The 72089-nt window shown below is 35.6% G+C and overlaps 5 protein-coding genes across 10 annotated transcripts in view; 2 read left to right on the forward strand and 3 right to left on the reverse strand.

Annotated features, from left to right (window-relative positions):
• The window catches only part of LOC145822282 (uncharacterized), a 2202-nt gene extending 692 nt beyond the window's left edge, over positions 1–1510 (reverse strand). The window contains exon 1 of the mRNA XM_082918906.1: positions 1–1510. This exon is cut by the window's left edge and continues 692 nt beyond it. Coding sequence (XP_082775032.1) covers positions 1–1510 — 1510 coding nt within the window.
• Positions 1511–6217: 4707 nt separating this feature from the next.
• LOC114313125 (AT-rich interactive domain-containing protein 6) lies at positions 6218–16343 on the reverse strand. 6 transcript variants are annotated; one of them, XM_028259471.2, is made up of 14 exons: positions 15873–16343; positions 14918–15471; positions 14646–14779; positions 14527–14566; positions 12123–12175; positions 11784–11829; positions 10511–10603; positions 8783–8905; positions 8596–8647; positions 8432–8504; positions 7566–7632; positions 7419–7469; positions 6553–6645; positions 6218–6384 (listed from the first exon to the last, which is right to left on the reverse strand). In XM_028259471.2, the coding sequence occupies exons 2-14, from the start codon at positions 15440–15442 to the stop codon at positions 6289–6291; spliced, it is 1446 nt and encodes a 481-aa protein (XP_028115272.2). In that variant the 5' UTR covers positions 15443–15471; positions 15873–16343; the 3' UTR covers positions 6218–6288. The 6 variants fall into 6 exon arrangements, with proteins under 6 accessions (XP_028115272.2, XP_028115273.2, XP_028115271.2 ...); XM_028259472.2 differs by having other exon boundaries at positions 16080–16306; XM_028259470.2 differs by having other exon boundaries at positions 16021–16306.
• Positions 16344–49127: 32784 nt separating this feature from the next.
• Positions 49128–51454, forward strand: LOC114313158 (uncharacterized). The gene is made up of 4 exons (XM_082918907.1): positions 49128–49567; positions 49992–50091; positions 50658–50889; positions 50985–51454. Exons 1-4 carry the CDS (start codon positions 49128–49130, stop codon positions 51452–51454), a joined length of 1242 nt encoding a protein of 413 aa, XP_082775033.1.
• A 10314-nt stretch (positions 51455–61768) lies between these two features.
• Positions 61769–71539, forward strand: LOC114313123 (protein PIN-LIKES 3). The gene is given in 10 exon segments (XM_082922441.1): positions 61769–62033; positions 64714–64793; positions 64941–65065; positions 67625–67746; positions 68092–68322; positions 69218–69310; positions 69721–69821; positions 70424–70474; positions 70575–70762; positions 71259–71539. Coding segments are annotated over 10 exon segments (1386 nt in total). The 5' UTR covers positions 61769–61898; the 3' UTR covers positions 71519–71539.
• A 22-nt stretch (positions 71540–71561) lies between these two features.
• Positions 71562–72089, reverse strand: part of LOC114313124 (cyclin-dependent kinase B2-2) — a 4046-nt gene continuing 3518 nt past the window's right edge. The window contains exon 8 of the mRNA XM_028259469.2: positions 71562–71834. Within this exon, the coding sequence (XP_028115270.1) occupies positions 71742–71834 (93 nt within the window). The 3' untranslated portion in view covers positions 71562–71741. The remainder of the gene's footprint in view (positions 71835–72089) is intronic.

Below are 72089 nucleotides of genomic sequence, written 5' to 3' on the forward strand. Positions count from 1 at the left end.
ACACCTGAGCTACAACTCCCTGTGCTTGTTTCTGAACTATCTTTTTCATCTTATTAGCCCCAATGACCGTCAATTCTTCTTTCTTTCCTCCTCTTAGCACATGCCTCCTGTCATTCAACTGAAACTCCATGCTCAGATTCTTGAAATCCCACTTCACTGGACCCAATGTTGCTAACCACTGAATTCCCAAAACCATGTCACAGCCCTTGAGTTGCAAAATCCTCATGTCAGCTTGAAATTCAGTGCCTTGCATTTCCCACCGAAATCCTTTACATATTGCTGTGCTCATTAGTTTGGTGCCATCAGCTACTAAAACTGGTAATGGGTCTGTCTCTGAGGCCATTATCCCAACTCTCTTGATTACTTCTGGACTTAGGAAATTATGAGTACTTCCCGAGTCTATTAGAATCATAACTAGCTTTTTCTTGACATTTCCTTTTACCCTCATAGTTCTGTAGGAAACAGAGCCAGACAGGGCATTAAGAGAAATTTGTAATTCCTCTTCTGGAACCTGGTCTTCCTCCACATCTGCACCTTCGTCTTCCACCTGTTCTTGATCTTCTTGTTCAACCTCCAGAGCATATAACTGCTTCTTTTTACAGATATGGCCCCTTGTATACTTCTCATTGCATTTGAAACATAATCCTTTGGCCTTTTTTTCTTCCCAGTCCTTTGGTAGTTCTTTCCTTACAGGATTCATAACTGGATTTTGTTTGGCTTGATGGGAAAAACTAGATTCTCCTGCTCTATTCCCTTGTCTTGCTCTTCTTGTTATGGCTTCAATGCTATTCTCCTGCATTTTAGCCAATCCAATGGCCTGAACTATCGTAGTAGGCCTGAACATTAACACCCCTGCCTTAATGTCTTCTCTTAACCCACTGATGAAACAACTAATGAAAAAAACTTCTGGTAACTCGCAGGTTCTATTTGCCAGAATTTCAAATTGTTCCTGATATTCCTTCACAGTGGTTGTTTGCTTTAATTTGGTCAGATCACCCATTGCATCTTCATAAGAATTGGGCCCAAATCTGGAAATAATTCCTTGTTTGAACAGATCCCAATTAATCTGGCGATGGCATTTCTCAAACCATTGATACCATTGTAAGGCCTTGTCCTCTAAATGCAGAGTAGCTAATTTCACCTTGTTTGCACTTTCAACTGAGTTATAATCGAAGAATCTCTCACATTTATACAACCAACCAGTGGCATCTTCCCCAAAAAATCTTGGAAAATCAATTCTTGCATATCTGGTATTGAAAAAAGAAGATGATTGAGGTGAATCCGAATGAACCTGGGCTTCCACGGTTTCTGGATGATTTCCAAAGACTCCATTTGCCATTTGATCATACTTGACATTCATGGCAAAAATTAATTCCTTGATTTCGTTCACATCTTTCAATGAATTTCTGATCTCTCTGATATCCTGTGCTTGCCTATCGCTGCTGTCTTTAAGCGTTCGTATTGCTTCATCCATTTTTTTTGATTCTTGTGCCCTAGTTCCATCTGCCATTTCTGTGGAATTCCTCTCGCAGGCCAAGAATAGCCGGCTCTGATACCAATTGATATGGCTATGAAAGAAGAAAGCAGTAATTGAAAAAGAAGAAGAGAGAAATAGAAAACTGAATCTGCAGTTTATTCACTCTCTTCTCATACAACCTGATTACAGTCCACCAAAAAAAACTCTCATGTTTCCCCTCTCAATCATAGCTATATACATCCAATACTAACTAACTAACAAACTTCTCCTAACCACTAACTAACCCAACTAACTAACTAACCCAACTAACTAACAAACTTCTAACTAAGTCGAAACTGAATTCAAAAGCTGAATTCAAAAGCTGAATTCAAAATTTCTCTCTAAATCATAACAATTTAGCATTTACTTTATTTATTTTTTTGCTGTTTTGGCTGTATAAAAAACATAATAAATAAATAAAACATGACATTAAATTGCAATGAGAAACAACCAGTGCTTTGTTAGTTATGCTTCCTACCTAGCAATCAAATGTTAGCCAGCTTCTTTAAAAGGCTGAAAAAAAGAAGCAATAGAGAGCTAAATGAATTGCTGCTTATTAATTTTGTTGTATATATATATAGTTTTAAGTGATAAAACTGCCTTGCACTCACCTCCAAATCCTAGTTCTAGACATTGATTCATGTATGACTCTATTACTATCCGCATTGCTATTTTTTTTATTGTATTATTATATGTTCTTTATGATTTAATTTTTGCACTTAGGATTTTTTTATTTATTTATTTATTTACATCAAAGATTGTTAGTTTAGAAGTAAAACATCATTGATCAGGCATACAATCACGACCATGCAATAATTTCTCGTAGTCTAAGATGGAGAAGTTTTGTTTATGAGAAGACTTGGACTCCTAATCTTCTAGTGAGAACAAGAGTTTTGACCAACTAAACTACTCCCAACTAATTATTTTTTCACTTGATTTAGTTACCAAATTTTGTTCATCTATTAATATAAAGGCTAATTTGGAACAAGTACAGAAGAACTCATTTGAATTTGCAGAAGGATTATGTTAATGTATAACATGTTGCCATTAAGCACTCTTATACATACAAACAGTCACATATATATATATATATATAGAGAGAGAGAGAGAGAGAGAGAGAGAGAGACCTCAATGAAGCCATAGAACTTTCTTCTTTCCTTCACATGTAGAGAAAAGGATAGACACCATGAAAGTGTATATAGAACTACTACTTTCTCGTATTAGTACTTTAAGTTCTTATGCATCTCTATGATCATGACAACTATGGTAGATAATCAGTTCACTGCAATTTGAAGATTATGTATACATCTCGAAACCTTAGCTTTAGTTTTAAACTTTTTTAATCATTTTTTTTTTTTGGGTAAGTAAGTCATAAGTTTTATATTAAAAAATAGATATTACAGTGAGATTCATTATACATCCAGAGGCAAAACACCCGTTGAGGAGGGAGACACAAGCGTAGCTTCTACACTAAAATCTAACAATAACAAACTCCAAAGCTAGGCCAAGCAATAATCAACTAGGAGTTTTACGACTTGATTTCTTAGACTTGATAGAGAGACTAACCTCTTGAGCAAGTTTAAGATAGCAAATCTTTCAAGGAGCTTTTTCTTGATTTCCACTTTAAATTTGAAGATAGGTTTGTCCATGGAACAACGAAAGTGCCATCCGAAAGGGATTGTGGAACTCCTTTGGAACGTGAAGATCGTCTAGGGACTAACACATTTATATTGTCCACATCCCTGACAATTTCTTTCTCTTCCTTTGAAGCATCTCCATTCGGAATATCTTTTGAGGGGTTACTCACTTCCAAAGAGGAGCAATTCGCATTAAGCACGCTATTAAGATCCACACAAAAAGAAACCTCCATATTGGCTACACAAGTATTGAAAATATCAAATGCATTCAATGAAGATGGAGGAGGTGTAGGGACAAAGTTACCCATAGGAGCATTAATGACGTCCTTGCATTTTTTCTTTTTCACTTCAACCCATTCACTTGGCTTGCCTTCCTCCTTCGTCTCGACTACTTCTTTGGCCTTCCACTCTTGTTTGAGTTTACTAGAAGCTTGAGTTGTCGGTTTACTTGGATACAAACTTGTAGCATGACCAAATATTTTGCATGCTCCACACACTTGGGGTTTCCAAGAAACTTCTACTTTGATTTCGAACGGTTCTCCATATACTAAGTTTACAACAAAGGAGGGTGGAATCTCTTTAGTAGCTTCTATCTCAATACAAATTCTAGCAAATGTTAATTCTCTATGGTTTTGGATAAATTCATCAAGGTACAATGGATTACCGATAAAACTTGCTATGTAACTCAATCCATTCTCAGTCCAAAGTTCAAGCGGTACATTGAAAAATTATATCCATATCGGCACACTTGAGAAGACATTTTTAGTAAGGATCATACCGGGGTGCCATTTTTATAATAATAATCAATTTGCTCCCAATACAATAAGGACCCTCATCAAGAATGGACTTCAAAGCTTCTTCATTTTTCATCTTGAATACAAAGTAGCCATTATCTAAGGTAACAACATCTTTAAGATTTTCCTTCCACAACTTGTAAGCCCAAGTTTTCACTTAGAAGAAAGACAATTTTCTATCAATAAAATAACCCACAAGAACATGTTCCCATGGCTTAAACCCAATTCTAGAGATTTCTAATGGGATTTGAAGTCGATCGTTCTCATAACCCACTGAGTATTTCTTGAGACTTTTAACTACTTTCTTTTTTGTTTTTTTCAGATTTAAATAAACCACTCTAAGGCATAGAGATAACATTGACATTATGAGGAGAAGACTTACCCGACCCATTGGAACTATGGCTTTAATTGTATTATTCTTTCACAAATTAAAACACAAATATAAATTCAACTGCTTTTACCTCTGATCTGATCATCTTCAATCAAGAACAAAAGAAAACTGTGATTATGAGAAGATTGTGTTGAAATTAATTTAGAATTTATATTAGATACATTGAAATGTTGTGTTCATGTCTCAATGTCTTTGGATTGTAAGAGCCACATGGCTTGGGTTTAATGTGCCTTGATATAAGTGTATAGATTGTAAGAGTCACATGGTTTGGGTTTAATGTGCCTTGATATAAGTGTATATGAAAATAAATGAATACATTAAAAAATGATTAACATACTAAGTTCTTTATATATAAGGGTATATAGCGTATGTTGAAACACACCAGGAAGAAAAAGTTTATTGTAAAAAAATTAGTGTTCTTTCTAAAATGATTAAGAAAAATGATTGAGATTCTCAAAAAGTATTTATAATTTTACACACAATGATCTAGTAGGATATGTGATTACTTTTGATTTGTTACACACTTAGGGTTCGTTTGGTAAGAAGAGTTTGGGGTTTTTTTGGCTATTTTAGCCATTAAAGACAAAATAGGCTATTTTAGCCACAAAAAATAAAACATCACATCTAACCCATAATCATTACACTTTTCTCTCACAAAAAAAGTCAAAAAAGTCAAAAAGCCAAAAAGCCCTTCCCAAACCAAGCTTTTTAGCCCAAGCTAAAATAGCCAAAAAATTCAAAAAGCCAAAAAGCCAATCCACTTTCCAAACGGAGGCTTAATAACGTTGGACCCAACTCTCATGACACATCATTATAGGTATAAATGCGTAGGTAATGATTAATACATATTAGAATTTTGTCCGAATTGAATACTTGTATTTTCAGCATATTGCGAGCGAGAGTTGAAGAGATGACCTAATGATACAGTGAGGAGATGGCCATTTATCATTTTGATGCTCTCTCTATATATACATATTCTGGAAAGTGCATAAAAGACAAAGGATATAAACACATTTTATAATTAAAGCTAAGAAGTTAGATAAACATTTTAACCTAAAATCACCTGAGAAAAGATAAAGGGATAAAGTGCTCAAGAGCTCAATCACATGATTTAACCTAATTTTCGCCCTAAATTTTTCTTCACAATCTAGATACTCATTTCATTTTCTGGACCCCTTTTTTTTTTTTTTTTTTTTTCCTTTCCCCTGCAAGTGTATTGGAATTGTTTATTTATCATTATTGATGTCATGAAAAGTTCATTATTACTTATAAGGTTTTTTTTATAAAATTTAAAATAACTATGACAATCACAAAACTTTCTGTGTGCGCTTTATCACAATAGAAATTGAGTCATTAAAAATATTTATACCCATTGACCCTGTTTGATTCTAAACTTACGATTCAAAATAAGATTAGATCTAGACTGAAAGAGGTAAACATCATATATTTTCTTTCACTCAAAATAGAAATTAAAAAAAAAAAAAAAAAAAAAAAAAAAAAAAAAAAACCTCCATTTACTTGCAATATAAGCTCAATTATAATTTGTGCTTCTCATATAGCATAACATGAATCATCCATCTCTTTGAGGTTATTTTTGTTCATTCACACTACAATCACATATATCAAGGGCAAAAAATAATTCTTCAAGGGGACAAGTAAAAGTAGTTTGGTTGTTGCAGTAGGTTTTTTCTTTTTAAAATTGGAATTAATTATTAAAATTAGGTGAAGTCCCATGCATTGTTCATAAAACTTATTTCACAAACAAATTTCTAAAATTCTAGCACAGCCACTGCCTCTCAAAATAATTTCTAAAATGCAAACACAAACAATAAGGTATTAGCTGATGCTCCTCTGATCTTCATACTTTCAATCCTTCCTAGAAATGTTTATATCTTCAATAATTAATCTCATCCCTAAATATTGGAACCATTCAAACTATCATCAGATATTTTACTGCTCAAAAGGGACACGAACAAAGAGTCGACCATGCAGGCTAACCACCGCAGATGTCTGAAGCGGATCAATTCTTGCAGGTAAACTAACCACCTGAAAAACCCCACACAGCATCAGAATGGTATAGATTCAAACCAGCCTATCAAGGAATTGTAACAAGAACACGTAGAAGAGACAGTGATTCTTATTATCTTATTAGTGTGTGGGCTGTCAAGTGCACGTTTTATGTCTTAATGACAAGCATTAAAGTGAAAGACGGACCTTTTTGAAGGCTGTGATACCCCAGGGATTGTCAGGCTGCTCCGGTTGACCTGTAATAACCAGTCGGCCGGCTGGATCTGATTGAACTCGCACCTGAATCCACCAAGTAACAAGGCCATCAATACCAGGTCTTAGTTATACATTCATCTTTAAAAATTGCATAAAGATTCACACACAAAGCCATAGCATTTAATAATGATTGATACTGTCAAAAAGTTCTTGGCACATCATACTAGCTGGAAGGAATCTGTTTCAATGATTGCTTGTGGTTCAAGGCCTTCCCGGCCAAAAATTATGCAATACACTCATAATTTTTATACGAGTGCTTGTATGCATTGACATACAAAAGTAAAACGAGAAAATTCACACCCCATTAACTGAAATACGTAGACCAAACGTGTCACCAAAGATGCCAGACAAAGTTATTAGTTTTGAAATATTTAACTGAACAATTATTTTGAAGATAAAACCTCAAATTACTTGTTTTCTAATCTATACATGTCAGCTAAGTAGACTGCTGAAATGCGCCACATAGAACCACCCCCTGACACATTCTCAAGTTCCAAATAACCCACATTTGATGAGGAACATAACAGACCAATGAGACGTATCAGCGCTCCTACTGCTTTTACAAATGACTTCACTAAATGGGCTCCCTAATTCATCAATATCCCTCCATCTTCTATGTGCTTGCTAGTCAACATAATTATATTAACTGTAATTACGTAAATTCGCTTCGCAGGGGAAAAAAAAAAACTATAGAATCAATTGTCACATTACATCAAAATCAGGGCCAAAGGTGAAAAATATGCACCACGGAAAGCAAATGAAATGAGAGGGCAAATATGTGTTTGACAAGAACAAACCTCTTCGCGCAATAGCCCCGGGACTAAGGCATAAACCTCAAAACTATCTTTCTGTGCACGAAGAGGGCACAACTAGTTAGAACTTCAATGGAGGAAACTCAAGGATAGAGAAGTATTTCAGTAGGTATAATTCTAAAAGAAACTTACAGTTTCACGAACGTTGATCTTCACCCAATCAGCAGGGGGGCCAACATCAGCAACTGTTGTCACCAACCTAGCAAATGAGGACAATTTAACATAGTTTTAAAAGATGGGGAAGAAAATGTAAAGAGGGAAGAGGAACTACATTTACTTGCAACTTTTACCAGGAATATAAAGGAAAACAAAATCTAGCCTATTTTTGAGAGCAAAGTTCAACAATGTTTTGTCCCCAAACACTTTAATGAGAACAAAGGTCATCATGCTTGACAAATTGCCCAAGTTAACCCAAGCAGTGGACCTAAGTTCCCAAACTGTTACCCAGGTGACTACAGACAGAAGTCAACCATCATCCTTCAACTAATTGATGCCATTCAAACTCAAGAGGGTTTGTGAATATGGAATGACCATAAAGAAATAAAAAATGCCTTGATGTGCGCAAATCAAACATAGATAGCAAATGATAGAAGTAATACGAGAATATACACTCCAGAACAGGTAAAAATTGAATATAAAAACCTTAAGACCCATTGTTTTAAAGCACAGAGAAAACCAGAATGATCAATCATGAAGTTCTATGCTTTTATACAGCTGCTGCACCGTAATTCCAAATAGCTGGCATTAGTGATTAATAGTTCAAAGATGCACAATGAAAAAGATTTATTCTCTATTGTGCAAATAAAAATTGACAAATCAAAGAAGGGAAGAGAGAGTACCACAGGACTAGCAAATTGTAATGCAAAGCATGATAACAAGAAAATAAGATCACACCCACTACAGGAAACAAATTGAGAATTCTGTATGAAGCTCACTGGCAACATTGTCTAACTAATACATACAGAGAAAAGGAAAATGTGAATGATCAGAGCCTTAACTGCTTAGTTGTTTCGGTTCGTGCAGCTTTCACGGAATGCTCAACCTCTGTTGGTCTCTTGTGTTTTACTGAACCTGAGACAATTAAACAAAATTCAAATTGTGAACGAATAATGGGAACCAACAGTGTAAGATCCTGCCTAAAATTGCTTGTAGAGGAGCATACCGATGCTTTTGAGACTTTTTTCACGCTTCGGCATATTATTGAAGTTCTTGTCCTATCCAACATAAAAGTAACACTTAAAAAAATTACAAAATGCAGAACTATCATGGAGTAAATCAAGCTTACTACAGGAAAACAAAAAAACAAAAAACAAAAAAAATGACGCTAGAGGTACAGAGTTCCAACATACCTTAATAGTAGGCTCACCAACTTCACCATAACCAATAAGACGCTGGACGTGCCACCCCTGCATGGCACGAGCTGCAGCACCCCTTTGTGCCCTACCTGATCCAGGAACTTGGTAATCATTTGCCTACGCAGGTAAATTAGAAGTTCAACCTTTGAGCTAATTTCAGGAAAAACTGTCTTGCTCGACAAACAGAATGATAATGAGATTTCCTAACAAATCCAAAGCTAACAGTTCAACCTTAATTTCCTGGCTCCAATAAAAATAAAAACTAGCTACCTAAATCCGGACTCAGAAGAAAGCATTTGTAAGACCCTCTTTGTCAAGTTAGTTTGAGAACAATGATTAAGTAGCCATGGATGTCATTGAATTCCTTCTTGAGAAAAACAGAGCTCTAAAATTTAAGAAAATAAAATACTACAAAATATGGTCCTACCCATGCACACACGCACAGATATATCAGCCACCATGAAGTCAATGAAGATGAAGAGAAACAATGCACTAGCCAAAAAAAACAAAAAAAGACAACTTTAAACTAAAAAATGAGCAAGGGAAACAAAATAAAAATGACATTAAAAAATATTTGCAGCTACTTGAACCAGTAAATATGAAACTGCAAAAACTCCGCCTTATTAACTTCCAATATTTCATTTCCCCCTTTTAGATTTATAAATCATAACACATCAATTTGATAGAATAGAACATCAACCACATTTCAGCTGCACACTCCACTCGCATTAATGTTTCTCATAAGAATCTTGCTATAGCATACTCTGAATTTGAGGTGAATCCACTCTTTCCTTGTGGCTGGAGAGATTCAATAATGAGGTATTAATTGGTCACTGGTAATCCGGCAAAGGGATTCCTCTTATTCCTTCAAATTGGCTTCACACTCAACCTTTTGATTCCTTATTCATTACCCTTTCTGTTGAAAACTAGTAACATTCTTATCACGTCCAAGTTTTAAATTATAAAAATGTTCTATATGAAGATCTGAAGATCCACAACAACCACTTTGTACTCTGCAACCCTGTCCACAGCCAAGAAACTTGAAATTAACTAAGCCCCATAAAACCCACCTGGAATCTAAACCTAGATACCTTACACAAGTACACATTCTTGAAATCTAATCCCTCGATCTATGTTACCTAAAACGTGGATCGTTCCGGTACATGAAACGGAAACGGGAACGTGAACGTGGTATGCACATGCTCTAAAATGTGGTACGAAATTTAAAGTATTTCTAGAATAATTTTCTTTTAACTATTAGCCATTAGGTATCCATAATATATATTTTTTTTTTTTGTAGCAAATCATTTCTATGAAAATTATGACCCAATTTTTATTTTTTGTCTCATCAAAACTTAACTCACCTTAGATTTTAGTTCATATATTTTATTTTTTCTCTCCTAAGGTAAGAATTAAGGAAATATATTAGAAAAAACTTTTGGAATCGCTTTCGGATCACTAAATTTACCATTTTGGAACGAAAGTGTACCATGATTCAAAACGTGCGTATCAATACGTAATTCACTAGGGTATTAGCGTTTTCTGGTAACATAGCCCTCGATTGCATAGCCAACACACATAATTTGAAGTGTGAGACCTGCTAATGTTAAGTAGCCATAAACCTGTCTTACATCACTTACATCCAGGGCATAACATTACAAGAATGTGACTCGATCTTCTTATAGTTCACGGAATTAATGACCTCGGTATATACAAACTTACTTCAGTTTCAATACTTGAAGGCTCAGGGAGGGCTGCAACAGTAAGTTGGAGCTCACCACTTTGCCTCTTATGCCTTTCATATTCCAAAAGTGCCTGCAAAAACAGAGAATTCATCATATTAATAATATACATATTTGTCCCAATAATAAATATATATATATATATATATAGCTATAAATACATTCATGAAGACAAATAAAGCACATATTTATATAATATATATTAACGTCCATGTTGAGTGTCCTTGCCACATGGACCATTTAAAAAACAGCAGTGAAAATGCAATCAAATTTGTTGAATAGCATGACAAATGGCTCATACTGCCTGTGTGATGTCTTACTTGTTCATATAATTATATACTGTGCATATTATCCAACCAAAAAAATTCACGTACCCAGAAAGAATCATGCCAAAATGATCTTAAGAAAAAAAAGCTTCTTTAGTGAAATCTCACTTTGCGCATTTGTTAAATATGATGATTTCAACCAGGACCTTTGGCCTAGTGATTGTGTAGAGCACCACTTTGTGGTGTGAGGTTGTGGGTTCAAATCCTACAAAGAGGGCTTTGAGTTGCCCCCTTCCCCTAAGCTAACCCCTATTTATGTACACCATGTGACAAAGAATAAAAAATAAAAAATAATGACGATGATAATAAAATGATTTCAATTACAAGGGAAACAATATAGATTCATTTCAAATCTTAAGAAAACAAAATATTATTGCTCATTCAAGTGGCTCCACATACCTGATGAGGTACATGAGCATCTGCCCTCCACCATTAGGAAGACAAGACATACATTTTTGTCCACCTTAATTCAAACACCTCAAACCCCAGTTAACTGTTTTTCAGTTGCCAAGGAAAAGGATGAAAATAGATAATTGAGAAACTCCAATGCAAATCCTGTTCCTCCCTATGGCATCTAAATTTTCCAACAAAACTATCCAAAGGCACAAATAACAACAAAAGGAAAACAAAAAAGTTTTCAAACAAAGGATAAAAGAACACATTCAGAATCTACAGGAATTCTCAAAAGAAAAATCAAGGACTTAAAATATGCAATTATAAAAAAATGCTACTGCCATTGCAGTCACAAAACCTTTGCCCTACCAAACAGGGTTGGCTAGGAAAACAGATGCATAGTAGCTGAAAATTCTTGTCATGTCTGCAAAATTCAAAAGCAACACTTCTACTGCCTACTTGGTGTGTAATCGATCAAATTTGTTTTTTAGAAAACAATATTAACATTTTAGAAGGGGGTAACATAAGCTTTACCTTCTCATAGAAAATGCGAAATGTCCAAGAAACTGTTGTGCAGGTCCTGCGATAGAATTCGGTGGATCAAATGAAGCCAACTTAAAATAGAGAATAGTAAGTAATTTCAAATTCCAAAAGAATCTTGGTAGAAATGAATTAATCTTAGCTTTATAGATTGAGCTGAATCTAGATTAAAGTCAAAAAAGAGAAGCTTAAAAATCAAAATGTGCAGTAATAGGACCCGAGAAAGGAGGAGAGGAGGGCCAAAGCCAAGGAGTTTGTGAATGTTGGATGGGGATTTTAATCATAATAAAAGGAGCTATGGACTTATAAAATGAACTATCATGCCATCCTTACTTCGGAGGGTGGAACGACTCTCCCACTTGCCGCCATAACTTGGATCCAGTTACCTGCAAATGCCCATAATAAGGGCGGGTCTGTTAACTCATCATTTTAACAAATGTTTCAAAATCCTGGTCACAATGACGAAATTCATTAAGTACCATGTAAATTTGCACATAGGAACTCAACCAAATACTTACCTCAAATTTTAGAAATGTTGATTTCACAATTATATTCCCCTATACTAGATTAAAACTATAAACCCTCCCATCTATGTGTTTAGAAAAGTATTGGAAACTAAAGCACTAAAACACAATGATCAATCATGAATACTTAGTATATGATTAGCATTTTGCATGTTTTGCTTATTCTTTTCCCCTATTCCAACTCGTGATGTATTTCTGCTCTCCTTTCTTCCATCCTTATTTCTAAAGGGTGACCTAGTGCACGAAGCTCTTGTAAACGTGAGGTTTGTGGAGGGCAAGACATACACAACCTTATCCCCATTTCTAAAGAGGTAATTTCCATGACTCAAACCCACGCCACTAGGGACACTAACAGCAAACTTTGCTTAGGCCAAAGATACAAGAAAAGGTATTCTTAGTCCTTCAAAATTATTCATTCACCAAAAACTACTTCTCTTAAAAAGGCCTTCCTACAAAAATCTGTTCAAGAAAGGCCTTCCATTTTGAGAAGCTGCAAGTAACGGAGCTTCAAATATATTCAAAGATGTCTTCAATGAATAAGGACAGCAAAGAGATTTCATGATTGTTAATCCATGATATTAAGAGGAAGTATTTGTTAGCAACAACATACTGTCAGTATGATGAAACAATTCACATGACATACAAGATGGCAACCAAAGAAGTACGGACATGGATACAGATGCGGACACGGGACACGGCGATTTCAAAAAATTGGGAACACGGACACGACAGGGGCACGGGAATAAAATATGTTTTCATATATTTTTATTTGCTATCTAGATTAATATTACATCCATAAACAATCAGTGTTAACAAAAACTAACTCTAATTCTATATTTTATTTGCTATTTTTTTAAAATTTACCAAAAAAAAATATATCTTTTTTATGGATGATCTATTAAATATTTAAATCTAAGAAAAAAATAATAACCATTCAATATTCATCAAAAGCACTAAATAAAATGGGAGAAAGACAACTTGGCATGTCCATAATGTGTCTCTAAAGGGTCCTCGGTGTGTCCCCTGAAAATAAACTAATTAAATAAGGGGACACGCCATGTGGTGTGTCCCATACGTGTCCCCAAAGTATCCGCGTGTCTCCGAAGTGTCCGTGTGTCCGACACGGATACGACACTTGTTTTGAAATGTCGATGCTTCGTAGATGGCAACTATTCAAAAAGGTTAAGATATTTAAATGCCCAAAAGTAAAGTTTGGTGTTGCTCTGGGCCCAACTAATTTAAAAGGCAAGCTTTGACATTGGGGGTGTTTGGTGGGGCTTTTTTGAGCCAATTTATGGCTTCTGACTTTTAAAAAGTTATTTTGGACTGTTTGGTTAAACTTATTTCAAACAGCTTCTGATTCTTACAACTTATTTTAAGTCAAAAAAGCTGATTCTGAGAAGCTGCTCACCCCTTGTTTCTGATTATCAGCTTCTGCTGTGGACATGTTAATTCACGATTATACTCTTAGATTTTTTTATTTTTATTTTTTTAAAAATAGAAAAAGACTCAAATGGACTATAGAATATTATTATTATTTTTTATGAGAAATGTAGACAAATAGTGAATAATAAAAAATAAAAGTTAATTGAAAAAGCTACTTCACAGTTTATTTAACAAATACTACTGAGCAACTTAAATCTATAATCCAACAGTTACACCAAACAGATTAACAGCTTCTGATTAAAGTCATAATCTATAATCTGTTAAGCTATAATCTATAATCTATTTTAACAGTTACACCAAACAGCACCATTAAGCTCCGATTCTACATCACGTTAATTTGATAAATGAGCTCAATGTTCACACCTAAAGAAACGTAAAATAAAATAACGAAGCAAAGAGATAATTCTAGATTTGTCTAGTTTTGGGTGTTAAAGTGCACCTAAGTTTCAATAATCTTATTGAGAAATATTTGCGAATCAACCTACATGCTGTGACGTTACGTTCATAGTAATTTACTACCTCAAGTACTAAATACAGATTACAGACCTCTATAATACTTAATCCTAATGAAACATTCCCCAACACACTATCTATACTACTTTTTTTTTTTTTATATATATATACAAGTAACACAATGTCTATACTACCATAGGCAATGACAAGCATCGAATCATGTTCAAGCTTTTACTCAATGCCTAATAAATACCACAAACACTATCAGAAAACAACATATGATGAAAACATAAATGAAGAAGACACGTTCATACCCTGTCGTAGCCACCCAAACAAATGACAGCTCTCCATAATCTAGCATAAAAAAAAGGTTAGTCCATACCTGAAACCAGGTTACCACTCATATGCACACTCGAAGCAATAGAAAACTTACTTGAGGCAATTTAGTGGATGCCCATAAAACCTAGGGGGTTTGAATTCCATGGACCTTTCTTTATAGAAACTTTCCAGCTCCTTCAGGAATGCTGCTTGGTCCTCCGGTGTTCCAGACTCATCATCCTCTGTCATCTGCAATTCAAACAATAAACAACTGTATACAAACTTTGGACTATCATGGATGGAATCATACAATTTTCCAGCCCCAATCCTGTAAATTTCAATACGTTTTTCAGCCTTTTTCCCTATTGTGGAATTTTCAGGGTGTACCTTTAAGTTCGATTCAATCAACCAATTCTTGGATGTTTCTTTACTGTCATATCCAGTTATTGCATTTGAACATTTCACAAGGGAATTGGGTGTGACAGGTTCATACTGATTTGCAGGACGAGCATTAGGATCTGCATCTTTATGTTCTGGCACCTTGTCAAGGCCCACATCAACTTCAGCAACATTAGTAGCAGCAGCTGTGTTATGGAATGGCTCAGCTGGCACAATTATCAATCCTTCTTTCTCAATCTGGTGAGCATCCTTCACAGGCAATTCAATGGGCAATTGCTTATCATCGCCAAGTTCTTGGTCCTCCACACCATTTTCATTAGGGTTTTGACCTTCAGTCACTTTATCGCTAGGTTTTTTGTCTTCCAAGCTTGTTTCACCAGGGTTTTGGTCCTGTGTGACTGCTGCAGCAGGCAAGTCTTCTCGATGCCGTTCAACTTTCGCATCAACAAGGTTGCTCTCCAAAACCTGTCCATCAACCGAAATTGCCTGCTCTTGTGCTTTGCTATTCTCCATCTCCACCTTGCTTATCCCAATTCGGAACTCTACAAGAAAAAATATATATATAATATTATATAACACTGATATATATATATATATATATATATAAAATATTGTCACGACGGCAGAGTTCTTTCCACAAATTAATTTTATAAAAACAAAACAAAATTTAAATTCAATAAAACGCCATGCACTGCAGGTGATCTGATTCTCCGTTCATAAACCACATTCGTTTCAGAGAAAACAAACCCTAGTTTCATTACGAGATGCGAATAAATTAGCCCAAATAATCAAACACACACGCACTCTCGAGGTTTCAAATCCACAAGTAAGAAACCGAGATCAAAGAAATTGTCCTAGATGATCAGAAACGCCGAGAACTGTAAGGGGCACACGTAAACGAAAATAATTATATAAAAGCAAATAACAATCCAGAGATACGTGCATTGTCAGTCGAATCTTGAGAGCTTATTGCGATGAAACAATAGCCAGAGCTTCAAGTTCAAAGCAAGTCGAGGGGAAAAGGACTTGGAAAGTGATGCAATGGCTTCGAGCTAGGGTTTCAGTTTCGGAAAAGGAAAGTATATACGTACTATGTGTATACACGACATAAATGCTTAAATCCGCGGCGGATACATAGAAAATAACGCACAAGATAAGGCAAGTAGGGGTGGGGTGTTGTTCTGACGATACTCCATGGTCGCGCCGGAAGCAGAGGAGAGAGGTGTTTTCGTGAAGGGAAGACGCCGGTAGGTACCGCAGCACTAACAACAACAACAACAGCGATGAACCATGGGCAGGGGCGGCCTCTGGTTCTGCGGTTTCATATCATAGTAGCTCAAAGAACGGGTTTGGCTCATCAATTAAATGCATCTCGATGATGTCATGCTGTAAAATGTCCACTATATCCTTTCACGAGTATTCCCGGGGGCTTTTTCCAAATTAAGGTAAAGCAGCAATTTATTAGTTTGGACGGAATTTTTAAATTAGGTTAAAATGTGATTATAAATCACGTTTTTACTCTTTTTGTAGTCTAACAGCAAAAAATTTGTAAAATCATAAAAGCGTAGTTACAAATCATGCTTTTAAGAAAATTTGATTTATACAGAAAGCGTTGTTTCTAACCACGCTTTTAAATAAATTTTTTCTTTTCAAAAGACGTGGTTCACAACTACGTTTTTACGAAATAAAATTTTTTTCTCAAAAAACCATGGTTCACAAACACGTTTTTACATAAAATTGTTTTGTAAGCAAAATATAAGATAAGCAATGAGGTAGCTCAAATAATAATGCATTCCTTTCCATATGAGAGATACAGGTTCAATCCCACACATCTCCAAACTCTTGCTTTTTTTCAAATTCAATTTTTCCCCCCCTTCCACTTACTCTATACTTTATATATTTATTATGTATTTTTTTTTTTTGTCAAAAAAAAGTAAAATGTTTGTTTGGTTAACTAATATTTATAATAAAAATTATATTTAAAATAAAAAATAATTTTTTTAAAATTTTTTTAATATTTAAAATATTAAAAAAATATAACACATAAATGTATGAATTATAATGTACATTAAAATAAATAAATAAATATTTATGTGTTGTATTTTTTAAATATTTTAAATATATTTTTAAATAATAAAAAATTTTATTTTTTAATTTTAAATATATAATTTTTATTATAAATATTTTATTTTATTTTATAAATATATTTTTAAATATTTTAATTTTTTTATTATCAGTTTGGTTACGATTTGAATATAGAGTTTGGAAAGTAATGTGAAATTTCGAGTTATGTGTTCAGTTATGAGGTTTGAAAATAATTTTTTAATTGAATTTTAAATTATGTGTTTGGTTATGATACGAGTGTGAAAATGCGTTTTGAGTTTGAAAATTATATTTTAAAATATTTTATTTTTTTATTTTAAATATATATTTAAAATATTTTATATTGTGTTTTAAATATTTTATTTTATTTTGTAAATATTTAAATTTTTTTAATTTTAATATTTTAAACTCAAAACACATTTCGACACTCGTATCATAACCAAACACATACCTTAAAACTCAATTAAAAAATTATTTTCAAACCTTATAACCAAACACATAACTCGAAATTCCACATTACTTTCAAAACTCTACATTCAAATCGTAACCAAACACATAACAAAAAAATTAAAATATTTTAAAATATACTTATAAAATAAAATTATATATTTAAAATAAAAAAAATAATTTTTTTTATTATTTAAAAAATATATTTAACATATTAAAAAAATACAACACATAAATATTTATTTATTTATTTTAATGTGCATTATATTTCATACATTTATGTGCTATATGTTTTTAATATTTTAAATATTAAAAAAATTTAAAAAAAAATTATTTTAAATATAACTTTTATTATAAATATTAGTTAACCAAACAAATGTTTTACTTTTTTTTGACAAAAAAAAAATTACATAATAAATGTATAAAGTATAGAGTAAGTGGAAGGAGGGAAAAAATTTGAATTGAATTTGAAAAAAGTAAGAGTTTGGAGATGTGGGGGATTGAACCCCATATCTCTTCTATTGAAAGGAGTGCAATACCCTCCTTGCTTGTCTTATATTTTGCTTACAAAATAATTTTATGTAAAAGCGTGTTTGTGAACCATGTTTTTTGGAAAAAAAAAAATTATTTCGTAAAAGCGTGGTTGTGAACCATGTTTTCTGAAGAAAAAAAAATTATTTAAAAGCGTGGTTAAAAACAACACTTTCTGTATAAATCAAATTTCCTTAAAAGCGTGGTTTGTAACCACACTTTTATGATTTTACAATTTTTTCGCGGTTGGGCTACAAAAACGGTGAAATCGTAGTTTCTAACTACATTTTAGCCTAGTTTGGGAATTCCGTCCAAATTAAGCTTAATTTGGGAAATAAGTTGTTATTTTGCCTTTATTTGGGATAAGGCCCTATTCCTGGAGTATGTCTTTGTACACCTTAATTAATTATCATTTCATATATTTTTTCATATTTTTCAATCATGTAACACAATATTCCACATATTTATCTTTGTTACCGATCATAATATTATGAAATATTACGTATCTATACTCCAAAATTAATGAATAATTACCTTTCAAATATATTCTTGCTCGAAAATTTAAAAAGGGAATTACAAAATAGGGAATGCTAATAATATATTTTTTGTCTTTTTATTTTTTTAAGTAATTTTTTAAATTTTGTATATTTTTTTTGAGAAAATTAGTTTAAGGTTCCTCTCCCATTTTTCATAATAAAAGAAATCCACAATATTATTTTATAATGTCTAAGGTTCCTCAACTCCCACATTCATATATCACAAAGAAATTTGACTCTATCAAATATTATAAAATCATTACAGATATTTTTTTGTTCTCGGGTTTCGATCAATCGCAACCATGGGCGACGGCGGAGCCATGAGAGCTGCAGCGAAGGTGGCCAGAATCACCGTCGTAAACGGCGGTCTTCGCGATGTCCCGTCGGTATCTCCGGCAGAACATCAAGTCGTCTCAGCCACTCCCAGAGCCAGTCGTCCAGTCTCATCTATCGTTGCTTCTTTTGAAGAGGTGAATCGGAACGTCTTGACAACTTCTCAAAACAATCTGATCGACGCTGAGTCGCAGAGGCCATGTTGGGAGCTCAATGACTGGGCGTTCGCCAACGGAGTCGAAGAGACGATCGTGAATACCAGTGAGCCGATGCTAAGACTTGTATTTAGTGGTGTGCCGACTCTTGAAGAAGCCAAAGAAGCCACTTCTGAACTTAAAAAGGCTTTTGACAAGTATAATACTAATACTTTTCGTTTAAGTTGTATAATTTCTATTAATTTCTTGTTATATTCTCATCAATGTGTTTCGATTTCATTGTTTGAATATGCTATATTGTTTATATTGATTTAGAATTTCTACAATTTTTTGGGATATTTCTATCATTTTCTCTGAATGAATTTAATAAATTTTTGTTGTGCTCATCTGTATATTTTCCAAGGTATATCTGTCCTCTCCTAATTCTAATGGTTTTGGGGATTTATATATAGCTAATCATGAATCTGATTTGTCACTGCTTTCGAACCCTGAATACCCGAAGACTAAAGCTTGCTGGTATGTGAGTCTGGGAAGAATTTTTCTTCCATTCTCTCTGCATTATCTTCTATTTTAATTTTGAAAATTGAAGCTTTTCTTCAATGTAGCTATCTATGGAGTTCATTTTCTGCATTTTAATCTCTTGAAATGTAGACTGGATTGTAGACATCAACAATTTCTTTGATTCAAACCAGAGAAAATTCAAATTTCACTGAGTTCAAACCAGAGAAAATTCAAAAATAGAGAAAATTGCCCAAAGAAATTGAAAACCAGAGAAATTCAGAGAAAATTGAATGCTTTGAATTTTTTCTAGTTTGAACCCAAAAAATTTCTGGACTTCTCAAAGAATTCAAGCTTTTTGGATTTTATGAGGGTTTCAAGTTTTTTGTGAGTAACATTTACTATATGATCATTATTAAGAAAGAAGCTATGAACTTCATACCATTGTTGGTGAAATTTACTAGTCTGGTTAAGTGCTGTGTTGTGATATCCATTGCTTTTGGTGTTTTGAATGTCTTACAGTCCTGAGAAAATTGGTCAAAATGAAAATTGTGTTTGTTCAATTTTCTTTGGGTTGTTATTGTTTGGATGTCTTTCAGTTCAGAGAAAAATGGTCAAAATGAAAATGGTGATGGTTTAATTTTCTCTGGTTTGATAAAAAAAAACACAGAGAAAATTATAAGCAAACCAAAGAAAATTGGTCAAAAACACAGAGAAAATTTTTGGAAAGCCCAGAGAAATTTCTCTAGAGAGAAAATCTCTAGGAGGTCTAGAGAAATTCTCTGGGAAGTGTAAAGAAATTCTCGGGTGTGGGTCAAATTTTCTCTGAATCGATATTGAAGGACTTTAAACATTATGAAAATATTTGGTGTCCTTTTATGCTATAAATCTTAATATCAGGAACCTTAAAAAAAAAATCTCCTATTTTTTTTTATAAAAAATTATTAAAATATTTTATTTCAAAACAATCACTAAATTTAAAATTAAAAATATATATATATACAATAGTTTAATTTTATAAATATTAATAATTAAAATTATAAAATTTTCTATTTATTTGTAAATATTTTTTCTACAATCCACTGGATTGTAATTGTCTCAATGTAAAATGCGATTGTCTCTGAACCAATGGTACTAAGTTATCTACAAATGATAAATTATATTTTTAACTCTTATTTTTTATTTAAATTTTACTTTAATATTTATTTTTAATTACAATAATTAAAAATAATCGTTCTATCACTTCACCGTCTAGAAACCAAGTAAATTACTAACCTTTCTTGGCAAAGTAAAATACAAGTCTATCAAATGAAATGAAAATCCATGTTTTATGCTCAATAGACTTTAAGTAAAATTATAAAATAACTTTTCATAGATTGTATGATTTTACTAAATTTGTCACACCCCGAAAAGTCGTACTCAAGTAACCATACAACCAATAATACCAACACACATAATTCCAAACAAATAGAATAATAGAATTGATCATACATAACACTCTTTCCTCTTGAACTATTCCCAAAATGGAGTTTTACACAAGTATTCTATTACATTCTTCCAAAATAGGAATCCAAAAGAAGGAAAACAGTTCAAAAGAAAAGAGAAAAAATTTATCCAAAAAAGAAAAAAATTCATAAGGACGTCTTGCTTATCGCAATGTTCTACCATCATTAGACATAAAACATTAATCCCCCCAAAACATTTACAATTGCCAATACAATGTCCCCATCAAAACTTCAACAAAAGGATGCTAGCTAAATAGACATCAATGTTTGGGAGGTATTTCGTCCTCGTTTCTTGAAAAATTGTTAGTTTTTGGGGTGAGCATAAACTCAGTAGATGATGCATTTAACAGAATATATAATCATTTGAAAAGTTCATGTTTATGCAATGCATGGTGAAATCAACAAGGTTATAGAATAACTTTAGAGTATGCCATTTATTGGGTATAACACATTAAATATAACTTACTTCATAACCATACGTACGTAAATAATTGCAAACATAAATATAGAAATTGAATTCCCACATTGCCGACTCTAGAAACAACGGGGCGATGGACACCCAAAACATCACACTTCCGCATTTGCTGGCTCCATAAACGGTAGGGACGTGGACACCCAAAACCATTCGTGTTTCTACATTTGCCAACTCCAGAAACGACAGGCTCATGGACACCCAAAAACACTTTCCCACATTCGTCTGGCGATAAGCGCAGACAGGGCAATTGGGCACCTGGTCTCCCCGCGCGGGTACCAAATACAATACTCAACTCAACTCCAACCCAATTCGCTAATCAGACTCGTAGACTATCTACCCATTTCTAACTCTCAACCAATCATACAAAGCGAAACCAAGCAGAATTAAATAATACAATATGATGCATGGATTTATACGTTACTTTCCTAATGTGATGTTAATTCATAATAATTCCACCTCACAGTTCATGTTCCAAGGATCAACTATCAAGTAATCATCATTCACTTTTCAAGGTTTATGTTAAAGAGGAACCAACAATCTTATATTTCAATCTCAAAATCAAGTATTTGCACTCAATTTCAGGTTTCAGAAATCAATTAAGCAAAACCCCTTTATATAAATTAGATTTGAAAACTAGGGTTTGAGTAAAACTTTGGGGTTTTTCACTCTTTTATGAAATTGGAATAATTATCCATCATGAAACAATGATTTTCATTCATAGTGAGTGAAAACCTATCAATAATCACAACATTTCACCATCAACATTCATCAAGGTCAAGCCAATACATATATATATATATATACATCTATTTACACGAATAGGTTGAGAATATACCACACAAGCTATTCAAATTGAAGATATAAAGAGTTAAATACACCCCTACCTCAAGTTGGAATGCTAGAGTGGTTATACGCGCTCACACTTTGTAGATTTAGCGAAACGATTGGTGAGAGTGTTGATCTATCTTCTCTTACAACTAATCTTGCAAGATCTTAGGTAGATCTTGAGCTAAATCTAAAGAAATCAAGGGAAGTCTATGAGCTTGAGAGCTAGGGTTGAGAAAAGGTAGAGTTAGAGAGAGAGAGGATGAAAAAAAGTGGCTAGAAAAGGCTTAGAGATCGCCATTTAAAATCTGCTGTCTTCGACATCCCGCTCGAGCGTGAGCTCCAACGCTCGAGCGTGAGTTCCAACGCTCGAGCGTAAGGCACAAATAAGTGGTCCCGCTCGATCATGGATTTCCTTGCTTGGGCGGAAAATAACATGTCATAGAACCTTTACAAAGGTACAAAGGAAAATATTGGGAGCATGCAAATCACGCTCGAGCGGCAACTCCCCCACTCGAGTGTCCCACCTCAAAAAATGCCAAATACTGGGAGCTGAAAATCCACGCTCGAGAGGGAAAAGCCACGCTCGAGTGAGGCAAGAAACTCAGGTGCCACAACCTACCCTTCTTAAAGAATTTCGCCCCCGAAATTTCAGTAGTTCCTGCCAAAACAAGGTAAACAACTCCCAAGAAAATCAATATTGACGCAAGAACACTCCCAATCAACATAATATTGCCATAATACACAAAAGTCATTAAGATTAGCCAAGATACAAACATTAGTATTACAAGAGTCATTAATATTACAAGTCTCCAAACAGTTCAGGGTATATTTCTCGAACCTTAACTTCCCTTTCCCAGGTAGCTTCTTCTAGTCCATGGTGATGCCAAAGTACTTTGACTAGGGGAATGGTTTTGCCTTTTAGTATTTGCTCCCGAGTGTCTAAAATCTTTACGCGTTTTTCTTCATAAGAAACATTCTTGTCAATTTCAATGTCAGCCCAATCTAATACATGTGAGGGGTGGGGTACATACTTACGAAGCATAAAGACATGAAAAACATCGTGAATTTCTGACATTTGTAGAGGAAGGGCAAGACGGTAAACAACTTCTCCCACTCGCTCAATGACGTCAAAAGGACCAATGTATCTAGGTGCTAATTTTCCTTTTTGGCCAAATCTCACTAAACCCTTCTTTGGTGATACTTTTAAGAATACATGGTCCCCCACTTCAAAGATTAGTGGTCGTCTCCTTCGATCCGCATAACTCTTTTGCCGACTTTTCTTCGTGATTAACTTCTTCCGATTGACCGCTACCTTTTTCGTAGTCTCACGAACTAAGTCCGGGCCAAGCATGGGTGAATCTCCTACGTCGACCTAACACATGGGAGACCTACATGGACGTCCGTACAATGTCTTAAAAGGTGTCATTCCAATACTAGCCTGAAAACTGTTTTTATAAGCAAAATCGACTAACGGCAAATATTTCTCCCACGTCCCCTTGAAATCTAGTACATAGGCCCTCAACATGTCTTCTAGAATTTGAAGGGTACGCTCCGATTGGCTATCGATTTGGGAGTGGTAAGCGGTGCTAAAATTCAATTGAGTCCCCAAGGCAGTTTGCAAACTTTGCCACAGTCGAGCAGTAAAGTGAGGATCTCTATCTGAAACTATACTTATGGGAACCCCATGAAGTCTAACAATCTCTTTAACATACAACCCTGCCAAGTAGTCAACGGAATCACTCATACTCATCGTAAGAACATGTGCCGATTTAGTTAGTCGGTCCACAATAACCCAAACAACGTCGCTACCCTTTTGAGTTCTAAGAAAACTGGATACAAAATCCATAGTGATGTGTTCCCACTTCCATTCTGCTACCGGTAATGTTTGTAATTACCCGACTGGTTTTTGATGTTCTGCTTTGACTTGTTGACATGTCAAGCACTTAAACACAAATAAAGCTACATCATTCTTCATTCCTTTTCACCAAAATTGACGACACAAGTCATGATACATGTTCCTGCTTCCAGGATGAACGGCCAAGCGGGAATGGTGGAATTCTCATAACACGTCCTCTCTACAAGATTGCGGAGCAAAAAGGCGATTTACATACCGAATGCTTGAGTCGGAATGCACCCTCAACCCTTTCTCCTCATTTCCTTGTGAAATCTTTTTTCTCATAGCCTCTACCTCTGGATCATTCTGATGCGTTACTAAAACTTGGGTGAGTAAAGATGGTTGAATTCAAATTGAAAACAATGTAGCTTGATTAGGTGACTCACCAAGTTGTACCTTGAATCCATTTAAATCTCCTAACATCTTTCATTCTCTCATGGCAAGACTAACAACTGAACTTATAGATTTTCTACTCAATACATCTGCGACCACATTCGCCTTTCCCGGGTGGTAGTGCAACTCGAAATCATAGTCTTCCATGTATTCCATCCATCTTCTTTAACGTAAGTTCAAATCTTTTTTGTGAAAACAAGTATTTAAGGCTCTTATGATCAGAAAAGGCATCAAATTTTTCCCCGTATAAATAATGTCTCCAGGTTTTTAAAGCAAAGATAACTACTGCTAGTTTAAGATCATGGGTGGGGTAATTTCTTTCATGGGTTTTCAATTGGCGAGAACCATAAGCTACGACCTTGCCCTCTTGCATTAAGACGCACCCCAGCCCTTCTCTTAATGCGTCACAATAGACTGTGTAACCTTTGCCTCTCTCGGGGATAATCAAAACCGGCGCCATAGTTAATCTAGCTTTTAGTTCCAGAAAAGATCTCTCACTAGCATCACTCCACATAAATTTCACCCATTTCTTGGTTAGTTTGGTCAACAATGCAACTAAGGAGGAAAAATTCTTCACAAAACGCCTATAGTACCTAGCAAGCCCCAAGAAACTACGTATTTCAAACACATTCTTAGGCCTTTCCCACTTCTGCACGGCTTCAATTTTTTATATATCCACTGTCACTTCATCTTTTGAGACCACATGACCTAAAAACTTCACTTCTGATAGCCAACATTCACACTTCTCGTATTTAGCGTAGAGTTGGTGTTCTCTAAGAAGTTGTAGGACGATATGAAGGTGTTTCTTATGCTCATCTTCGGAGGTGAATAAATAAGTATATCATCTACAAAAACCACCACAAACTTATCAAGAAATTCCTGGAAAATTCGATTCATCAAGTCCATGAAAGTTGCAGGAGCATTAGTCAAGCCAAACAGCATTACCAGAAATTCATAGTGGCCGTATCGAGTACGGAAAGCTGTCTTAAGAATGTCCTCATCCCTTACTCATAACTGATGGTAGCCTGACCTTAAGTTTATTTTTGAGAAACATCGAGAACCCTTAAGTTGGTCGAAAAGATCATCTATCCGAGGCAAAGGATATTTATTCTTTACCGTGGCTCGGTTGAGTTTACAGTAGTCGATGCATAATCATAACGTACCATCTTTCTTTTTCGCAAATAGGGCCGGTGCTCTCCAAGGAAAGGTGCTAGGGCGTATAAAACCTTTGTCTAACAATTCTTGCAACTGTTCCTTTAGGACTAGTAACTCTATCGGAGCAAATCTATAAGGAGTCATAGAAATAGGCATGGTTTCTGGTACCAAATTGATAGAAAATCCTACTTTACGGTGAGGCAGTATTGCTGTGAGGTCTTCAGGAAAGACATCGGGATACTCACATACTACTTTAGGGAGCGTTCTTCGAATCTCATTATTCTCATCCTCTACTATAGTTACGAGGAGAAAATTAAGCTTTCCTCTGTTTTTTAGGGGTCGTACAGCGGTGACAACCCTCCACTAGCTCTATCTCCCGAAAAATGAAAACAGTTACCTTCCGCGGCACACACCGTAACCCTTCCATAGTAACAGTCTATTATGGCACGGTAAGTGAACAACCAATCCATACCAAGAATAACATCGAAAATTGACATTTCTATCAACACGGGATGGAAAAGGAGTTGCCGTCCAGCTAACTCGATTAAACACGTACGACATCCCCTATCCAACGCAACTTGACCCCCAAGGAGAGACTCAACAAAGAGTGGTGACTCTAATTACTCTACTTCTAAGCCTAGTGCAATTGCAAATGTTGATGCTATGAATGAACAAGATGCCCCGATATCTAACAACACGTTGGCCCATGTGTTAAAAACAAGATAAGTATGTGGCATCACTGTTGGTCTTGTCGACTGTTCGGAAACAGCAACTGCATATACCTGTCTTTGGACCCTCTGGTCATCCCATTCACCCCTCCCTACATTGGCTGGTTGTATTCATTGTGCAGACGTGGTCCCTTATATTGCTCAAGATGTCTGCCCTGATTGAACTAGCTGATACCCCTGTCTCTGCCCTTGGCCTGACTGATGACCTCCCAAACTTTGAGACCTCGAAGTATTCCCCTTTTTAATCAGTTGTGGACAGGATCTCTTAATGTGACCCAATTGCCCACAATAGTAACATGCAGGTGAGTGGCCCCTTCCTTAGGCTGGACCTTGAGATTGAGCTAGTTGCTGACGACTAAGATTTCGGTTACAACATGAAGCCTGGTGGCCCTGCTGGCCATATCTAAAACAAGTAACATGATTCGAGCTCGTACTTCCTGAACTTCTCATAGAAACAGATCCTAATGACTTGGTTGATTGGGGCATAGACTGAGAAGATGAGGAAAAAGAACTCTTAGATTTCTTGGAAGATCCTGAATCGCCTTTTAACTTAATGTAGTTCGGCTTCTTGTGCTTTTGCCTTGTTTCTTCAGCCTCTAGCATAATCTCTACATGTGTCGCGGCTTCCACTAACTTATCATATTCTCGATACACATGACCCATCACTTTCATTAATATTTTTGGTCTTAACCTTTTCTCAAACTCGAAACACCGACGTTCTTCAATAGCTACAAGCTCTGGTGCAAAATGTGCCAAACTGGTGAACGTGGCTTCAAATTCCGCCACAGGTGTGTCTAGTTGCCGTAACTCTTCAAATTGTTTCCGCAACTTTTCCCTAGCCGTAAGAGGCAAAAACTTCTCTTGAAAGACATGAACAAACGCCTCTCATGTATGTTCCACTCTAAGCTTAACCGTCTTTTACCATTGACCGGCCTTTCCTTTCAATTGATACGCCGCCAAGGCCACCCTAAGCTCTTCATCATTGATGTCTAAGATCTCAAATGATTTAACAATTTGCTCCAACCATTGATCTGCCTTCATAGGATCAGGTTCGCCACTATACTCCGCAGGGTTAGAGTGAAAAAATTCTTTTTTCAAAAAGAAGACGTGGGTTTCCCCTTCGATTGTCCTTGCCGCTTGCTCGGCTCAAAGGATTTCCATGGATTCACAGAGGGCGCCCGCCATATCTTGGGCTAGTGCCCCCATTGCATCTTGAGCCGGAGGAACGGCTGCGTCATGTTGTCCTACCCCTTATTCTTGGGGAGAAAAATCTTGTGGTGCCAGCGAGGCCCGGCGACCTCTATAGGGTCTACCTTGACATCCTCTTCCTCGTCCTGACATCCTATATGAGAACAAGGAGAAGAATTTAAGTCTTAACTCACACACGATATATACAAATTCTCATATTACACACACCGAGTAGTTGCACCATTAAACAGTTAAACTACATAAGGCACACCACATACCCACATAAACACATAAAGCGTACACGAGTTACCCATTCAAGACTCTAACTAGTCCTTTAGCACTCAAAGATTTCCTAGTGGAAATAACATTGATCAGGTGCTTTTCCAGAAGGATTTCAATGATTGCAATGGCACAAGTCGTGTCCTGAGAGTTTAACTCCATACTTCTCATGATTAGAAAATAGACACACAAAACAATCTACTATTTACCCCCGTCTAACGTGACAACCCTATGCGGCAAGACCGCTTCTCACAAGCTTTAGGTATTCGACCCGGTCTGCTTTGACAATAATTTGTCACACCCCGAAAAGTCCTACTCAAGTAGCCATACAACCAATAATACCAACACACATAATTCTAAACAAATAGAATAATAGAATCGATCATACATAACATTCTTTCCTTTTGAACTATTCTTAAAATGGAGTTTTACACAAGTATTCTATTACATTCTTCCAAAACAGGAATCCAAAAGAAGTAAAACAGTTCAAAAGAAAAGAGAAAAAAGTTATCCCAAAAAAAAAAATTCATGAGGACGTCTTGCTTATCACAATGTTCTACCATCATTAGACATAAACAATAATCCCCCAAAAACAATTACAATTGCCAATACAATGTCCCCAACAAAACTTCAACAAAAGGATGCTAGCTGAATAGACATCAATGTTTGGGAGGTATCTCGTCCTCGTTTCTTGAAAAATTGTTAGTTTTTAGGGTGAGCATAAGCTCAGTAGGTGATGCATTTAACAGAATATATAATCATTTGAAAAGTTCATGCTTATGCAATGCATGGTGAAATCAACAAGGTTATAGAATAACTTTAGAGTATGCCATTTATTGGGTTTAACACATTAAATATAACTTACTTCATAACCATACGTACGTAAATAATTCCAAACAAAAATATGGAAATTGAATTCCCACATTGCCAGCTCTAGAAACGGCGGGGCGATGGGCACCCAAAACATCACACTTCTACATTTGCTGGCTCCATAAACGGCAGAGACGTAGACACTCAAAACCAACCGTGTTTCTACATTTGCCGACTCCAGAAACGACGGGCTCGTAGACAACCAAAAACACATTCCCACATTCGTCTGGCGATAAGCGCAGACAGGGCAATTGGGCACCTAGACTCCCCGTGCAAGTACCAAATATAATACTCAACTCAACTCCAACCCAACTCGCTAACCAGACTCGTAGACTATCTACCCATTTCTAACTCCCAACCAATCATACAAAACGGAACCAAGCAGAATTAAATAATACAATATGATGCATGGATTTATGCGTTCCTTTCCTAATGTGATGTTAATTCATAATAATTCCACCTCACAGTTCATGTTCCAAGGATCAACTATCAAGTAATCATCATCCACTTTTCAAGGTTTATGTGAAGGAGGAACCAACAATCTTATATTTCAATCTCAAAATCAAGTATTTGCACTCAATTTCATGTTTCAGAAATCAATTAAGCAAAACCCCTTTATATAAATTAGATTTGAAAACTAGGGTTTGAGTAAAACTTTGGGGCTTTTCACTCTTTTATGAAATTGGAATAATTATCCATCATGAACAATGATTTTCATTCACAATAAGTGCAAATCTATCAATAATCACAACATTTCACCATCACCATTCATCAAGCTCAAGCCAATACATACATACATACATACATATATATATATATATATATATTTACATCTATTTACATGAATAGGTTGAGAATATACCACACAAGCTATTCAAATTGAAGATATAAAGAGTTAAATACACCTATCTCAAGTTGGAATGCTAGAGTGGTTATACGCGCTCACACTTCGTAGATTTAGCGAAATGATCGGTGAGAGTGTTGATCTATCTTCTCTTACAACTAATCTTGCAAGATCTTAGGTAGATCTTGAGCTAAATCTAGAGAAATCAAGGGAAGTCTATGAGCTTGAGAGCTAGGGTTGAAAAAATGTAGAGTTAGAGAGAGAGAGGATAGAAGAAAGTGACTAGAAAAGGCTTAAGGATCGCCATTTAAAATCTGTTGTCTTCGACATCGCGCTCGAGCGTGAGTTCCAACGCTTGAGGGTAAGGCACAAATAAATGGTCTCGCTTGAGCGTGGATTCCCCTGTTCGAGCGGAAAAGAACATGTCGCAGAACCTTTACAGAGGTACAGAGGAAAATACTAGGAGCATGCAAATCACTCTCGAGTGGCAACTCCCCCGCTCGAATGTCCGCCTGCAAAAATGCCAAATACTGGGAGCTGAAAATCCACGCTTGAGCAGGAAAGCCACACTTGAGCGGAGCGAGAAACTCAGGTGCCACAAAATTAGATTTCCCACAGTTTGTCTTCTTCTTCTATAAATGACCCTAATTCCCTTGCCGTTACGGTTCGAACGATTTGAAAATAAAATTATAAATTAAATAACAAATTAATATGAATCAGTACGATTTTAACGAATTTGACAATATTTTACACCGCCCTACTTACCACCGTCACCTCTGTCTCCCTCCATTTTTACTCTCTCCGCCCCCCTTTCATTCTCTATTCAAAATAAAATCTTTAAAAAAAATACGGCAATATTCCACAACTCAACTTATTCTTTTAGTAGTTGTTTGGGATGTACTACATAAGTGTATTTTTTGACTTTTTGGTTTAAAAATTAAAGAAAAAAATATATATGTTTAAGATAAATTTTTAACTTTTTACAAAAAAATGTGTAATAAAATATTATAGTAAAATTAAAATAGCCATTTTACCATTTTGACTTTTTGACTTTTTTGGTAGTTGAATTCAAATGACGAAATTAGTGGCTTCTCCCACAAACTACCCGTGAATAGTTTAGATTTTTTAATTTTTTTAATAACTTTTTTAATTTATCCCAAATAATTTCATCCGTTCAAAAAAAAACTTTTAATTTCATCATTTTCAAAAATTATGTAAATTAACTTTTGGGTATATCCAATGTTTGTGCGAGAAACAACCAATTAGTTGTCAGCAACCGTTAAAAATGAGATGTACATTTTTAAGACTTCAAAAAATAAAAACAATTGTATTGATGAATAGTTTTCTTTTTAATGAATATTAGGGCATCTATATTAACTCTGCAAAATATAAATTTTAATTTTAAATTAAAAATATATATAGTGTTTGTTGATTGAATGGTAAGGGTATTGTTTTTCAAGCCCTAGATCTAGATTCAAATTTTGTGTAGTTCACTTTATAATTTTTTTTTTTTACCTTTTTTGATATAAAAAAATTCACTTGGCAAATTAGTAGAAAATAGGCTTTAAGAGATCAAAGTGAGTTGTTTACCTATCATATTTTATATATATATATATATATATATATTATATTAAAAATAGTATTTTTCACTTATTTAGGTAGCAAAATCTAAATACTTACTTAAAAAAAAAAAAAAAAAAAAAATTCATATTAGCATGCCTTTTTTCATTTACATATAAAGTTCTACACAAACTCAATTTCAATTATAATAACCAATTTTATATGGACTCTATTTGAGAAATAGTTATTTTCCATATATATAATTATAATTTAATTATCATGATATTTGAAAAAAAATTATCTCTATATCCCACATTAAAAAAATAAGAAAAATGTGAGTTGTTTTACTTATATAAAATGAACTTTATACTCATGTTTAATGTTGTAGTGTTATGCATGTTTCAATTCAAGATAATTTAAATTTTAAAATTAAAATAACATTTAAAAGTTTTAATTAATTAATTTTTGTATAGGTTGATTGGTGTTTTGACCTAGTCGATTAGGCTGAATCATTTTCAGTTTAACTAATTCGCCGTTCAATCGCGATCTTACCAATTTTATCAAAATATATTGGTTAAATTTGTTTGTTTCAAAATAAACTAAAGATTGACCTAATTGAAGATTAAATGATTTATTTTATCAAAATATATTGGTTAAATATGTTTGTTTCGAAATAAAGTAAAAGTTTGACCTAATTAAATATTAAATGACAGATATTATTTGATTCGAAATCAACTTTTCACCGAAATAATTGTTAATTTTTATTTTACACAATCCCGCATCGGAAAAAAAGAAAGAAAAAGTAAATTGTTTCACTTATATAAAGTAAACTTATGCTCCCATTTAATATTATAGCGTTGTGCATGTTTCAGTTGAAGACAGTTTAAATTTTTATTATAAAATAAAATTTTAAAGTTTTAATTAATTAATTTGTCTATAAATTGGTTGGTCTTTTGACCGATTTTAACGATTTTATCAAAAAATAGATATTGTTTTATTTCTAAAAAGTATGTTTAAATTTCATGACAAACTTTAACACAGAAAAAAACTAAAACTAAAAAAATTATAAAATGAAATTTATTTTATTTTATCATAAATATAATTTTTTTAATTTATTATATTTTTTTCATCTTTACCAATTAAATTATGATATCTATTTCTTATTGTGAACTTAGAATATACAATTGATGACATAACAACTGCAATATTTATTCTAATGAAATGGTTAAAATCTAATTCATTTTAAAATATTTTTATATACTTTTTAAATAAATTTTATGTTATTATTTAATTTTAAAATTATTTTTAATTATTTTTTTAGCTCGTGCATTGCACGGATTCACATCTCATATATATATATATATATATATATATATTAAAAGTAGTATTTTTCTCTTGTTTAGGTGTCAAAATCTAAAAGCTTAATTTTTTCTAAAAAATTCACATTAATTTACATATAAAGTTCTATGCAAATTCAATTTTAATTATATTAACCAATTTTATATGGACTGATACTTATTTTGTATATATATAAAATTATAATTTGATTATTATGATATTTGAAAAAAATGATCTTAATATTCCACATTGGAAAAAAAAAAGGAAAAAGTGAGTTGCTTAAGCTACACATTCTAAAGGCTTCATTTTTTTTTATATAAAAAATCTACATCAGCATGCTTTTTCTATTTACATATAAAATCCTATACAAACTCAATTTCAATCTTAACATTATATATATATATATATATATAACTAGCGGTTGCCACACGCGATGCGTGTGCAATTTTAATAAATATAAATAAAATAAAACATTTATCATATATTGTGTGCTAGTTAAGTAGTAAGAGTCTTATTCATTTCACATAAGTTTAAGGTTCAAATCTCTTCCTTCCATCTATCTTATTTTTATTTTTATTTCAAATAAAAAAGTAGACACGTGACAGCATAAGAAACAAAGATTTCAAGACACCATAACAGATGTTCACTTTATAATAGTATAGATAGATAGATAATTTTATTTCAATTATTTATGTGTATTTTAATAATCTTAACCCCATCGTACTATAAAATTGTAACTGAAATAAATGTATAATAATTTTATATGATATTAATTTATAACATAATAAAATAAACACTTAATTTGACATTAATAATAATAGTTAAATTGAAAAAAAAAAGCATACAATTAAAGTGATTCTAACTATTGATTTATTTTATTGAGTTGGAAATTAAAAAAAAATTTTAAAAAAAAGTAGGAATGGAAGTTATAAGAAAAATTATTTTAAAAAATGAAATGTATGTATGTTGTGGTTAGATTAAGAAAAAAAAGAAGATAAATTAATTATGTTGAGTATTGATTTTTCTTTAATATCTATTTTAAAACTATTTATACATATTATATATAATTATATATATATGTATATAAAGTTCAAATTAAATATAATTTTTTCCTAATAAACAATTTCATGTTAAATAGGAAACTTGGTATAAATTAATAATAAAATATAAATGAAATAGACAAAAAAATAAAAAAAAAAATATGTATTTAATTTTAATATAAAAATTGAATACTTGAATACAAGTGAGAAAAAGTAGAAGAAAACTAATTTGTAAAGCATATTTTAGTACTTATAATTATTTTAAATTTTATTTAAGGATAGTTTAGAAGTATAATTCTTCTAAATATTAGATTTTAGTAATAATTAAGTATGAGGGTACCTTACGAGGCACTTAAAAAAAAAAAAAGATATGCCACATAGGAGAGAGAACAATTTTGAGGGTAAACACTACTTATATGTATAAAATTAAATATAAATTAATATTAAGACATCAATAAGATAGGCAAAAAATAAAAAAAAAACATAAAATAAAATGAGAATTATTCTTTGAATTTTAAATAACTTTTTTTCTCCAATTTAATCATTATTTTTAATATTAAAATGAATATTTATTTTATTAGATTGAAATTAAGTACAAAAGTATCGTGTATATATATATATATATAAACTAAACTTTCATAGTTTAACATAATGAAAATTGCACTGTATATTTTGTAATATATTTTTTTAAATAATTCTATACATATACATAGATATATATTATTCTTTTGTAATACATATATTGCAACATATTTCTAAAACTTATTTATATATAGACATATATAAACAATTTAATTTAATTTTATAAAACATTATTTAAAAGAAAAAAATTAAACCGTGCATCGCATGGGTCAACTACTAGTATAATAGTATTAAAGGTGAGCAGCAAATATTCCAATCCGCCTAAACCAACCAAGCTGAACTGCTCTGCCGTATTTTAGACAGATGTGTAATGACGAGCGGACAGTTGCGGACTGATTATTTTCAATCCGCTTAGTTTTGGACGGATTGAGAATTTGAGGTTTCTTTAGCCGCAACCAAACTGCCAAACCGCGAGCACCCTTAAGATTTTGTGTTTTAAATTTGTTAGATATTCTGTTTGTGTTTTCTATTGAAAAAGAGTTTAGGCTCTGTTTGGTTGTGAACTGAAATCAATTTTCAACACGTGGGCTCGCGTATGACGTTTGGATACTGTGTGGGTGAAAATCTGACCACACTGCCCGTTTAGTGATCAGCTAGAGAGCACAGGCAGAATAGATGGCTTAGGCAACCTGAAACAGAAAGAAAAAGCTCCGGCGGTGGTTCTTCCACCCGGGGGCACTCCGACGATCAAGTCAGTATATCTCTCAAAGATAATCAAGTACTAAACTGAATACTCAAAACATAAATTGCATACCTTAGACCCACGGGGGTGCCTCTCTTTTATAATATACTCAATCCAAGTCCCACTAGAAGTATGACTTCTATGATCTCTAATTTACTGTTTACTCTGGACTCTTTAAGAGATAAAGATAAACTCCCTAAGAGCTTTATCCTTATCTTGGTTAAGTCCCCTTTTTGCCTTAGGACTCTTGCCCCTTATCTCGGATTCCGATATCTTCGGAGATGACCTCGGCTTAACTACCAGGGCACGTGGCACCTCGGCTGACACGTCGGCGTCACCATGCCACGTGTTAGTATTCAGAAAATATATCCCCACAACAGCCCCCTAGGTTCTATTACTTCGGCATTCTGAGGTGATGGAACCTATTCCGAAATTTTGTCACTTCTTTTCTGAGTAATGGCAGAAAAACTGTTTAGCCAAGATTATCTACTTTCAGCCGACGTGTTCTCTTCGGGGAACAAGGCTTCGGTCGTACTCTCCCACGCGCATGAGCTGTCATGCATATCAAACTGTTCTTTTCACGTGTTTTGTATTCATTGGAGCGTGTCAGTGACGCGCTTGAAAGCTGTCTGTTCGTTCGTCTGCGCCGTCTGACGCGTGCGTTGCTCTAGGCGTAATAATTGCCCTAATTTTGCCGCCGTTTCACATTTTTGACAAAACTTTTCCTTTGCCTCTATCTTTCCTTCACTTTTTCATTCTGCCTTCTTGCTTTTTCTCTCTCTGAAAGTTCTTTCTTCTTCGAGTCTGCCATCGCTTCAATCTCTCTTCTGGAACTGCTCTTAACCCCTCATTCTTGCGAAGCCTTCTTTGCTGTTGTAACCAATTTCTGAGCTCGGCGAACATTGCCCCGGCTCCATTCGTTGCGGTAAGATTCATTCTCTTTAATGTTGATTTCTCTTTATGTGCTTTTGTCTGCCTGTTGCCATTACTGATCTTGTTCGAAGCCTTAGATTTATTTGTATCTTGAATTTATGGCTATACCTTGAACTTCTATACTTTTTCACCATTCTCTTTGCCACTGTTCTTAATTCTTTTTCCTTCCATGTATCTCTATTGTTTCTGAGTGCTATACCTCTGTTCTTGAATCTGAAACTTCGTCTTTGTTTTCTCTTTTTTGTATCTGCCCCAGATCTGTGCCTTCAATCTTGATCTTCATAGTTCTTAGGTTTGGGATTTGTGCGTAGAACCTTCCAATTTAGGGAAAACTGAAATAAGCCTTATCAGCCATTTCTTTGATCTTTACCGAGGTTCTTGTAACCCTTCCTAAAAACGCCCATCTTCTGAAACATATTTTAAATTGACATAATGGGTATGTGGAGGCACAGGGTAAATACCCCAACAAAACTTGAATACTTTAGGCAGGAATTCTCTATCCCAGCCGATGTTCATCTTAAACTGGCTGGGGACAGTGATACCATCATGCCCACAGACCATACAATGCCCTTCCCTATAGTAGCTTTCACCGAATGTGGACTCCGGCTTCCACTTCATCCCCTTTTCCGTCATGTTCTTTATTTTTATAAGCTGAACCCCATGCAACTTACTATTAACTCCTATAGGGTGATCAATGGTATTATAGCCTTAGCTAGGCAATAGAACCTTAGAATTACCCTGGCCGACCCTCAATACTGCTATACCACGTGCCCTCTTGACCTGAAGGATAGGGGTTTCGTTTATTATCTTAAACCGAGATCTACTCAGTACAAAATCGTAGCCGACCTCCCAGACTCCAACAAGGGGGCTGGAGATGATTTTCTCATTGCTTCTGGAAATTGGGAATTTGGCCCAGATGAAGATGTCCACCTCTACCCTCTTCCTCGAACAATTACAGAGGGCAAGAGTAAGAGCCCTGAGTCAACACTTAGTTGTTTTTATTTAAGTCCTTAATACTTTTTTGTTTCTGACGTCTGTTTCTTTGTCCTGCAGATCTTCATCAGCCACCGAAAAATTTTCGTCAATCCTTCTTCCCAAGAACAGATCTAAAAACACTCCTCAACCTTCCAATCCATAAATGAAAGGCCCCACTGTTACTAAACTTCATCCCTACATACAAATCCACTTTACCCGACGTCCCAAGAAAAAGAAAGAAGAGTCTTTCTCCACCCACAGCCACAACCTTAACTGCTTCTACATCCCGAACGGATCAAGAGTCCACATCTGACCCAGCCGATCTTCCATCAACCTCGGCCCCCTACTTAATACCAATTCCTGAACGTAAACGTCGACGAAGGCTTGTAAAGACTGCCGAAATGGTTCGTCCAAGGCCTGTCGTTCAAGACCTTCTCGCCGATCTTCCAACTGACGCCGAAGCCGCACCAACGCAATCAATGCTCCCACCCAAACCAAAGAGAGTTAAAAAGGCTCAGCCTAAGGCCAAGGCTACAGATGCCGAGGCTGAGGATGCTTTGCCGATTTCTAAACTAGCAGAAAGCAAAAAATCAGCCTCTACTTCAACCAAGAGGTCTGCTGAGGGCCAACCCTCGGGGTCTACACAAACAAAGAGGCCAATGTCATCGTCTGTGACGACCTCGGCGTCAAAGAAGCCCGATGTTCCATGGGCTCCTGAACTAACCCTGGAGGACAGGCCTATCATGGCCAGTGAAAGTGCCGACGATATTAACGTTGGTGTCGCCCTTAGCACAGCTCTTCTCCTTCCAAATGATTTGGAGCGAAATGCTAAGCTTAGTGAGTATGAGAATTATGCTCTCATGCTCCAACATTCTGTTCATGTAAGTACTTCTGTTTGTATTTGTGTTTTTTCCTTCTGTTTCTTTCTGAGAAAATTTTCTGACACTTCTGTTTTCATTCAGGCTATCCAACACGCCCATTCATTTTCAATGCAATCCTTTGAAAATCGTCAAAGATTGGTTGATATGAAGAGGGAAGCATCTTCAATGAAGAGAGAGATAAAGGCCGTTGAAGCAAAAATGAAAAAACTGGAGGATCAGGCCGAGGCTGCAACGAAAGTCCAAACTTTAGCTCTTGAGAAGGCCGAGGCTGCTGAAGCCGTTAAAAAAGTAGCTGAAGCCGAGAAAAGAGAGGCTGAGGCTAGGAAGGCTCAAGCGGAGAAAGAACTCCAGCAGGCTCTGGCCACCAAAGAGGCCGAAGTCAAAGAGGCCGATGAAAAGGCCTATGCTCAAGGCATGGCCGACGTCGCAGAAGACTACAAGCTTCAAGTCAGGCAGGCATGCAACAGGGGATTTTCCCTTGGTTGGATGTCCCTGATAAAGAAGCTTGATCTTCCTGCTGACTCGCCATTGCGTCAGGCCGACGCTATTCCTTTACCATTTCCTCCACTTCCTCCTGAAGGTGAATCAGAGTCTGAGGCCGATGCCGTGGATGAAGATGAAGAAAAAGATGATGGTGAGGCCTTGATGAGAAAACCCAAGGATGCTGTCGAAGCCAAGTCTCCTCCTCCTGCTGAGCAGGTTATGGACTTAACTTTGGATGAGGAGGGTGATGAGGTTGAGGGGGTACCCAAGGAGACTACCACTGGGCAGTTATCGTCTAATCTTCTCTTGGTAGAAAGAAGTGTTGAGTCAACAATCGCAGAGATTGATGCCGAGATACAAGCGGAAAAAGTGGCCGACGAGGTACCACCAGAGTCGTCCGAGGTTCCAGTCCCTGCAGTGGCTAACACTGAAGAATCTTGAAAAAATTGCCCTTTGTACTTTTTTCCTTCTTTTTCTGTTTTTTGTGCTTTGTACTTTTTTACTTTCTGGATAATGCAAAACTCTTTCTTTTGGCCGACGTGGTTTCTTCAATATGTAACTGCAACAGTTCTTCCTCTGGATGTTTTAATCCTGTGATATTCTGTTGACTGCTTCTGCATAGTCTTGTACTTAGAAAATTTTTTTGCATGTTTCTTCATGTTGCTTCCTTTGTGCAATCTTCTCGGGATTACATATCTCGGATATAACCGTAAGACTTTTACTTCGGCAAGATACTAACCTGCAAACTTTTCATAAATTTCAACAAGTATAGAACATATATTTCGGAGTGTAAACTTTGCAAGCTTCTTCTCAATTCTTAACAAGTACTGAATGGTAATCTTAGTCTAACCTACTTGTAAATTGCTACAAATTTCAACAAGTAATGAACAATATACTTAGCCTTTATTTTAACCTGTAACTTTCTGTATACCTCAGCGGGTGGTCATATGTCGGCTTAACATAAACTTGTAAATTGCTACAAATTTCAACAAGTGTTAAGCATCTTCCCTAGGGTTTAAACAACCCACATATTGCTATGAGAACTTTAAGCAATAACCTCGGCCTATCTTCGACTTGTAAATTGCTACAAATTTCAACAAGTGAAGATAAGGAATCAGCTTAATTCCAACTTGTAAATTGCTACAAATTTCAACAAGTGAATTAAGGAATAATCTCGGCTTAACTTCAACTTGTAAATTGCTACAAATTTCAACAAGTGAAGATAAGGAATCAGCTTAATTCCAACTTGTAAATTGCTACAAATTTCAACAAGTGAATTAAGGAATAACATCGGCTTAACTTCAACTTGTAAATTGCTACAAATTTCAACAAGTGAAGATAAGGAATCATCTCGGCTTAACTTCAACTTGTAAATTGCTACAAATTTCAACAAGTGAAGATAAGGAATCAGCTTAATTCCAACTTGTAAATTGCTACAAATTTCAACAAGTGAATTAAGGAATAACATCGGCTTAACTTCAACTTGTAAATTGCTACAAATTTCAACAAGTGAAGATAAGGAATCAGCTTAATTCCAACTTGTAAATTGCTACAAATTTCAACAAGTGAATTAAGGAATAACATCGACTTAACTTCAATTTGTAAATTGCTACAAATTTCAACAAGTGAAGATAAGGAATCAGCTTAATTCCAACTTGTAAATTGCTACAAATTTCAACAAGTGAATTAAGGAATAACATCGGCTTAACTTCAACTTGTAAATTGCTACAAATTTCAACAAGTGAAGATAAAGAATCAGCTTAATTCCAACTTGTAAATTGCTACAAATTTCAACAAGTGAATTAAGGAATAACATCGGCCTAGCTTTGCCTGAGTTTGATATGTCTTTAATAAACATCCATGCGTAACTTTATCAATCATACATGTTGAAAGGATTCTGAAAAGACTTTATTGATGATATCGGCCAAACAATGATGTTTATCTAATGATAGAAAAATTTCAAATTACAAGTATTCCAAGGTCTGGGCAATGCTTTGCCCTCATTGTCCTCAAGCCGATATGCTCCATTGCCTAACATTGAAGTAATTCTGTAGGGTCCTTCCCAGTTTGGGCCAAGCTTGCCCTCCCTGGGATCCTTCTTGTTCCCGACGACTTTTCTTAGGACTAGGTCACCAACTTGAAAATCTCTTGGATTAACCTTCTTGTTGTAAGCTCTGGCAAGCTGTTGCTGGTATGCTGCGAGCTGAATTGCAGCTTTCTCTCTTCGTTCTTCTAATAAATCCAGGTCTCGGGCTAAGAGTATGTCATTAGTGCCATTCTTTACTCCCTGGGTTCTGATCCCTGGGATGCCGATCTCCAATGGGATGACTGCTTCTGTGCCATAGGCCATGGCAAAGGGGGATTCTCCTGTTGATTTTCACGGCGTAGTCCGGTATGCCTAAAGTACGTTGGGCAACTCGTCCACCCACTTTCCTTTTGCTGCCTGGAGCCTCTTCTTTATTCCATCTAGGATTACTTTGTTGGATGCCTCTGCTTGCCCATTGCTTCGAGGAAAACTCGTGTTGAGAAGTAATTCTTGATCTTGAATTTTGCACAGAAGTTTTTGATAAGTTTGCTGTCGAACTGTGTTCCGTTGTCGGCAACTATTGCTCTTGGAATCCCAAATCTTGTGATAATGTTTCTCCATATAAAATTCTTGACGTCCACATCTCGGATTTTGGCAAGAGGTTCTGCCTCTATCCATTTTGTAAAGTAGTCTGTTGCTACCAGCAAGTATTTTCTCTGCCCAGTTGCCTGGGGAAGTTGTCCAACCAGATCCATGCCCCATTGGGCAAATGGCCAAGGGCTGGATGCTGGGTTTAGGTCGGCAGCTGGCTGATGTATCAAAGGTGCAAACCTTTGACATTGTTCACACTTTTTTACATAGGCTTCGGCATCCTTTTGCATGTAGGGCCACCAATACCCCTGGGTAATGGCCCTGTGGGCTAACGATCTGCCCCCAGCATGGCTTCCACAAATTCCTTCATGAATCTCGTAAAGAAAATCTTCAACTTGCAAAGGGTGTACGCACCTTAAAAGTGGTCCAGTGAACGACCTCCTGTAGAGATGGCCTTCCGCTGTTAGACTGAATCTGGCCGATTTCAGCCTAATTTTATGTGCTTCTTTATGGTCTTCTGGCAGCTTCCCCTCTTTTAGGAATGCAATGATTGCATCCATCCAGCTTGGTCCAAAGCCCACGCACATTGCTTCCTGTTCGGTGCTCTGTTTATCTATGCTTGGGGCCGACATGTAGTCGATCATAATTGTCCTCATTTTTCCAGTTTGAATTGAGCTGGCCAGGTTGGCTAACGCGTCGGCGTAGGTGTTGTCATCTCGGCTAACTTGGAGTAATCTGCAGTTCTGGAATAGGGCTGCCAGTCGGATGACTTCCTTTGCATATGCCGACATTCTTTCGTCTCTGGCTGCAAATTCTCCTGTTGACTGGTTAACAATCAGTTGTGAATCACAAAAAACAATTACCTCGTCTGCCTCTGCTGCTGCTGCTAGTTTTAGCCCTGCAATTAATGCTTCATATTCTGCTTCATTATTAGAGGCTTTGAACCCCAGACGGATGGATTGTTCTACAATTTCTCCATCTGGAGATATCAACAGTACTCCTGCTCTTGCTCCTTGGCGGTTTGAACTTCTATCCACGAATAGTCTGAATGAATCGCCGATGTAGATACTGCATGGTCTGAGCTTTTCTTTCTCTTGCTTTTTTGTCTTTGACTGGGATTCTTTTTGCTTGTTGGGGTGATGCTCATCCTGGCTCGACGGAGCCCGAGGTGTGATGGCTTCAGGTGTGAGTTCTGCGACGAAGTCGGCCAAAACTTGGCCCTTTATTGCTGTTCTTGGCCTAAATTCTAGGTCAAACTGGCCCAGTGTTACTGCCCATTTTGCTATCCTTCCTGTTAAGTCTCCTTGATGTAATAAGGACTTCAGTGGGTGCTCTGTTAGGACCACAATCTTGTGTGCCTGAAAGTAATGGCTCAATTTCTTTGAAGCCATTACCATGGCTAGCATTAATTTTTCCAGTGGTAGGTATCTTGTTTCTGCGTCAGCCAAAGTCTTACTTACATAATAGACAGCCTTCTGCTCCCCTTTTTCCTCTCGGATTAGCACTGCACTGACTGCGTGTTCAGAGACTGCTAAGTACAAAAACAATTCTTCCCCTGGAACTGGGTTAGAAAGGACCGGGGTTGTGGTCAAGTACTTTTTTAGGTCGGCTAGGGCAGCTTCACATTCTTCTGTCCATAGGAAGTCTGTGGCTTTTTTCACCAGGTTAAAGAAGGGTCTGCACTTGTCTGAGCTTCTGCTGATGAATCGGTTTAGGGCTACGGCCCTTCCAGTGAGTATTTGAACTTGCTTTGCCGATGTCGGACTCTGTAGTTCCAGGATGGCCTTGATTTGGTCTGGGCTGGCCTCAATGCCCTTTCTTGTTACCAGATATCCTAGAAATTTACCTGACCCAACTCCGAAGGCACACTTTGAGGCGTTGAGTCGGAGCCGATATCTTTTGAGTATGTCAAAGACCTCTTTTAGGTCGGCAAGATGACCTTTTGATTCTTTGGTCTTTACGACCATGTCATCGATGTAAACTTCTACTGTTTTGCCAATCAGGTGTTTAAACATCTTTGTCACTAACCTCTGATAGGTTGCTCCTGCGTTTTTCAGCCCAAAAGGCATTACCTTGTAACAGTACAGGCCTTTCGGGGTGATGAACGCGGTCTTCTCCTCATCTGGAGGGTACATAGCAATCTGGTGGTACCCTCTGTATGCGTCTAAAAAACTCATCCTTTCATGTCCCGAAGTTGCGTCTACTAGTTGGTCGATTTTGGGCAGAGGGAAGCTGTATTTGGGGCAAGCTTTGTTGAGGCTGGTAAAGTCTACACAAACCCTCCACTTGCCATTCTTCTTTTTTACTACTACTGAGTTGGACAGCCATGTTGGGTACTGAACTTCTCGGATGGCTCTGGCTTCAAGGAGTCTGTCTACCTCTTCCTCTACTGCTTCGACGTGCATTAACGTCGGCCTTCTGGCTCGTTGAATCACTAGCTTTGCCGATCTGTCGACATTCAGACTGTGGCAAGTGACCTCGGGGTCAATGCCAGGCATTTCATAGGGTGTCCAGGCGAACGCCTCTATGTTTGCCCTTAAAAAATCTTCTAGTTCTTTTTCCTCTTCTCTAGCTAAGCCTGAGCCGAGAAGAAAAAATCGTTCTTCGTCGCCCTCCTGGACGAGGATTTTCTTTAGCGTCTCTTCGCTCTTCTCGGCTGGTTCTTTCCCGACGTCTTCTAGGACTTCCATGTTTTCATCTTCAACTTCTGCTTTCTTTGGCTCCCGTATACTACAGGTGGACTTTATTGCTGCCATGGAGTAATTTTTGGCTTGTAGTTGATCCCCTCTGACTTCTTCAATCCCATGCTCTGTTGGGAACCGGAGTAGTTGATGCAACGTCGAGGGAACTGCCCCCATTGCATGCAACCACGGTCTTCCCAAGATGATGTTGTATGGTGAAGGCGTGTCAATTACCAGAAATTCCGTCCTGATCTTTTTAGTGCCGGCTTGTACTTCTAAGCTTGTTGCACCTAGTGGCCATGTCGGTGTTCCATTAAAGCCGACCATCGGGCCGTTTGATTGTTCTAGGTCATCGAGGTGCAGGCCTAGCTCTTTGTAACATCTGACATACATGATGTCACAGGAGCTGCCTTGATCTATTAGGATGCGTTTTACTTGGCACTCCCCAACCTGGAGGGATACTACCAAGGCATCATTATGCGGATGTTGGACCAGTTCTAAGTCGGCTTCAGTAAAGGCTATCATTGGCCCTTGGCATTCTTCTGGCCGATGTCTCTTTTCCCCGACTTGGTAGATATGCTGTAAATGTCTTACCCTCTGGGTTTCTCCTCTGACTTCGTTTTCGTTGACCCTTGAGTGGATCACATTAACCACCCTCGGTTCTCCTGCTTGTGGTAGCTGTGCTGGGGGAGGGGGTGCTGCTGGTGCTTAAGGCAACCTTTCCTGCTTTTCCTTTGTTCTGGCCTCATCGACCAGGTCCCTCAGAAGGCCTTGTCTTACTAGGTCCTCCAAGTGTGCTTTTAAGGCTCTGCAACCTTGAGTTGGATGCCCTTCTTCATTGTGGTAGGCACAACGTCTACCAACGTTCCTTCCCATGAATTCCCCCGGTGCTCTTGCCGGTGCCCAGAAATATAGTTGATTTCAAATCCGATCTAAGATTTTATGGATTGGGATCCGAAATATCGTTGTTACCGCCTGTTTATTTCTTAATTCTATTTCTTGTTTGGTCGGCCCACTGTTGACTCGGCCTCGCTTTGGCGAGCCGTTTCCCTTTTCTTGTTTCACCTCTTTGTTTCCCGATGTATCTTCCTCGGCCCTGGCGTATTTCTCAATTCTTGCCATGAGTTCTTCCATGCTTTTTGGCAATGTTTTTGCCAAAGACTTCCGTAGTGGGCAGTCATCTTTCAGGCCGTTCTTGAAAGACACGACTGCTACTTCCTGGTTGCATTCGGGTATTCGGTTGAACACCTCGTAGTACCTCTTCGCATAGGCCCTAAGGCCTTCTTCCTTGGTGATTCTTAGAGCCATCAAAGCATCAACCCTCAGGGGTTGCAGCTTGTTGGTCACGAACCTGGCCACAAACATCTCGGCCAAGCCTTCCCATGTCTTTATGCTTCCTTTTGGTAACTTATGGAACCAATCAGATGCAATTTCCCCAAAAGATGAGGGGAATACTTTGCAGAGCAACGGCTCGTTCCCGCTATATAATGCCATTGAATTTAGGTATAGCCCAACATGAAAGTTTGGATCTGACTTACCATCATAGATTTGAAACCTCGGCATACTGAATCTCTTGGGCGGTTCGAATTTGTCCAGTTCCACCGAGAAGGCTGTCTTCGGTTTTACTGGGGAGTTTACCTCGGCTTCTACATTCTGCTGCCTCCTCTTGAGGTAGTCCCTTAAGTCTTCTTTGCTCCACCCTGGAGCTCGGCTGTCTTTAGATTTTAGTCTTTTTGGTACACTGCTTTCGGCCTCGTGGTGGGTCCGTTTGGATCTTTTTTCATGGGTTGTGTCAAAATGGAGTACTTGCCCCTGAACATGTCGATGTTCTTTGGGGTCTGGATTCTTCATGTGGTGTGTCCTTCGGGACTCTTCTTGCCTCGGTTTTTCCCGTCCGACTTCCCTGGAAGGCCGATGAGAATGCCTTCCGCTCCTGGTATGCTGAGGGACCTCGGGGATTGTTTTTCTTCCACCCTTCTGGGTGTTGGCTGCTGGCATCGGCGTATCTTGCAGCGGGTATGGTGGCTGCATAACATTATTCTGCATCATGAAGTTGACGACTGACTGAAGGTCTGACAACTTGTTCGCCAGTTCTTTTACTTCCTCATCCCTCCGTAGGCACCTGTCCCTCCATACCTGGAGGTTATCTTCATTGTAGTACTTTCCTTGGTTTGCTCTTTTGACGTGTCGCCTTCTGGGATGACGTCGTTCTCTCTGTGACCCTGGTTACGGGCTTCTGCATTGTGGTTATCTCCTTCAATGTCAAGGTCAATTGGTCTGCCACTCCCAGTGGGAGCGTCATCCCCAATATTTTCTTGCTGTCCGTTACTGGCCATCTATTCTTCCTTTGTTCCCACAGACGGCGCCAAATTGTGTGGGTGAAAATCTGACCACACTGCCCGTTTAGTGATCAGCTGGAGAGCACAGGCAGAATAGATGGCTTAGGCAACCTGAAACAGAAAGAAAAAGCTCCGGCGGTGGTTCTTCCACCCGGGGGCACTCCGACGATCAAGTCAGTATATCTCTCAAAGATAATCAAGTACTAAACTGAATACTCAAAACATAAATTGCATATCTTAGACCCACGGGGGTGCCTCTCTTTTATAATATACTCAATCCAAGTCCCACTAGAAGTATGACTTCTATGAACTCTAATTTACTGTTTACTCTGGACTCTTTAAGAGATAAAGATAAACTCCCTAAGAGCTTTATCCTTATCTTGGTTAAGTCCCCTTTTTGCCTTAGGACTCTTGCCCCTTATCTCGGATTCCGATATCTTCGGAGATGACCTCGGCTTCTCCGAGATTACCTCGGCTTAACTACCAGGGCACGTGGCACCTCGGCTGACACGTCGGCGTCACCATGCCACGTGTTGGTATTCAGAAAATATATCCCCACAGATACGATGCTCAAAAATTGATTCCTCGTGTTAATTCAAATTACATTTTGAAAATCTGTTTGGTAGCAAATATCTCCCTTTCAACGTTTCTACCTTCTTCATCATCTCCCAACTTTCACGTGAACCTCATCTACACCTGTCCTTCAGATTCATCACGGGTGGCTTCTCAGTGTTCAGATTCATCACGGGTGGCTTCTCAGTGTTCAGATTCATCACGGGTGGCTTCTCAGTGTTCAGATTCATCACGGGTGGCTTCTCAGTGTTCAGATTCATCACGGATGAGTTTCAGAGAGTTTCAGAAGTCAGCCTCATTTTATAAATAATGAATCTACCCAACCCGCTCCGTACTCGTATCATATTTCACAAATCAACTGAGTTACGATTTGTGCGTTGCGGACGATTCTTATTACGGGCAACCAAACAACGACGACTGCGAGGTGAAATTACTCACAAAATTATTTACATATTTTGTTATAGGGAAATTATTTGAGAAATTCATTCTAAGTTTTTTTTTCAGGTCAAATTTATCAAATTTATTGTCGAATTCGACGAGCAAATAGTGGCACGTTCAATCAGTATACACATTCCATCACCGGTGATAATTATTCAACTCCCACTAATCTGGTAAATACATCCTTCATCCTTCATCTGTTATCTGAAAATGATTTCAAACGAGTCGATCAACTGTTTCAACTTTTTGTTCTTCAAGAATAGTGTAAATCATTCATCTATTATGTATAAATGATTTCGGAGAAGTTGAAATCAGTTCGTAAATGGTTTATCAGAATTTGGTATGTCGTATTTTTCATTTCAGATCGGTTGTTATTTGAAATTATGAACGGTTTGAACCTTTCTTCTACCAAAGGTATAGTGGCAGTGCCTGGGACACCCGACCGGTCGTCCCCCGAGTCATCCGGCCGGTCGACCGGCCGGTCTTCCCACCTCTCTTCCGGTTTTGTCTTCCACTTTCCATTCCTAAATGGTTTGAACCCACCGGCTTTTTTACTATTGTTTTTCCTTAATTTCAATTAACAACCAATACTGATTTGTTTTGAATTCAAATCAATACAACACAATGTTAAACACATTGTTAAACATTGAATGTTAACTGAATTTTTTTAGTAAAACATTGTTAACTGAATGTTAACATTGTGTTTTTTTTAATTCAGATTTTTTTTTTTTTTACATTGTTAACAACCAATACTAATTTTTTTTTATCTGATTATTAATTAAAAAAAAAATTACTGATTTCTTTCCTACTATTTAAACACAATGTTAACTGAATTTTGAGGCTTTGAGAGCAAAGACACCCCAATGTTAACTGAATTTTGAGGCTTTGAGAGCAAAGACACCCCTAGCGTTGGCACACACGGTTAAAACCAGGGATAGCTACTATTACATTACCATTTAGACATATATATGTCTATATTTATTTATTTATATGGTAAATAAGATTTATAGAAAATATAGTAAAGTTTTTAATTTTTATAGCATTTCATTTTTTATTAATAATTTATCATTCATATGAATATGAATTAAAAATAATAATAATGTTATCTTTTTTACATTAAAATATTTTTTATTTTGATCTTATTAAAAGATAAGTCAATATATTTATGTTAAAATTAATTATATTTTTTCATAATTTTTAAATAGATTAGAATATTTATGTATGTATTTTAATTTTTTATTATTTTAAGTCATATTTTAATTTATAGAAATAAATAAATAAATAAAATGTTCATACCATACTTTTTTTTTGATCGAGTTCATACCATACTTTACTCTCCTTTTCTTTCTATTAGCTGAAATTACATTTTGTAGAATTAAAAAAAAAAAGGTTTAGCGAAATTTTTTTTATGCAAAACTTTTTTTGATAAAACAAAAAAATGTTTTTTCCATGACTACTTACAAGGGGTCATTTGGGACACAGGAAAAAAAGTTGGTTTTGGGTTTATAAAAGTCGAATTTTTTTTTTTTATTTGTGGTTATATTTCTGCTATCTGAATGTTTTTTTTTTTGGTGATTATATTTCTGCTATTTAAATTCAATTAATCTGCTACGTACTTTTTTCCTTGAAATAAAATAATCTGTTCTTTTTCCTTTATCTGTGTTCTCCTTCAAATCATTTTGCACTGTTATTGTTGTATATCCATCGCAGTGTTCTTTAAAATACTCTATTCTGCTTGTATATTCATCTCAAACTAGTTTAAATATAATTTGTATATTTATAGATGGATGGAAATAATTCCGATGACAATGAGAACACCAAAATGTGGACGCCCAGAATTGAAACGAAATTAATAAATATGTTGAGAGATGAGGTTAGAAAAAATCAAACAACGGGCCGTATTACTTCGTGGACAATTAGGCATTGGAATCATTATGCAAATCAGTTGCACAACATATATGGATTTCGGTATACGGGTGTTAAGGTGCGCCAAAAATATCAGCGCTTGAAAGCTAATTACCAGATATTCAAGCGACTCCAGGCACAGACTGGTCTGGGATGAGATCCTATTATAGGCACTGTTGTTGTACCCGATGAATTTTGGGATAAGGTTTTCCATTAATCTGTACTATTTTCTAATTTTATTTTAAACTTTTCATGATATATACAATGCTTAATTCTTGTTTTGTACTTGTTATAGGCTAGCAGAAATGTGAAGAAGTTTAGGACAAAAGGGTTTGAATATTTTCAGGAAATGGCAGAAATTGTTGAAAATTGTTGTGCTACAGGGGCCTTGTCTCGTGCATCCACACAAGGACCCCTTGACTCAGAAGAAGAAGACGACATGTTAAATAAATTTTGGAACGCTGATGCTGGTGGGAGTAACGCTGGTGGGAGTAATGCTGCTGAGGCCATTCCTGTTGACTTATTCGGAGATGAGTATATAGATCCAGCAAAGGGCAAAAGTCACAAGAGGGGCCCTGCAACCAGCCAGACTGACAGTGGTCGTTCCAAAAAGTCACGGTCAAGTGGGTTTGATGATGTGTGTGCAGCTTTCACATCCTATGTACAAGCCAAAACAGGACATTTACGTGCACGAGAAAATGAGACTGAGGCTGTAAGTGCAGGTGGTGATGATTATTCCCTTGATGCATGTCAAGATGCATTGCTTGAGCTTGGGGACATACCACCGTTGTAGTACGTTAAGGCACTGACATTGTTCAAGGATAAGGAATGACGAAGGTTTTTCATGCGCACTCCTACCCATTTGCGCCTAGCCATGATCCTCGCTTTGCAGTGAACTGAGACGTTCTGTTTTGCTTGTGTTAGCAAATCTTCTTGGCTGAACTGTTTGATCATTTCATTATTCCTGATTTGTTTTTAATTCTTATTTTTTTCATTCCATCATATCCTCTTTCCTTTTCTATGTTCGTATGTTTTTTTTTTTTTTTTTTAACTTTTAAGTGTTTTCTGTTATATTAAAACTATGGAAGTTATTATAATATGACCATGTGTTAAATAAATTTTGTTATCCTCTGAATTTTACTGTTTCACCAATAACGCTAACTGTTACTACATGAATAACATATTTTATAATTATGCTTTTACTGTGATGTAGACAAAGGCATATGTCATCCGACCGAGAAAACAATACAATGGAGCTCTCATCAGAGGAGGATGAGGTTGTTGATGATTTTATGGATTTTTTGCTGATTACTGTAATGCATGACCATATCAACGCGTCAAGTAGTCACCGACCGCAGCGAACGTGTCCATTCAGAGGTGATGATTACATCTTCGGCCTATTAAATGGCCATCCAGAAACAATGATGAACGTTATACGAATGGATGCACAAACATTCATTTTATTGAAAGACACTTTACTCCATAATGGCTTTATCGATACTGAACATATGCATATAAGTGTGGAGGAATCGCTTGGAAGTTTTTTATACACTTTTGCACAAAATGATCGCCATCGAATAATGGCAGATAGATTTCAACACTCAACGGAAACAATTTGTCGGCATAATAAAAATTGTTATGCGGGCATTGTGCAAGCTTTCATCATCGGTTATCAAACCACGTAACCTAGAGGACATCCCGGGAAAAATTTTAAATGACAGGCGGTTTTTTCCCTGGTTCAAGGTACGAACAATGTGACTGTCCTGTAAATTTGTTCATATCCATAAGGGTTAATAAATATTATTATTTTTTAATTATGAAAGTAAAATCAATCAGTTTGTTTCGCTTTTAATATCAAAGTCTGTTATTTGTCAATTAGGATTGTGTCGGTGCTATCGATGGCACATTGGTGGATACATGGGTCCCTGCTTCAAGACAACATACATTCCGCGGTCGGAAAGCAACGGTATCGCAAAATGTACTCGCAGCTTGCAACTTCGATATGTTGTTCACATTTAATAATTCTGGATGGGAAGGTAGCGCTCACGACAACGCTATTCTGGTTGACTCTATTACACGAGCTGATCTACAGTTCCCACACCCACCCAATGGTGACTGTCCCTGAACAACATACTGTACACTTTTTTCCTTGTCTGTTTTTATACATATTAATTGACAGAACTGTGTATTCATTATTTACATGTAGGCAAGTACTATTTAGTTGATGCTGGTTTCACGAACGTGCCTGGATTTCTTGCTCCATTTCGGTCTCAACGATATCACTTGCAAGAGTTTTGTGGCCATCGTTATGCAGGACCTAAGGAATTATTTAACCATCGACATTCGTCATTACACAACGTCATAGAAAGAACATTTGGTGTTTTGAAGAAGCGCTTCCCAATATTGCGGTCCATGCCAAATTACAAGTCTACACGACAAGGGCCTCTCGTGATTGCATATTGTGTAGTGCACAATTGGATCCATTTGCATGCAGTTATAGATCCATTCTTTATGGAAGCTGATAGTGAAATGGCCGCAGAAGCAGAAGCAGAAGGGCTTCTTGGAGACCAACCTGACTACGTTGACATGTCACAACATGGGTTAACATCCCAATCGAACGTTAGGGATGCAATTGCTACTGCTATGTGGCAAAATCATGTTCACCATGGGCACTGAAGATAATGGTTTTCTTAGTACATGTGTACTTAAATATGTTGTTCATGCAATGTGTAATATGCAAATTTATGTATAGTCTACCAAAGACAATTAAATATGTTGTTATTAATATGCAATGTGTTTCTTAGTAACTTTTAGAAATAAATATGTTGTCATTAAATTAAATGTGGTGGTGGGTGGTGGGTGGTGGGTAGTGGGTGATGGTGGCAGATGGGTGGTGGGTGGTGGGTGGTGGGTAGTGGGTGATGGTGGCAGATGGGTGGTGGGTGGTGGTAGGTGGTGCTGGCAGGTGGGTGGTGGTGACAAATGGGTGGTGGATGGTGATGGGTGGTAGTGGTAGGTGGGCGATGGGTGGTGATGGGTGATGGTGGCAGATGTGTGGTGGGTGGTGGGTGGTGATGGGTGGTGGTGGCAGATGTGTGGTGGGTTGTGATGGGTGGTAGTGTAGGTGGGTGGTGGGTGGTGATGGGTGGTGGGTGGTGGGTGGTAGTGGCAGATAGGTGGTGGATGGTGGTGGGTGGTGGTGGTAGGTGGGTGGTGGGTGGTGGTGGGTGGTGGTGGCAGGTGGGTGGTGGATGGTGGTGGCAGGTGGGTGGTGGGTGGTGATGGGTGGTAGTGGGTGGTGGGTGGTGATAGATGGTGGGTGGTGGTGGCAGATGGGTGGTGAATGGTGGGTGATGGTGGCAGATGGGTGGTGGGTGGTGATGGGTGGTGCTGGCAGGTGGGTGGTTGGTGGTGGTAGGTGGTGGTGGTGATAAGTTCACCATTTAAAAGTGTAACAAATAACGAATAATAATAAGAATAATAATAATAATAAATAAAATAACATAAAATAATTATTATATTTTACTTTTTTATATCCCTCGATATAAAAAAAAGAATGTTTATTATTAAATATATTTTTTTTTGCTTATATGAATTTTTTTTCCCTTTTCATTATTCTTATTCATTACGTGAATAGAAAAGTTTATAACAAAATAACAAAAGTAAAACAATCACAACAAAACTCATCAAATAAATAAGCAAAACAAAAATAAGGGAAAAAAATATAACAACCGTATGATTTTTAAACAAGTTAAGCATCCTTATCAGGTGGTGTTGGAGGTGGAGGGAAATGTTGATGGTACAGCTGAGTGACTCGATGGTTAATCAGATCAATGCGGTTCCTTGTCAGTTCAGCACGTCTCTCGGAGTCTACGCAGAACTCACCAAATTGATGAATTAGTGAGTTCAGAGCGGTGGCAATTTCATCGAATTGAGTACCAAATTCATCAAACCGAATACCTAGTGTATTGAGCTGATTAGCCATTTGTTGTTCCCATTGTAGGCGCTGATTGTACCGTTCTTGTTCCAAGGCTAAATAATCTGTCCAGTAACGGGGTTGTTCATTTGGTGGCATGACATTGTCATTGGGTTCTTCCTCATCAGGTATTGGTTCATTTTGAAGATTAAGAGAGCCCATCAACGTGTCAAAACCACCAGCTCGGGTCAGTGTATATTCAGAAATTGGTGAAGTGATTCTGATCCATACTTCATCTTCAAGGTTCACATCATGGGTTTTGAAAATTATGGTTAGTAAAGCTCCAAAAGATAGGGACCGGCCACTCAGAGTATCCAATTTTGCAACCATCATTTCTTTTAGTAATATAAAGCATAAATCTAATTTTTGTCCAATTTCAAAACAATATAACAAGTAAACTTGAAACACATGAAACAATATTATAATGTCCTTTTTTGGGGGTGACATTTTCAACTATCCATCGATGGAGAATACGAATGTGAGGTTTTAAATGGCTGACTTTTAAATTAGTGCCTCTAAATCGATTGTCACAAATTGTGGTATAAATCTGAGTGACATCATCAACAATTTTTTCTAAGGCAGACTCATTTTGAAAATAACATTGTAAATCTCCTATTTCGACTCCAATAATTTGTGCAAAACGACACAGAGAGAGTGTGATTCTTTTCCCCTTAACATAAGAGGTAAGACTCCACGGTTCATTTTGTTGGTCACCCGCTGTCAAGTGAACATAAAATAATTGTACATGATGGGGATATATCTTACTTGGTAAATTATTTAATGGTAACCATCCCATTGTATCTAATTTGCCAAGTAAGAGTGAATCATATTGAGAAGGTAGTTTTACGTTTCTCCCCGTAACAATTGGTCGACGAATGTAATGTTCATAGGCTTGTTCATAATGATATGTTGCAAAATCATTAGTTGGATAGCCATCATCTTGTTGCTATGGCGATGGTACAGGGTTTGACGATTCACCAAGTTTGGGTCTGGTTCATTTTGTTCTTGGCATAATTGTTCTTGGCATGATGACTGTAAAAGTGAAAGAAAAATGTATATTAAAATATACGAGAGGTAAGAAAAATGTATGAAAAATATATCAAACATTAGTATCTTTTTATGCATACAAACTTATTTTTATGAAAAAAATAAATATAAAAAAATTTGGTGACAAAATTTAATTAGGCAGATTCCAAAGAAACAGATTTGTATAAAAAAAAAAAATCATAGGGAATAATATTTGTCATTGGGGTTTGATTCATAGAGTTTATTAGAACTTAGAAACTGATAATTAGAAAAATAAATGATAGTGCGAAAAAATTATAACAGATATCAGAAAATATAACAAATGAAAATGGAACAGATTTATGAAAATGGAACAGAAACGAAAAGTGACTGGGCCGGGATGACCGGGCGGAAGTCCCACGGGATGACCGGCCAGTCGTCCTTCATTTCCCCTTTAGTGAAGCTAATTTCTGAAGCTCATGTCTGAATTTCTGAAGCTCATGTTTGAACCAAATATGAAGATGAACTGTCATCAAAATCTCACCTGTAAATTATGGAAGTGGAGAAGGAGGACCTAACCAGATGGTGGATATCTTCTATTTGTCTAATTTAATTCTGTGATGTAACTGGAGAAGGTGCTTCCGAGAAGGTGAAGTTGGTGCGGTAAATAGCATGAGATTCAGATTTAATAGGAAGGGTGAGGTTTAGAATGGTGAGGTTCATATAATTGTAGGAATTTTTTTTTTTTACTTTTTATTTGTTAAATATAATATTATTACTTTTTTCAAATCAATATCACATGCGTCCTCTGCTTTTTCTTTCCCTCACTGTTAGAACACAGCTAGAACACAGCTATTATATAATAGGGAGTAGGTATTAAGTAAGTGAAATTACGATCTTACCCTTTGTATTTTGTTTTATATCATCACTTCTCATTTAAGTCCAGAGGGGCATAATGGTCATTTCGTATGTCAATTCCTACAATTATATGAGCTCTTCGTGGACAATAATAGAGTGCATTTCTGTTACACATCTGTACTAAATTACAAAAAATGTAATAAATGAAAAAAAAATTGATAATATTTTGTAAGATTTATATTATGATTTGTATTTTAAAATATGAAAGTTAGTATATTTATCCCTTCTTTATTAATATGTATTTTCAAAAGTTGTTGACTTTAACAAAATGTTAGAAAAAAATTTAAAACGTATTTTATAAATGAATTGATAGAAAAATTAATTGGCAGAAAAAATTGACATCAGTTTATTTTAAAATGAAAAAATTATTTCGAAATCACAATTATTCAAAAAAATTACTAAAAAAAAATAATTGACAAAAAAAAATCATTGTTTAATTTCAGTATTTTAAAAATAGTTTGGTTATTATTGTTGATAAAAAATATAGATATCGATATTGATATATGAGTTGTGTGTTTGATGATAAATTATTGGTTGAATTAAGTTTTGAAAATTACTTTCAAAACACATCACCAAACAATTTTTCACCTTTCACATGTCACATCAAACTTCCAAAACATAATTCAAAATACATCTTCAAAACACAATTCAAAACTCTATTTAAAAATCATAACCAAACAAATTTTCTACACTCAAATCATAATTCTACAACCCATAAACTCAAAATACAATTCATACTCTCAAATCACATTTACAAAACACAACCAAACACAGGCTTAGATATTCTGTTGTGTTTTAAATTTGTTTTCAATTTGGAAATCCTTTATAAATGGTAAGGGTTGATGTTTGGTATTTTTGTATGGAAAATATAAGGCTTAATTTTGTCATTTTTTTAAAAATCAATTAAATAGTTTTTGAATAAAAAAAGTAATGAAATAATTTTGATAATACATAGTGTGATACCCGAATTGTTTAATTAATTTAATAAATAAATAAATAAAATAAATAAAATTAAGGAAAATAATATATTTGATTTTATAATTATACTCGCTAAAATGTAATCTAACTTAAAATTAAAAGGCATAGTTTATCAAAATAGGATTAATATATTGATTGGGGGCCAAATCAAAACAACTACGAAATTATATGTGCTAAAATATATTTATGGGATCATTGTGACCTATCAAAAAGATGGTATATAATTATGTTAGGAGTTCAGCCCAAGTGTAATTACTCAACAAATAAATTACAGGTGACACCCCTAATGTTCAGTTAATTTGACACTACGCTAATATTAAATGTTTGAAGCATATGATTTAAGGAATTAGATGTTATTACAAATTGAGAATTTTGAGGACAACATTTGTTGTAAAATTACGTATTTTTATAAATAAAACTAGTATATTTTTCTAAATTTTTTCTGTATAATTATTCACATTATTTTAAATTTAATAGTTTGTATATTTTTATACTGAGAATTATTTCAAAAAAATAATTTTAGCTTTATATTATTATAATATTTGTATTATATTTTTCTTTATATTTTTCTTAGATCGAATTACACTAAAACATAATATTTTTTGTATAACTAAGCTACGTGCCCACCAAGTTGTCTTGTTGCCCGCGCTTGTTCACTATATGTATATATTTATATATATAGATGCCAAACTTATCATCATTTCCTCAAAATCTCTCTTAGTCTCTCTTTGCTCTTTAAGGCCAAGTTTGGCAACCCAAAAATAATCTATCTTTTTATCTTTTTTCTATCACATTACATTTTTACTTTTCTGCACATCTTTTCGTAAAAAGACAAAAAGTGCACTTATTTAGATCATCCCAAACAACCCCTAAGTTTTGTTTTATAAAAGGTTGAGTTTAGTTGGGAGTATTTAGTGAGTCACAGTGAACGAAAAGTAAAAAGTTAAAATCAACATTAAGGTGAGTTATATTATATATTGAGTTACCATAAACTGAAACCTATGGATATGTTTGTTTAAGTTTTAGAAATTATTTGACAATGATTTTATAAACAATTATGTTTTGTAAGTACCACCACGGCGGTCCCATGTTTTAGGCGACTTAAATAACCATTGGCCTCTGTTTGGACACTTTGTGGCTTTCTGTTTGTCATGGATCTATTGACCTCTGTTTTGATTATCACTTCAGTGACCTCTGTTCTGTTCTGTACCATGGTTATGATTATTTGCTTATATGATTTCTGCACTTTGCTTTTGTTATTTAAAATTAGGCCTCGTTTGGCAAGTGACTTTTTTAGTCAAAAAATCAAAAAGTTACTAAAAAAGCCAACTACCTATACCAAAAAGTCAAAGATTCCATTTTCTCTTTACTTTTTGCACATCTTTTTGTAAAAAGTCAAAAAGTCATCCCAAACATACTATTTTTTTACATCATATTTTAGCCAAAAAGTCAAAAAATTTCTTAAAAAAGCATGTGTAACGCCCTCAAAATAATACATAAACCCAACATTTCCGACATGCATTGATATAAGAGAATAAAACATCATTCCATTCATCAGAGTAGTTAAGTACAAAAATATTACATGTTGACAATAAAAATAAATGCCCTATGGGCTTACAACTTTCCAAGCCAACACTTGATCACAAAAGAGAGTACTAACTCAAATATACTTTAAGCCCTTGGCTTGAATTTACATGTAATATTCAAATAACAAAATAACCAAAAAGAGTCTTCAACTCCAAAACCTTCCAAGCTATGTCCTTGGAGGTAGCATGTCACCTGAACCTGAAAATGATGTCCCATATAGGGTGAGTCACAGCCCAACAGAGATATACTAAACCAAATATAAGTAATGACTAAAACAACAGCATTTGATAGATGGTTAACACTTATAAATCAGTTATATCACAATACAGTTCCATAACAATCATGTCCATGTTTCAATTCAATTTTCTTTACTTATACAAACCCGATACATAAACATGGCTCAGAATCTGGCCTACCAATTCAATGAGACTATGGCTCATATTAACATGTTTCCATATTTCACAATTACACATGAGATTTACAACTCATATTCAAACACTTCCATATTTTAAATGATACACATATTTGCTGTATCAACACTTCAATTTAATACACATATTTGCTGTATTAATGGAGTCCATCCACTATCTCTTCCCAAACAGGTTTGAGAGTCCATCCCCTATCTTCCCTCAAACCATTGAGTACATCCTCTATCTCCTCCCACACAATACACATATTCCAAGTATATAAACAGTTATCATATACAGGAATCAATCAATACATATATTTGATGTATTATTCCAACTGTCATATTCAATGACATATTCAATGTGATTAGTTTCAGTTTTCCCTAATCAACATACAGTGTCTACAACAATCAAGACTATCCTCCACCGATAGCCCAAAACAGTTATTTCTAAATAGAGAATAAATGCATTAAACAAATGTAATATCAACTTTTACATAGGTGAGTGATAAATTAATCCAACTACAACATTCAATCCCATAACCTCCCAATTTCACAATTTCCAATTCAATTTCATATTTCCCAAATTAATTATACCAATTAATTTATCACAATAATTAGGGCATTTTTCCCTAATCCTCAATATCAACCATAAGGTCCAATTTCATCGATAATACAACAATAATTCCGTTTCTCAATGTCTTACATACATATGGGTTTTAATATTTGAAAACCTTTCTTTTATAAATTACACAATAACCTAACTTTTTCAAAAATTGCCCAACATCACCAACTACTCAAAATGACCAAAATTAAAGACAAAGCTCATAAGATGGAGTAGGGTATCCCTACCTCGAAATGAAGAGCTCAAATGGAGAAGATAATGAAAATCCAAAGTGCTCCAAATCCCAAAATTTCAGATTAAAACGTAGCCCACACAATCCTCTATTTTTCTTACAAAGGGATTAGGGTAGAAACACACTATAAGTAGATCAATCCCTAGAGAGAAGGTGTGTAGAGAGAGAGGGAGAGTCAGATCTAGGGTTTGTGTAAAAGAGGAGATGAAAAAGTGAAGTGTTTCCCCGCTGCTGTCTACTGATATAACACAGGCTCGCTCGAGCGACCAGACACAAAGAACCCTCGCTCGAGCGTAGAAAGCCTCGCTCGAGCCAACAATTCGAAGCTTCAGGTCTGCAACCCAGAAGCACGCTCGAGCGACAGAATTCTCGCTCGAGCGAAGGAAAGCTCGCTCGCTCGAGCCAAGAAATGCAACTCTCAGGTCCAGAACCAGACGCAGACGCAAGCTTGAGCGAAGGACTTCTCGCTCGAGCCACCAGATACAAAACTCAACTCTTGCTCGAGCGAAGGAACCCTGGCTCAAGCGAAGGATCTAAAACACAGAGCTCGCTCGAGCGACAAAAGACTCGCTCGAACGAAGAACCAAAATTCTGGGCAGCAACCATTTGCTCCCAGTCACACCCAACTTGTAACAAATTTGCCCAAAACATTCTATAACTCAAATACAAAGCATTGAAGGACGGAAACAAGATATATACAACAACCAACATCCACGGAACCAAGTCCGGATCACACTAATCAATGGAGGGAAAACCAGGGTTGCTATAGCATGTTCCCAAACGAGGCCTTAGTATTTATTTCAATTACCAAACTAATATCTATTTAGCCAAACAATTATTCATGGTAATTTTTGTACCCTCATGCTTATGTGTCTATGGTTGTTAACAACTTTCGGGTGACGTGTCAAAGCCAGTGCATGGGATAGACACAAGGCACTTTGTAATCATAGGACAATTCTGGTATTGCAATCGAATAGAAGCTCCAATGTATACTTTTTTGTTATACTTAAATAAAGAGTTGGGTATCCTTTTATTTTATTCCGTTGTACTATTAATTTGTTATGACTTCAGTTATTGCTTGTTGTAACGCTGAACCTCTAGGTATCGGGTTTGGGTCGTGACACATAGTTTTCTTATATGTATTTATTATTAGTATTTGACAATTTACTTGATAATCTTTTGGTTATGTTGAGTTGAATTGTTATCCAATTTTTTTTTAACAAGTTATTATATTATGTTCAAAAATTGTAAAAATTTAAACTGCCAAACCAATTTGTATCCATTCATCAATCTGCCAATCTGCTCAATCCGCATCTGTCAATTCGGTAGATGGATACAAATTTATTTTTTCCAATTTATCCATCCGGCAAATAAATGGCGGATTAAATTTTTTTTAGCTGCAATCAAATTGAGAACACCCCCAGATAGTATAGATAGATAAAGACAACAATTGTTAAATAGTCATAAATTGATTTCTTTTACCTACACTTGGTAAACGAAAACGTTACAAATTTTTTTTTGATTTCCTTTTTAAAATATTAAAAACTAATTTGACAAAAGTAAACCTACAAAATGATATTTTTAAAATTCAATAATAAACTATAATCATTATTTTACTTTATTTTGTGAAATTAACTTTTGAATTTTTTTGAGAGAATAGATTCCACCGTCTGAGAAATTGGGAAAATATAAAGTTAGAAAAAAGTGAGAAAATTATATACAAGTCTCTGTTGTGTTTGTAAATATCATTTTACAAAATAATATATAAGTTTGTTTTTTAAATCTACTTATTATATTTAGTGATGTGTTAAAAAACGATTGATTAATAATTAAATATTTTTTAATTATCAATTAATTATCTTCTTAACATTAACATATTATTAAATTTAAGAAGTGAATCTAATCTTTACACTTGAATAATAATATATAATGTATATATTTTTTTGGTATCAAAATTGAAGTTGTAGTTAAAAGATTCTTTAAACAGGTCCCACGTCCAATTTGTAACAAGAAATTTGATAACAGATACTGAAAGTTTGACCAGAGAGGTGGATTATTAAACGTTTCTTATTTGATGGGATGTTAATTATGTTGTTGGATTGGAGCGAAGCAGACACAAAATAGATTTTTTTTTTTCTTATCAAGAAAAAAAGATGTTTGTAGGTGTCATCACTATATCCGTAGGCTCAGGTTCCAGAATAGCCGGTTACTAGTCTGATTTAACCCTAACCCAATTTATAAGAAGAGATCCACCACCGAAGCACCAGTAAAACTCATCAACCACTCTAACCACTCAATCAGAATACTGCGCGAAGTTGCCGAAGCAAGCCTGAAAAATCCAGGATTTTACGACTCTGTTTTTATACTAGTAAAAACTACTGCTCCCCCGAATCATGACCACATTGAATTGTATAAAGAAGGACCAGCCCATCATGTGCACACTTAACAAAAATTATCTAGTAGATTCGTTTCACCATGTGTCTCTGTTTTCATTTATAATTTAGGAGTAATTTGAAAAGTTAATTAAAAATTAACTTTTAATTTTTGATTCATTTTGAATTATATTACTTTTCATATTTTTTACACATAAAAAATATAAAAAAATAATAAAAAACTTAATTTTCAATCAATTTTCTAATTCACTCCTTAATTAATATTTGTTGTTTTCTATTGGTGAGTGACATAATCGAGTGGTGTGTAAGGGCAGTCAATAATTTTCCCTCACTGATCGAGGGAGGGGGTTAATTGCATGATGGATGAGTACGTCGCCACTGGCAGCCAACAGTCACGTTTTATCCATTTGTTCCATTATAAAACAAATCAAGGAAGAAGATTATTATTACTATTATTATTATTTTTATTTATAGAAAACAGAAAAAGAAGAACAAATATATATATATATATATATATTCAGAGATGGTTCTAGAGCCTGTGTTTCATTGTTCTCTCTGCTTTTGTTTCGGCTGGGCCTCTTTACCTGCATTTAAAATTTTTGAGAGTCTACTCTACGAGTCGGATATTCACGACGAAGAAGCCTCTCTATGTGTTCGTGTTGTTGAAAGCTGATTTTGAATTCCTTTGGTTTAACGTTTACATTAATGATTTTTGTTTTCGTTTATCTCTCTCTCTCTCTCTCTCTCTATATATATATATATATATAATGGTTTTAGGATGTGGTTCTTCAAGATAGGTATTTAATTTTCACATTTTATAAATAAAAAAAAAAAAATTGGAAATAGATCATAAATGCCTTTTTGGTAGCCTTCATTCTCAATATCCTCTGCAATAATGACACAAAGGTACGATGTGTAGGACTTAACTGAAATTTGTGTGTGTGTATGTACAGGAGGTGAAGTTAATTTTTAAGATTTGTGATACAATAATAATTTCGAGATGGCGCTTTTGGATCTCTTCATTGCCTCATCAATTCCTGTCCTAAAAGTGCTGTTGGTGACTGCAATTGGGTCAATTCTTGCATTAGATCATATCAACATTTTAGGGGAGTACACGAGGAAGCATATGAATAATGTAAGTGATTATTTTTTGAATTTTTAGTGTTTGTCTTATTCGTTCGGTTTCAAATGATTTCTTTGGTGCTTTATATCACTTGTTATGTATGTCCCTACAAGGACCAACAATTTTGCATTGTGGAGCATCATTCATTGGTTGAAACTTTAACGTGTTTGGTTGGAGGATTTGAGGAGGGATTTAGAAAGGGAAAGGGAAAAGTTAGGTAAAATGTGAATAAAATGTACCTACATTTCACTTAGTTTCACACACCTTTTCCCTTTCCCTTTCCAAATCCCTTCCCAAATCCCCCAACCAAACACAGCATAAAGAAAGGCTTTTTCACTCAGATCCTGAATTGTCATACTCTAAAACATGTATTTCCGTTCTGTTTGACTAAGTTTTTTTTTAAGTCTCATTGATGTTTTGCTTTTATTTTTGTTGAGCAATTAAAAATCCAAGATGAGAGCATTTTCCTGATGAACCATCGGCGCAAAAAAAAAAGAAAAAGAAAAAAAAGAAATGTTATCTCCCTTGGGTTCATGCATCTTCGTGTGGATATGTGTATATGTCAATGTTCAGCGACAAAGGTTATCCGACACCATCACACACATACAAGCTCAATTGAACTGTGTACCAATTATTTTTTTTTCAGATTTTTTGGATGTTATGATATATTCTCATTAACAAGATTCCCCGAGCACACATATGGGCTTGGCGACAAAACATTTGTCACAGATAAAACCTTAACTAATCACCATTGATTTCTTAGATATTGTCCTGATCCAACTAATGAGTTGCTGGGAAGCCTGGATATTTATTTTTGTAAATGCCATGAAGGATAATAGGCTCCCACCCAAATTTCATCTATCCATTGGCTTTAAAAGCTTTAGCAGCATCCATAGTTTAGCTCTGTGATGGATATGATTTCCTTCCTGTGACTTCTAATTAAGTTCTCATAGTTGTATATGGAAAAGTTGGTCAAATTCTACAAACTCGGGGACTTTGGTTCACTGGATCTTGTATTATTTTATTTGCTTTGTGCAGTTGGTTGCAAAGGGAGAGGAATTTGTCTATGAATAACTTTTGGGTTCTAATTATTGTTCTTGGTAGAGTTCATGAGGATGTGTTTACACTTATGCAAGTCGCATGTCTATGTGTGGTTTTGGATGTTTCCTACCACTCCAAGGCTCAAAACGTCCTAAAGACAAGTGATTTTCTGCTTCTGCCCCTGGACCTATTCCTCCACCTTCTCTTACTTTGTGCCTTTGTAACGAGACATCCTGATGCAAACTGAATTTTAGAAAATAAGTACTTTTATTTTATTATTTTAAAATTAATATTTGACTAGGAATATTTTAAATTGGTATTAGAGCTTGTGGTGGTGCTCGGGAGATTCCCGTGGAGGAGGTAATAGATGATGATTCTAACCTGCTGAGTTTTCATAGTAAAAGACCAAGGAGAGATCATATATCGAAGAATTATCAAGATCACATGAACCAAGTCACTAAAGAAGAAGATACAATTGAGTAGCCATTCACATTAAAAGTTATTCCGGATCCGATTGTGGATTGGAGTAATCCACCAACTTTTGATGAAGAACCATTCATTGATGGAATTAATAATATGCTTGATCATATTTTGCCCGATGAAATAATGAACCAAAATCATGTAAGTGATCTTGATTAGGTTGCATCCTTATTCATTATGGATATCAAGTATGAGACAAAAGTATGTTTTGATATGGTAAAATATTATTCAGATTATAATACTTGGTTTACATGAGTTCTAGGAGCATTCCAAATTGATTTGCAACATGGAGAATATTTTCAATGATCCGTTTGAAGAGAAATTTATGAAGATTTTATAAATTTGAGTTTGAATTGTTTGGATTTGTGCTTTGATGAAGATGGGTTAAATTTATTGAAGAAAGTTCTTCGTTTAATTTTGAAAGACTCTTCTTTGAACTTCAGATTCGAGAAAATTAATCTCAAATACAAGGTCGCGCGGACAAGTGTAAACTTCTCAAATTACTTCAAGCAATGGAAACTCAAGAACGAGTTTTCTCAAGCGGGGAATAATGATGCAGATTGAATTTTAGAAAATAAGTATTTTTATTTTATTATTTTAAAATTAATATTTGACGAGGAATATTCTAAGTTGGTATCAAAGCTTGTGCTGTTCCTACACCATGCCTAGGACTTGTGATGGTGCTCAGGAGATTCCCGCAGAGGAGGTAATAGATGACGATTCTATCCTACTGAGTTTCCATAGTGAAAGACCAATTAGAGATCATACATCGAAGAATATCAAGATCACGTGAACTGAGTCATAGAAGAAGAAGATACAATTGAGTGGCTATTCATATTAAAAATTATTCCTGATCTAATTGTGGATTGGAATAATCCCAAAAAAAAAAAAAAGGTTTGAGAATTAATATATTTCAAGTTTTATACTCTTTTGTTCCAACCTTGGATATTCTTTGTGAATCAATCATTCTTGAGCCTTTATTCTTGGTATTTTTTGTGAATCAACGAGTCTAGAGGAATCTTACTTCCGGTATTCTTGTTTGAATCAACGAATTTGAAGATTGTTACTATTTTGCTTTTCGGACTGCATCACATCCTCTATATAAGTACTGTTGTTCTAAGGACTTGATTCTTCGATGAATACTAACTGGAGTGTTTCATGCTGGTAACAGATTGTATTTTTTGTATTCAATCCGGCACTTGTTGGCAGCAACTTGGCCAAAACAATAACATACGAAAGCTTGATTAAGTTGTGAGTTATTCTCTATTTCTTTTTTATTTTTTTTGTTGTTTTTAACCATTACGTCAATTGTAATTGAAACTGAAAGTTTGTCTATCCTGTGTTGGGTTGGATGTTTTTCATTTCAATAGTGTGGAGTAACTTCAGTTGATTGTATAGGTGGTTCATGCCTCTCAATATCCTGATCACATTTATAATTGGTTCAGCCCTTGGGTGGGGTGTTATCCAAATCACAAGAGCTCCTCCACATCCACGGGGACTTGTTCTAGGGTGTTGTGCTGCAGGTAAATATATTAGCAAATCAATACAGTTAGTACATTTATACATGCAACATATGGTGCTCATAGTTTAGCATAATCTAGAAATCATGAACTTTCAGTTGCTTGAGCCTGTTATCTTATTCTTCTCTATTCCTGCAAAGGCATTCATAAAATCCTTTTGGGTTAATTACATTTTGCCCCCTGTGGTATCACGCGTTTTCACATTACCTCTTTGACGTTGATAAATGTACTCATAAACTAACCCCTTGTGGTTTTGACTGAAGTGCAAAAGTGACAAGACATGACGGAATTATTGAAAAGACTAGAATACCCTTATTTTTTTCTTCAATGTTCTTATGAATACCATTTTATTTCCATTTTTCTTCTCTCTCTATGAACTCTCTCTCTATATATGCGTATATATATATATATATATATATTATGAAGCTCAAAACAAAAATCTACCTCTTTTTCATTGCACATGGGGATCTTAACAAGAACCATGGGGAAGAATCCCCCATTGCCGGACTCGAGATCCAGTGGGTCTCCTTTGGGAACAGGTTTAATCTTCTTTAATTGGATCCACAAACAACCCAAACAAAGCACTAAACTGTCCAAGCTTTGAACAAGGAAGAGCAATATACATATACTGGTAAGGAACTAAAGAGGTGGAGCTAGGTACTCGACCCAAATCAAAACCCAATTCGAATACAACGAATCAAACAAACCCTTAACGTTTAATTGGTTAGCCAACGCATACAGGTACTGAAATTGAAAATTTGGGGAACCAAAATGCCAACCCTTGAAATACACAATAATCTTAGCCCTGTTTGGCATTCTTGTTGCGGGCTTTGTCTCAGTCCGTAGTGTCGGCAAAATGGAGGAGGAAATTGTTGTTGTCGTCGTCGTCGTCGGGGGATTGGAGCTCGACCATGGACCAATTGTTGGGATTATCCATCTTCACCACCACTGGTGTACCTCTGTGGGTCTCTTTCGACCACCAGTCGAACGATGGTGCCATTTTTAAAGTTTGATCTCAAAAACCCACTTCACAGAATCGGGGGAAAAAAAACTCTTTGGAAGCTTAAATTGATTCAATGTCGAAGACCCAGAAGTGGAAAATCTATTTTGATCCCATTTTCAAATAATGGATAGAGAAACTGGGAAAAAAACAGTGAAGAGGATTGGAGTTGAAAAGACAAAAGAGGGAAAATTGTTTATGAAGAAGTGAGAAAGACAGAAGTAACCAGAGTGAGCTCTCTCTCTCTCTCTCTCGCCAGGCAATTCAATGCATTCCTCTTCATATCACTAATAATTTTTCCTACTATTCAGAGCAAATGCTCTGTTTCCATATGTATGTCTATGTGTGTGTATATATATTTAGTATATAGTGTTAGTTTACAAAGTTTAAATTATGGACTATATAGACTAAATAAACAACTCCAATCCACCAAAACAAAATCCCGGACTGGAAGATCAAAACAAAACCCAGAACTTGAAGATCAAAACAAAACCCAGATTATGAAAAGGGCAAATTGGTCACTCAAAACTCTAAATTTGGTGTCAAAATCCTTAATTTCAGTACAGACACGCTTCTTTGGCACGTCTGCCCCACTTACTGTTAAGTCTACCAGATTCCGTCACTTTTGCACTTCAGTCAAAACCACAGGGGGTTTATGAGTACATTTATAAGTTAGGGAGGTAATGTGAAAATGCGTGAAACCACAGGGGGGTAAAATGTAATTATCCCAATCCTTTTTTAATACACTGAAGGATCTAAATGTTAAATAAGCGCAGTTTGTACACCACACTGCTTGTGTGCATGGTCATAGGAGTTGGGTGACTGAATCAAGATGACTTTAAACTTATTGGATTGAACTAGGATTAAAAACTACTTCAAATATTATTATTGGCATGTTGATAAAATTTTCAATTGTAACAAACAAAAGCAATTTGGCCCATCAGTGCAGCTGAGGTGTACCCTGCATTCCAAAGTAATTAATTTACCATTTTTAGTTTTGGATGGTGAAGTGAGGAAAATATAAAATTATAATTGACTGCACAGATTTTAGCTATAATTAAGACTGGAAGGGCTATAATATTGTCAAGATGTACACTGAGGAAAAGCTACCATATTAGTTGACTGCACTAGTCGTTGATGGTGAAGTGCATGAATATTGAACAAATCACCAGCTACCTCATGATGGAAGGTACTTAAATTTATATTAATTACATTGTACAGTCACTAATATAGGATAATCTGACTCACTTTTCTCAGTTGCTTTCAAGCTTAGGATGTGGTCGGCAGTGTAGTTCAGCATCATGTCTCTTACAGTGCTCGTATACTGTTGTGATGTCTACAACTCTTTTGGGTTCATACTGCTCTAACTCATTGTTTTTTGTGCAATATTATTATTGTATAATTAGCTTAATTTAGATCCTCAAGGTTTGTGTCCTGGAACTGACGGTTAAAGAAATTTTTAAAATGAAAATTTAAACTACTTTGAGATGAGTTAAAAATGTAACCTCCCGTGTCATTTGTGAAGAATTTTTAAATATTTTTCTTGGACTTGATTTGAACAGGAAACTTGCTGAACATGCTTCTCATTATCATACCAGCGGCTTGTAAAGAGAAGGGAAGCCCATTTGGAGATCCGGATGCCTGCCATCAATATGGAATGGCATATGCTTCACTTTCAATGGCTGTATGTTTTTTCCTTTAGCCTTTGCACTCAGAAAACTTTCCAATATAAATTTATGGTTTGAAACTTGACACTATATGCGTTTGTTTATATTCTAGATCTAGTGTAAATAAATAGCTTATGTAGGTCCAACAAAAGAGAAAAAAAAAAAAGAGTAAAGAAAAGAAAAGAAAAGAAAAAAGAGAGAAACTTTAGGTAGCTCCAACATGTGAATGAGCTTACGTATTATGTAAAAACATTATATTTAAGCATAGATTGTTTTTCATTTAATGTATATAACTTTGTTGCTTTACATCATAATGGCAAGGGACTTAACAGTGTTTCCATGTCGCTTGTTGTTGTTATTAGGTAGGAGCTATTTATTTATGGTCTTATGTGTATAACATTGTGCGTATATCTTCAAGTAAGAGCTCAAAAGAGGACAAAACAAATGATTCCTTAGAGTCTTTTAGTGAAACCCCAATATCACAACTGCAGAGTTACGAAGAACCATTACTGTCTTCAAAATAATTTGTAGTATCTGACGACCATGCACATCAATTTGCCCTGCCCTGCACCAGATTTGAGGGGAAAGCTCAGGTTGTTTACTGCTTTATGCTTTCATCTTCAGTAAAGATTTGTATATGATTCCTTCAAGATTTTTTTATTTGTTAATGAGTTTTATATCACCCTGCAGTCTAGACACAAAAGAGAGGCATGAGAGGAAAACTATCCTTTAATTTTGTATTAGAATTTAAATGCTTTATATTTCTGTTAAATCAATTCAAATTTATTATAATAGATTTGCATATTTATAAAAAAAAATCTGGAGGAAAGGAAAGATACCGCTACTGTTAGATATTTGGTAAGGCGAATAGTTAAAAGCCTAGCCTCCACTTCAGAGTGTTTTGTGTATTGTCTCACATTTATTATTATATTTTTGTGTCTCTAACTTTGAAGTAACCTTTGTATATGCATTTTTTTTTAAGGGTTTTGTTGTTGGGAAAAGGAAATTGGTTTTCCTTTAGAGCTCTGAAACTAGAAGTTGAGTATCATAGTTTTAGAGAGAGGTGTGTAGTATCCAGATGAGAGATGTTGGGTTTCTTAGTTTTGTACTCTCTTTGGGGGTTTAGGTTTGAATACGGGTGAGTTTTCACTTATAAGCTCCACAATGTGCTGAATTCTGATTACATGTTCACCCGTGGATATGTGCATGTATCACTATCGGTGCGTGAACCACGTTGAGTTCTTTCTTGTTTTTTATGTTTTGTTCACTCTGTTTATTTTTTAATTTTTTACTGTTAACTGCCCAACTGAGTAGATGTTAAGGGTCCTTTTATAAATTGATGATAAACTCGTAAAGTTTGGAAATATATTCTTACCTCCAGTGATTGGGTTTATTACTTGAGACAAAGGTTCATGTAATTAGGTTACTTTTATGCAGGTGAAGCAGCTTGTGCAAGCTTAAGATTTGACCTTTGGAGTTTTATGACAGGTGCCAACTATAGATAAAGTAAAGCAACAATTTGGGATGCTTTTAAAGAAGGTCAATCTAAAAAGGTTGTTTGCTCCTTCAACTACTGGAGCGGTATAATCCTACTTCCTATCATTTTCTGTGTGAACCACTTTCTATGAGTTGGGTCATTGTTTTTTATGGTGTACTTGTGTGCAAGGCCTTCAGTACCAAGGCCAGTATGATCCTATGTTCTTGAACATCAATCCTATCTCGGTAGGAAGATAAGATGTGTGAAGCAGTCCGCAAAAAATTGTAAACAAAGTGGTTTTAGGTGTTCGATCAAATTATGGGTTCTTCTTAAAATTTTCTTTCGTATTTCAAAGATTTCTTGGCGGGATCCGCCGCAAGGCAGGTCTTTGCCAATGGCACAAGCACCTACCTTACAGCTTGATGAAAGGAATTCATTTTCTTTGAATTTTGTAAAAGGAATTCATTTAGACCCGGTGATACCTTGTTTAAATTGCTTTCTTTCTCTTTTACAGCTTGTTGGTTTCATAGTTGGACTTGTACCTCAAATCCGGATGTCAATGATTGGTGATAGAGCTCCTCTTCGCGTGATCCAAGACTCTATTTCTTTGCTGGGGTATAAATTCTACCACTAAAGTTCGCTTTTACTATACCTGGATTACGGTTGTCACTCCAGATGATATGACTACAAATTGTGTATGCAAGTGTGAATAGTACAGTTACAGAATGGAATTTTTTTTTGAATCAAGGAGCTAATCAGCGACTAGAATGGCTTGATTTGGATTTTACATGCACAGTGCACCTACTATTAGATTTTTGGGGACATTCCATGTATAAAAATTTCAAAACTGATTAGTAATTCTATGCAAAGATGACAAGTACTGACGTAATCTACCAGAATCGGGTTGAGAAACTTATTCAATATTTTCTGGTATTACAATGCTGATTATTGTTTCTTGAGATGCAGACAGAATTTTATAGACTTATTCAATATTTTCTGGTACTACAATGCTCATTATTATTTATTGAGATACAGACAGAATTTTATATACTCTTTGTGCCTTTTATTACAATTTCCATCAATGATTTGACAAACTCATATTTGTATCCTTTATGAGCCACATTCATATTATGAAATTCTTTTAGTACGAATTACTACATGTGGAAAACCATTTTCCTTGTGCAAAACGTTCTTAAACTTTTTCACTACGTCTGCAGGGATGGAGCCATCCCTTCTCTAACCTTGATAATGGGAGGGGACCTTCTTAAGGGTAACACATTTTTTAGTTTGGGCTAATTTGGTTTAGGTTGGCGATTCTTTTGCATTAACAAAAAGTACTTGTCCATTGTTCCTTGATTTTTCTCTATCGGGTCTACGAGGATCAGGAGTTCAAAAGTCCATCATTACTGGCATCATTGTTGTTTGTTACATTGCCCTGCCTCTGATAGGAATCACCATTGTTAAAGGGGCATTATTTTTTGGTTTAGTGGAGGCAAATCCATTGGATCAATTTATTCTTTTGCTTCAATTTGCACTTCCACCTGCGATGAACATAGGTATGATAATATCATTCTGGTTGAGCTGCAAATCTTATATGGGCTGTCCAAATTTATTCCATTTTTTTGTTTGCTTTTCCCATTAATAATCTTGCTTCTATGACAACCACTTGCAAACACAACTCGTACCTTTATTTTTTGTAGATCTATAGAAGTTCAGCTATGCAAACTGACCCATTTTACATTACAACAAATGCAAAAAAAAAAAAACACAAACAAAAACACAAGTACACACATCACATTACATGTGGATAGTGTGGTAAGATGCAAGACAGGTGTTGTGGACTTGTAGCCCTCGCTGTTCCTAATGTCAAAATATAGAATGGATGCCTAGCATGCCTCCTTTTTGTTACAGGCCCCAATTTTCTTTTCATAACAAAGGGGCTACAAAAACCACAGAATCAGTTAAAAATTTTATAATGGGTTATAGTTTTAGTAGGTCTGGGCAGTATTACAGGGTCATGGGGGATGATGGTGTACTATTTTTTTTTGGCAGGCACTATAACTCAATTGTTTGGAGCTGGTGAGACTGAATGTTCGGTTATTATGTTGTGGACTTATGCACTGGCTTCAATTGCACTTGCTCTTTGGTCTACCCTCTTCATGTGGTTGGTGGCTCGATTTGGTCAAGGAAATTACCATATATGCCATAATTTAGCCAAGTATTTGCTGTGCTTCAAATTCGCAAGTTTTGCTAGAATTGTGTGTTATCGAATTGATCATGTTAGTGTGTGCTTGTGTCTGCAATTAATATGATGTACCAAAAAAGCAATCAAAATATGCATGGTTGAGTTGAACATAGTCAAGAGCAAACCAAAATGTGATTGAAGTTAAAAATGCATATGGTTGATCAATCAACCTACAACTTTTTTGACATGGAAAAAAAATGCTCCAGAGAAGCAATTAATTTTTAACTACATAACCGTCTGTTAGCTATTTCCTAGAACACAAAAGCAGGATTCCTGTTTCAGGTAAATAATTAGAGATAGGCCTTGTCCAGATCATCAAAGTATGGGTGTTCCATAGCTTTCTTCGCCGAAATTCGCTTTGAGGGTTCATACTGCAGCATCTTCTGCAAAATCCAAAAAAATTGTGGAGTCTAAATTACTCAAAAGGGCAAAAGAAATTGACACATTCATGGCTACATATATATATATATATATATATACATGGCTAGCAATTGAGTAAATATAAAGAAAAAATATTTATCATATATTGTGTGTCATTTAACCGTAAGGAGAGAAGGTTTTACGACACTACCAAAGGTGTTCATTTATAATAGTATAGATAGATAGATAGATAGATATCAATTATAACGCATAAATGG

This window comes from Camellia sinensis, chromosome 3, assembly GCF_055761805.1.
Source record: "Camellia sinensis isolate YWXY chromosome 3, ASM5576180v1, whole genome shotgun sequence".
Taxonomy (NCBI): Eukaryota; Viridiplantae; Streptophyta; class Magnoliopsida; order Ericales; family Theaceae; genus Camellia; species Camellia sinensis.

Bases quoted from the DNA above. Each gene is read 5' to 3' on its own strand.
- LOC114313125 (XM_028259471.2), bottom strand. From the start codon at position 15,442: ATGGAGAATAGCAAAGCACAAGAGCAGGCAATTTCGGTTGATGGACAG. The intron at 14,567-14,645 runs GTAAGTTTTCTA...TTTTTATGCTAG, and splicing joins CATCCACTAAATTGCCTCAA to ATTATGGAGAGCTGTCATTT. The intron at 12,176-14,526 runs GTATGAACGTGT...GGGCATTTGCAG, and splicing joins GTTTGGGTGGCTACGACAGG to GTAACTGGATCCAAGTTATG.
- LOC114313158 (XM_082918907.1), top strand. From the start codon at position 49,128: ATGGCAGAAATTGTTGAAAATTGTTGTGCTACAGGGGCCTTGTCTCGT. The intron at 49,568-49,991 runs GTAGTACGTTAA...ACTGTGATGTAG, and splicing joins CTTGGGGACATACCACCGTT to ACAAAGGCATATGTCATCCG. The intron at 50,092-50,657 runs GTAATGCATGAC...TTTGTCAATTAG, and splicing joins TGGATTTTTTGCTGATTACT to GATTGTGTCGGTGCTATCGA.